The sequence below is a fragment of the Muscardinus avellanarius genome (genome assembly GCF_963383645.1).
Source record: "Muscardinus avellanarius genome assembly, chromosome: 16".
NCBI lineage: Eukaryota > Metazoa > Chordata > Mammalia > Rodentia > Gliridae > Muscardinus > Muscardinus avellanarius.
Genome location: NC_137802.1, coordinates 2,137,228 through 2,187,898, shown reverse-complemented (window position 1 = coordinate 2,187,898; position 50,671 = coordinate 2,137,228). Strand labels below are relative to the sequence as shown.

The following is a 50,671-nucleotide window of genomic DNA, read 5'->3' as shown; positions in this document are numbered from 1 at the left end:
GTAGGACTGGTGGGCACTGGGGGGACGCGGGCGGCACTGGACACTGGCCGGCAGGGAGAGGACACGGGGGTGGTTGTTATGCTGGGGTCTCCCCGGGCGGCGGCGGCGGCGGCAGCGGCCAGCACGTGGCGGTGTTGTAGCGGGGCATGCTGAGAAGCCAGCTGCAGCTGGACAAACATCATGTGGTCCCCCACTCGAAGCGCCAGGGTTAATGGTGAGCGGCCGGACAAGAAGTCACTGACCTGCAGAGAGAGGGTTCCTTCAGCCCCGAGTCCCCAAGGATGGTGCCCCCAGCCCAGCCCGGCCCGGCCCCCCACGTTATGTGACCTGGGGCCTCTCGCTGCCCCTCTCTGGGCTCTGGAGTCCCTGTCGGTGCCACGGACGCTTAAATAAAATGAATCTGTATTTCTGGAAGCCTCCTCCGCCAGCCCGGCCCGGCCCGGGCGCCGCTGGGGGCTGTGGGGGACAGAGGCGGATCAGATGTGGGTAGCCTGGCCCTCCCTGGCCAAGTGGGCTCTCTAAAGGGGAAACTGAGGCCGGGGGTGGGGGGCGGGGCCCAGCTGGCAGTCACTGCCCTGGAATGACCCTGACCTAACACCTTTCCACATCCATCCTCTTGAGCCCCCAAATCCTCTTTGCCTGTAAAGATGGGAGGGGGAGCGGGTCTTAGGCCCCCTCCCCACTAAGTTACCCAGCCAGCAAGTGGGTGGAATTCTTGGGACAAATTCTTCCATTCTAACCTTTGCTTTCTCAAGATAAATATTTATCTGTCCTGGGCGGGGCCAAGGCCAAGGGGGCGGGGGCAACACTGGTGGGGAAGCCCCCCCATCTGAGCAGGTCCCCCGTGGGGCCTCCAACACACTCCAAAGAAGAGCCCCCCCCAACCTGCCCCGTTTCTAGGTGGGCGGGCTCACGGGTGCATCTGACCTGGTTCCTACCAAGACACCCCCCCAGCTGCCTTCTGGGGCCTGGCCAGAGCCTTGTTCTCCTTAGGGACCAGGATGGGGGGGAGGTTTCTGAGAAGTGACATACACTTTATGAGTCAGAGGCGACCGCCTCCCAGAACTCCCTCCCTGTTCTCAGCTGCCAGCGGCTGGCGTGACCTCCTCTGCCTGGGGCCAGTGGGGAGGGGGGACACGAGGCCTGAAGGCCGGCCTGGCACGGCCCCACCCTGAGCCGCATTCTACGGGGCACCCCTGCCCCAGAGACGCCCCTTTGCAGGAAGGGCCAGGGTTTAGCTTCAAGAGCAGCAGGGCCCCCTCCTCCACCCGCCCTGTAACTTCCTCTCTGGGGAGGGCGAATGGGCGGGCATGACTCTGTGCCAAGCAAAGAGGCAACCCTGGGGAGCCCAGTCACTCCGCCCAGCACCCCCCTGCCATCTCCCTCCTGACGCAGGGCTCCCCGGGGGGATTGAGCCAAAGGCACCCGGCACCCCCAACCGCAGCCCCCACAGGCGGCAGGGCACCAGTCACCCTTGTCCCTGCAAGTCACCTACAGCCCCCACCTGGGCTCCCGGGACCCCTGGCTCTTCCCCACCCGATGACGGCAGACCACCCAGCGGCTCCCGCCCCTCGGAGGCTCCCTCCTCCCCTGCGCTGCTTGGCCAGGGCAGGATGCTACTTGTCGGAAGGGGGCAAGGGCCTGCGGGCAGGAGGAAGGGAAGACCAAAGCGGCCCAGCAGGTTTCCTGTGGCCAGGGCAGGGAGGCCCTGGAGCCTGCCCACCCCCTCGCCGGGGCGGGCAATGGCCTGCTTCCCCCACCCGGGCAGCGGGCGGATAGCTGAGGCCTGTGTCACCTTCCTGGGAGGTGGCCAGGGCTCTCTTCTGAGGAGAGCCCAGCTTCGGCCAAGAAAATAAGGAAGGAGGAGGGGAAAGCAAAAAGAGAGAGAGAGAGAGAAAAAAAGAGGCCCCAACAAAACCGGGAACTCAGGGGGTCGGCAGGGCCAAGGGCCGGCCCCAGCCTGGTCCTGGCCATTTACTAAATATTTTCCTAACATCCTGTCTAGGCCTCCAGCTGGGTGCCCCCTCCCCCTCCCCTGCCGAGGCAGAGAACAAAGGCCAGAAAAGGAGTAGGAAGAGGGTGCCGAGGTGACTCCCCACGCCCTCACAATGGGGCCAGGCAAGGCGGAAGTAGTGTCCCCTGGCCGGCCCCCTCCCCCATAGAAATTTCAAAAAAAAAAAAAAAAAAAAGAAACTGAGAAACTGGCAGACCCTTTGAGGAAGCTGCATTGTAGGAGAGGGGGGGAAAAAAAAGAAAAAAAAAAAGAAAAAGAAAAAAAAAAACACTCCATAGAGGGCTGCTGAGCAGGGGGGCCCCAGAGACCCCATGGAGGCTTGGAGGACCAAGGTCACCCACAGGCAGACAAGCTTGTGAAAACTATCCCCTCCCCCAGCACTGGGCCGTGGGAGAGAAACCCTCAAGGTCAGATGGGGAGGGGGAGGAGGAAGCAGGGTGGTCAGGTCCCTCCCCTCTCCCACAGCCCCAGGCTCTGTCTGGGAGCTGCCTGCTGGGGGCCGGGGGTCGGGGCTGGACCCCGGGGCTGGGCAGGGCTGGCGCGGGTCTTACCTGGGTCTCCGTCAGGCTTTCTAGGGCCTGGATCACAGACTGCTCCGGCCTGGAGGCCTGGGACTACAAAGAGAGGGGAGAAGGCGCCTGAGTGTGGGCCCCGGCAGGGGAGGGGGCCGGGGGGGGGGGGGGGGGGGGCTGCCACCTGTGTGGGGCTCTGGGGCACACCGCCCCGCAGCCATTTACCATAAGGCCCGCTTCCACGGTGGGCACTAACGTCAGTTTGCTGCCGTCACCCACGCCAAACTCCTGCAGCTTCCCCGAACTGAGCCGGCTGCGGGGGGAGGAAGGAAGAGGCTGAGACGCCAGAGACAACACTGGGACGCGGAAGCGGGGGCCGCGGGGGAGGGCGGTGCGTGCGGGGGGCCGCAGGAGCTTCCCACCCCCACCGGCTCGGCTGCCCGGCCCGGCCCGGGAGCCCCCCGCCCCCGGCAGCTCGGGTCGGCCTCGCAGGAGCCCCAACTCCGTTCTCGGACACCCCCTCTGCGGCTCGACAAAACACTTGGTCGTCACCTGGACACCCCGGCGACCCCACCCTCCCCCGCGCCCCCCAGGCTGCCCGGCCCCTGCCCACAAGGCCCCCCCGCGCCCCGGCTGGTCTTTGTGGGCGCCTCGGAGAGGCCTCCGGGGGCCGCGCTCCCCCTCCTCCCTCCCTCCCTCCCCGGCCGCCGCGCAGACAAAGGAGACCCTCCCCCGCCCACCCCTCCCCCACGGGGCCCCTCCGTAGGGGATGGACACTGCCTGTCCCCGGAGGCTCGCGGGGGGAGGACGCTCCGGCCTGGAGGCGATTTAAATACCAGGGGGGAGGGGAGGCTGCGGGGAGCGCTCGGTGTCGAGAACAAAGGGGGGCAGAGAGACGCGGGCGGGGGGACGGGGTGTGGGGGGGGAGACAGCCAGACGCGGAGGGGGCCGCCGAGCAGATGCGGAAGCCGGCGAGGGCGCGGGCGCCGGAGGGGGCGGCGGCGGCCCCCACTCGCGTGCCCCGGACCCCTGCGCCGCGCCGGGGGCACCATTCCGTCCCCGAGGGGGGCCGCGGAAGCCCGGCGGGGCGCCTCCGCCCCCGCCTTTGTGCGGCGACCCCAGGCGGGGGAGGGGGCGCGGCGAGCGAGGCCGAGCAGAGGGCGCCCGAGAGCGCGCCGCGCGCCCCCGCCCCTCGTCTGGCCGCCCCCTGCCTCCCCGCGCGGCGCGCTCTTTGTTCCCGCCCGGGGGCCCGGCCCGAGGGGGCGGCGGGCGCGGGGGGCGCGGGGGCGGCGCGGTACCTACGTGTCTTTGTGGAGCAGCGCCAGGCGCTCCTTGGGCACTTTGAGGCGCTGGGACAGCCGCTTGCGCAGCCCCTCCACGGTCTCGTCGGGGGGCACCGACAGGTCGTAGCGGGTGCCCGTCGTGCTGTGGATGGCCAGGCTCATGGGCGCGGCCTCGCCGGCCGGGCCCAAGTCGCAGGCGCCGCCGGGGGCCCCGCGCCGGCAGCTCCGGGCGCCGCCGGGCTGCGGCTCCATCCCCGGCGCGCGCTGGGGGGCTGGGGTCCGCCGGGCGCCGCCAATCCTCTCCGCGCCCGCGGGGCCGGAGCGGGGACCCTCCGGGCCCGGGTCTTCCCTCCGGGCGCCTGGGGCGGGGGGCGGCGCGCGCGCCCCCGGAGAAGGTCCCAGCCGCGGAAGGCGAGTTGGAAATAAAGAATCCGAGTTGCGCTCCGGGGTCGCGCCGGCTCCTGGGGGCGCGCTCCGGGGTGGGGTCTGCGCCCGCTGCTGCTCCGCGGGCGGCGGGAGGCTGTCGGGGCGCGGCGCGGCGCGGGTCCCGAAGGAGGGGACACCCTGGACCGCCGCGCTCGGTGACTCCGCCGCTCGGGTCGCGCTACCCCGCGCGTCCCCTCCCTTAGCAACCGCCGCCGCTGCCGCCTCTCGCTGGATCTGGGGGTGAAAGTAACAAGAAAAAAAAGTTATAATGTATCAACGTTCCAAGGGGCGGGGCCTCCGCCCCCTCCCATTCACTACTTACTCCGCCGGCCCCGCGCCGACCAATCGGCACGCGTCGAACGCGCAGTCGGCCGCGCTCCCCGGCCAATCAGAGCCGCCAGGGCACTGCCCCACGTGGCAGCGCGACCCGCCCTCTCCCCGCCCCCGTCGTCACGGCGCCCAATGGGAGCGCGGCGGGGGCGGAGCCGGCGCGGCCTGGGGCCCGCCCCCGTACCCCCGCCCGCGCCCGCAGCCATTCATAAGGCCGGGAGCCCGCAACAAAGGGCGGGCGGGCCCGTAGGGGCTGGGGACCCCGGCCCGGGGCTGGGCCGCCTCCCGTGCCGGCCCCCTGGGCCGCGGCCTGGGCGCGGGGAGGGGGCGGCGGCCTTTGTTCCCGGCGGCGGGAGGGGCAGGAAGTCGCGGGGCCGCCCCGCCGCGCCGGTCCGGGAAGCGGCCGCCTGCGGAAGCGGGAGCGGGAGCCCCTGGCCGCGTGGCCGGCGTCCCGGGCAGGGCGCCTCGGGGACGATCCCGCCGGCCGCCCTGCCCCCGCCCGGGCGGGTGGGCGTGGAGGCCAGGGCGGGGCGCGAGGCCGGGGCGGGGCCCTGCGCCTCGGTGACGTGGCCGCGGCCGGGGCGCCCCTCCCCAGCCGGTGCCACCTCGCGTCCCAGCCTCCCCCCGCTCCCCCGGGCCCGGCCCGCTTCCCGAGACGCGCCCGCCCGAGCCGTGACGTGTGCGGCGTCCCCGGCTGCGCCCGCGCGGCTTCGGGCGGCGGTGAGTCAGCAGCGCCGGCGCGCCCCCTGCCGGCCGCTCCGGGGAGCGCCCGAGCCCCGGGGGAGGGGCCGCCGGGCCAGAGGAAGGGGCGCGGGGACCCGGGCCTGCGGGCCAGCCCGGCAGGGGCTGGACACCGCGTGCCGAGGTTAGGACCGCAGGTCCTGGGAAACTGAGGCCCAAAGCCACCAGCTCAAGGTCACTGCCCGGGAAGGGGGAGTGCCCCGGGGGGCGGGGCGGGGGCTGCGGTCGGCCCGGGATCCGACCGCGCGGAGCCCCTCCCACCCCGCAGCGGCGGGGGGGGGGCGGCTTCCCAGGCTCCAGCCCCGTGTTCCCAGCCGGACCCAGGAACAAAGAATTGTAGGGGCACCATGGACAGCCTAGAGTGGGTACCCCTCCCGGACCTGCGAGGTCCCGCCCCCCACTCACCGGGCGCTGCCCGTCCAGGGTCCCCACAGTCCAGACCTCTCCCTCGTGCGGGGCAGGCTGCGCGGTGGCCGGGAAGGTCTGGGGCAGAGCGGACGGCCCCGGAGCCTTTATCCGCGCCGCCTTCCCTCGGGGTGGAGTTTGGGCGGGCAGGGGGCGGGGGGGGGGGCCGAGCGGGTGGTGACGCAGCTGGCCCCCGCCCCTGCCGGCTGGCCGGGACTCGGGACGTCGTCGGTCCGGGACGCCCAGTCCCCAAGCTCCTCTCCGTAAGTGGGGACACCCCTTGGGTGCCTCCGACCAGGGGATCCCGCCGGTGTCGCCGTGGACTCGGTTGCACCCCGAGACCGGCTTTCGGGGCGAAGAGGCGCTCCCTGCCCCGCCCCCTTTCCTGCTGCCCGGCGCTTCCGCCTGGGGGCGCCCGCCGACGGGGGGGGGGGGGGCCGGGAAGGGGGGCCTGAGTCAGCAGCCTCGGTCCAGGAAAACAGGCCGGAGTCGAGTCACCTGCCAGGCAGTGGGGCGCCCCGGCCAGCTGCTTGGGCAACCAGGCCTCCCGCATCCCTTAACGGTGACCTCAGAGGGCATTCCTGGAGCGATTCGCCAGCGCCAGGCCGGCCTGGAGCCCAAGTGCCGCCTCTGTAAGCAAATGGGCGTCCAGAGCTCAGGGTCTCCATGCCAGCGAAGAGTCCGGCAGAGCCCGCCGGGCCCCCTGGCCTTTGCAGGGGGCGGCCACCCACTTTGTGGGCCAGGAATCTGCATTTGAGTGCCAGGTTATCCCTGGCTGGGTGGCTTTGGGAGGGTGACCTTGGTTGGGAGTGGGGCCCTCTGTCCAGAGAAGGGAACCCTGGGCCTACGGGGCCACCTGCCTTGGGTGCATTTATCTGGTTTCCTCCTTTATCTGGCCTGACCACCTCCACCTCCGCCCCGGGTGCCCCTCCCAGGGCAGTTCCTCGCAGGTCTGCAGCAGCTCCCACCCAGCACTCCCTGCAGCCTGGGGCCCCCCCACCCTGAAGTGGGCCGCACCCAGACACTCCCATCCTCGCGGGGTCAGGGCTAGGCCAGAGAACCTTGGAAAGGGAACTGAGGGCTGGGGTTTAAGGGGTGCAGCGCTTGGGAGGCTGAGTAGGGAGGGTTGAAGGTTCAAGGCCAGTCTCAGCAACTGTGACCGGGTTTCAAAAGAAAAATCAAGCCGGGTGTGATGGCCCACACCTATAATCCGGGTACTTGGGAGGCTGAGACAGAAGGATTGCAGGTTTCAGGCTGGCCTCAGCAACATTTTGAAACTAAGGGTCTAACTTGGAGGTAGAATGCCCCAGGATTTAATCCCCGTGTTTGCCCCTGGAGCTCAGAGAGTGGAAGGGCTTGGGCGCAGTGTAGGTGCTATGGGCCAGAGACCACTCGGTGGGAGAGGGCTGGCTGAGGGCGGGGAGCCCCAGGGCCTGTCGGGTCCCACATTTAGAGGGGCCGGTGGGGGTGGGGAGCTGTGGGCCCCTGCTCTCTGGTGGCAGGGGGCTACTGCTGGGGTGGGCAGTGCTCTGCCTGCCTGGCCCTTGTCACCTGGTTGTGCTGGTGGGGCGTGAAACTGGGAGCTGAGGAGTGGGGTCCGCTCTTAAAGGGGGCCCCTTGGAAACAAATGTCTTGCTCTGCCCCAAATGAATAAAGGGTGTGGGGCTGAACCGCCTCCTGGCTTGCTTCCCGAGTGGCATCCTGTGCTCCAGCGCCCTCCCCCACGCCAGGGTAGGAAGCCAGAGGTCTGAGTGGCACTTCTCGGGAAGGCCCTTGAGCTGCCCTAGAGCGGGCTTGCTGCAGGCCGCTGCGAGGCCCGGCCGGGGGCTCACACCTCATCTGGGGAGCACCGCCGGCTGTCACGTGCGGGGTGGGGTGCGCTCTCCAAGACAGTAGGTTTGGTGAAGGTCCCCACGGGGATTCTGCCCTCGTGACCCCAGACCGGCATGGGCTTCTTGGCCTGGGGCTGAGGAAGGCCCCCACTCCTTAGGCACGCCCTGAGGCCTCCAACGCAGGCAGCAAGCCTAGGCCCGCCTGTGGCCGGGGAGTCACGAGCACGCGGCTGAGATAGGCGGCACAGGGCCTGGGCGACCTCATCGCGGCCCCGGCTCCAGTGACAGGCAGGCCGACAGGCTCTGACTTTCCTGTCCTCACCCCTGCAATCGGCCCCGCCTCATTCCCAGAGCATGCTGGAGGAGACCCTGGCCCAGCAGCCACCAGCCAGGCATTGCAGGCTGCAGAGGGGGCGGGGGTGGTGCCCCGGCAGGACGGTGCCAGAGCCGCCCCACCCCATCTGGGGCGGTCAGGGGCCCGGGTGCTCAGAGGTGCCAGCACCACCAGGGATTAGGCGGCTGGCCAGGCCAGGGCCACCCACATGCTGGGCGTTCCCAGGACAGGCCTCCGTGGGAGCAGGTGGGGCCTGCCTCTTCCCAGGGCCCAACGGTAGGGAGGGCCAGTCAGGACCAGGCCCAGGCCCCAGAACCTGCAGTGGCCCCAGGAACCTGTCTTGCAGCCCAAGCCTGACCCAGGAGCCTCGCCAGCCCCCCACGCCCCCAGCCCTCACGCTGGCGTTGGCCTCTGTCCCCATGCTCTGGGGTGAGGCCAGCATGCCCCCGCTGCCTGGCCTGGAAGGCTGGACTACTACACAGCTGCCCTGCAACCCCCCTTACTCCCAAGTCCGTTCATCGAGGACCCCCGGGAACTCAGTCCTCCTGGGTTAGGAGGCCCCATTCCATAAGGGGGACACAGGGCACTCGAGGTGAAACGGGCCTGGATCAGAGCCCACCACCCCAGGTGACAGCAACAGAAGCAGCGCACAGGGGTCGGGTTTCCTCGTCTTTAATGGGGCGGAGCTAGGGCAGGTCCTCTTGCAGAGGCTCGGGAGGGAGCAGAGGCCCTTGGTCTTGGTGGCGAGCCCTGTAAGGGAAGGGGCGGCGGGCAGCCCGTCATTGGAGGGGACCTCAGGAGGAGGCGATGGCAGCCTGCGGGAGCATGCCCAGGGGAGCAGGCCCGGGCACCGCTGCCCCCTGGCGGCCGTGGCCAGCACAGCTTCCCCTGCTGAGGCCCAGTTCTAGGGTTTGGGGGCTACCCCAGGAGCCGGCTCCGTCCCCTGCACGCACCGCCTACTCCAGGGCCTTCACCAGAGCCTCGTTGGCCTCGATGCGAATCTGGATTTCTGCCCGAGCAGCCTCATCCGCGGCCCCCGACAGCTCGGCCTGGGCTTTCTCCAGATTTGCCTTGGCCGCCTGTAGGGGTGGGGAGGGGGTGAGGGCTGAGCAGAGACCCCAGCCCAGCCGCCGCCAGGGAAGCCCCGAGCACGGGTGTGCCCTGCTGCTCACCCCTAGGTCCAGCATGTCCAGCGTCACGGCCTCTTCGGCCAGCAGCTGCACCGACGAGTCGGCGTTGACCGTGACGGAACCACTGCTCACTGTGGAGGGAGAGGGAGACGGCTGAGCCCAGGGTGTCCACGCAGGAGCTCCACAGACACCCAAGCCCGCGTCCCGAGATGCCCACAGCTGCTAGCGTGAGTGGCCCCCAGGCCTTGCGCGAGGGGCAGCTGAGGGAAAACACCCCTAGAGAGACAGGAGGCGAGAGAGAGGGCCCAGAAGTCTGCAGGGAGGCAGCGCCCCTTCCTTGAAGACGGTCCTGTGAGCACCAATCGGGGCTCTGGGTTCAGATCACAGGGGTGTTCTACCTCCAAGCTACAACCCAGCCCTCTTTATTTTGAAATTACAAGCTGGGCGTGGTGGTGCACGCTTGTGATCCCAGCATTCTGAGACTGGAGGATCGTTCGCGGACAGCCTCAGCTACTTAGTGAGGCCCTCAGCAACTCAGCGAGACCCTGTTTCAAAATAAAGAATAATAAGCCGGGCGTGGTGGCGCACGCTTGTAATCCCCGCGCTTGTAATCCCCGCGCTTGGGAGGCAGAGACAGGAGGATCGCGCAGGTTCGAAGCCAGCCACGCTGGTTTAGGAGACCCTGTTTCCAAAAATAAAATAGGTCTGGGAGTGTAGCCCGGAGATAGACGGGCTTCCAGGAACCCCAGTACCACCAAAAAAAAAAAAAAAAAAAAAAAGAATAATAAAAAAAAAATAGGGCAGGGGGTTTTAGCTCGGAGGTCGAATGCCCCTGGGTTCCATCCCCAGACCCACAAGAAAAATAAAGAAAGAATAAAAAAATAGAACTGGGTGTGGTGGAGCAATTGTTAATCCCAGCATTTGGGAGGCTGAGACTGGAGGACCGTGGTTTGTGGACAGCCTAGAGTAGTGAACCCTCTGCAACTTAGTGAGACCCTGTTTCAAAATAAAGAATAAAAAATAGGACAGGGGGTGTAGCTCGGAGGTGAAATGCCCCTGGGTTCTATCGCCAGACCCACACACACACAAAAAAGGGGCAGGGGGTGTAGGTCAGAGGTTGAATGCCCCTAAGTTCCATCCCCAAACCCACAAAAAAAAAAAAAAAGAAAAGAAAAGAAAGAAAGAAAGAAAGAAAATTGCATTTAAGTTGCCTGGACTGGCCTCAAACTTGCAACCCTCCTGTCTCAGCCTTCCAAGTAATGTAGTCACAATGTGTGCCACCATCCCGCTCAAATCTCGGCTGTACCGTGGAGACGGGTGCAGGGAAGGACTTTCTCAGACTCGGTTTCTTCCTGCACAAAACGCCTTCCTCCGGAACGTGGCCCCCCACTTCGCTCCTCTCCCTAGCGCTCCCCACTCGCCACGCCCCGGCGGTGCTGGTGGGTACAGGGCTGACTGCCCCTGCAGGGTCCTGGACGGCCACACGAGTGCCCAGCCCTGAGGTGCACACATCTTCCCTTTTGTGGACTCAGCCGATCACGGCCCAGTGAAGACCAGAGGCCCCTGCCTGACGCTCACCAGACTAACCAAAGTACTTAGTAGTGCTTCCGTCCTCTGCGTGGACCACGACCAGCCCTGGCCGCAAGACCTGCAGGGTGGGCACGTGGGCTGCCAGGATGCCGAAGGAGCCGGTCAGCGTGGGCACGTCCACCTGCCGGACGTTGGCACCGTTGAAGAACACCTAGAGAGGGCAGTGCAGGGGAGCACGTTGCTGCTGGCAGCTCCCGGGCCACTAGGCACTTGGCCTTTGTGGCTGCAAAATGGATGCACGCGTGACTGCGGCCTGAGGGGGACAGAGAAGCCCCTGCCTGGCTTTGGTCTTGACCGCAGGTGCCAGCACGGGGAGGCGTCCCGGCCCTCACCCAGAGCTCTGCCAAGAGAACCTAAGTAGAGACAGGAGAGGTACTCGGGAGGAACTTTACAAGAGCATCCGGAGACACAGAGAAACGCGTGCAGGTGTCAGTCTAGTCCTTGGGACTCAGATCTGGGCAGGAGGATGGAGGGGTAGGGGGACAGTGGCCTGCCAGGGGCCAGGGGCGACGGCCTCTGCCAGCGGGCCCAGGAAGGGGTGAGGGCAACCCGGCTGTGGGCAGTCGGATTCAGGACGACTGCGAGAGGGCCAGGTTTGGCATGCAGGTCCAGCGATCCTGCCGCCAGGGACATTAGTGAGGGTCCAGGGCCAAGCCGGGAGGGCACCCAGGAAAGGGTGGGCGGCCTGGGGCGGGGGCTCGGGTTTCAGAGGGAGGGGTCCCCCCCCCCTGAAAAAGAGCTGGGGAAAGCCGGGGGGGGGGGGCGGGGGGGCGCACGCTTCCAATCCCAGTCCTTGGGAGGCTGAGACGGGAGGATCGAAGGTTCAAGGACAGACCCTGCAAGTAATGAGACTTATCAGCAGAGCGAGACCCTATTTTTTAAATAAAGATAAAATAGGGCTGGATGGCCCCCGGCTCAATCCCCGGTGGCGCGCACACACAAGCCGAGGCCGGGACAGGGCCGGGTCCTGCGCCCCGCGGCTGGGGGAGCCGGCCCCAGGCCGCTCGCGGGAAGGCGCGGGTCGCGGGGAGGAGTCGGCACCCTGGGGTGCCGTCGGGGCGGGCGCTCCGGACCTGCGTGGGGGAGGCGAAGGTGAAGGACATCTGGCCCGGGGCGGCGGCGGGCGCAGGGGCGGCGGCTGCCTCGGCGTAGGCCCGCGCTTGGCGCACGAGACGGCGCAGGCCCGAGCGGCGGAGCAGCGCGGAGGGCAGCATGGCGGCGGCAGGCGGGCGGCGGCGGCAGAGGACAACGAGCCCCGGCGGGAACGACGGCCCGGAGGACTAGAGGACGACGCTCGGGGGCTTCTGGGAACCGCAGTCCCGGCGAGCGCGCAGGCGCACACGACGACTTCCAGCGGAGCGCGCGTGACGTCAACGCGCCGGCCGCGGCGCGCGTTGCATGCTGGGGGTTGTAGTTTTCCTGACTCAATGCGCATGCGGGATGTGGACGTCCCACTATGGGGCCTTAATATCAGCCCCCGGAGGACCGGCCGCCTGGAGAGGAGGGCAGGAGGAGCTCTAAACTGTTGGGCCGGCGCTCGCTGGATCCTGAGCCCTGCAGAGACCTTTGGGAAACAAGAGTTCCGCTCTGGCGTGGGAAGGAGTGTTCAGCAGGCATTGACAGCATATACAAATCTATGGCGTGTTTGGAGTTACAAGCGCTGGGGGAAAAAAAAAGCTATCCGTCTAGTCGTGTCGCACACTTATAATCCAGTATTTGGGAGCCCGAGATCTGAGGTTTGCAGGTTCGAAGCAAGCCTCAGGAACTTAGCGTGACTCTAAGCAAGCTAGTGAGGCTTTATTTATTTATTTATTTATTAGGTGGCACTGGGGGTGGAACCCAGAGGCTTTCTACCTCCGGGCTATACTCCCAGACCTTTTTTATATTTTATTTGGAAACAGGGTCTCACTAAGTTGCTGAGAGCCTCACTAAGTAGCTGAGGCTGGCTTCGAACCCGTGCGATCCTCCTGTCTCAGCCTCCCAAGCGCGGTGATTACAAGCGTGTGCCACCACGCCCGGCTGAGACTATTTTGAAAGAAAGAAAGAAAGAAAGAAAGAAAGAAAGTCAGACGTAGTGGTGGTGCATGCTTGTAAACCCAGTACTTAGGAAGCTGAGACAGGGGGATCGCAGGTTCGAGGTCAGCCTCAGCTACTGAGTGAGGCTCTTAACAACTTAGTGAGACCCTGTTTCAAAATAGGGAATGAGAAATAAGGCTGGGGGTGTAGCTTGGAGGTAGAATGCCCCTGGGCTCCATTCCTAGTACCGCAATAAAGAAAAAGGCTGGGGGTGTTACTCTTAGGTAAAATGTTTCTGGGCTCAATCCCCAGTTTCGCAAAAAAAAAAAAAAAAAAAAAAAAGATAGATGGGAGTTTAGTTCGGAGGTAGAATGGCTCTGGGTTATCCCCCCCCCCCAAAAAAAATCAAGCTGAGACAGGGATAGGGTGGGCCGACTGCATCCGAGCGGGGCACCGCACGCGCGGGCACGCGCCAGCAGGGGGCGCGCCGGGCCTGGAAGTGCGCTCGCGCTCCCCGCCCGCCCCCGCCCGCCCCCGCCCGCCGCTGACGCAGGAGCGCGTGCGCGGGCGGCTCCGCGGGCTCTGACGTCAGCCGTGCTTCGCGCAGCCTCGCTCGCGGCCATGACGTCACCGCCCCGCCTCCGCGCTCACGCAGGTCCGCGGCCCCAGCAGGGCCCGGAAATGTGCAACTGGGGCCGGGACGTAGCCTGGGGAGGGTCTCTGGTCTGGAGGGCGGGCGGGGGGCTCTCCTCCAGGGGCGCAGGGCGGGATGGCGGTCTCACCTGGGCCTACGCCGTCCAGGGTTCCTCGTACCCATGGAACCTGGCCCTTTGCTAATGCCAGGGTCCGGGCCCCTGCAGTGACCAGCGCCCCTGGGCCCCAGGATCCGCGCAGCAGGAACCCCCGCTTCCTTGCATAGGTGATTCCTTTGTCCACCTGCTAGTCAATTAAGAAGGGAGCCTTTCCAGCTGTCGTGGCGCGCCAGGCTGCAATTTCAGTACTTGGGAGGCTGGCGCGGACAGATGGAAGGTTCAGGGCCAGTCTGAAGGCCTCGGCAATTTAGGGAGAGGTGGTTTCCAAATTTAAAAAAATATCAATAAAATAGGAACCGGGTGTAGTATTGTAACTCGGGTAGGAGGAGCGCGGGCTTGAGGCCGGCATCAGCAATTTATTGAGACGTGTGTGTGTGTGTGTGTGTGTGTGTGTGTGTGTGTGTGTTGGCGGTGGTACCAGGGATGGGACCCAACGGCGTTCTTCTTCTGAGCTACACCTCCAGCCCTATTTTGTTCTTTATTTTGGAACAGGGTCTCACTAAGTTAAGGAGGGCCTCACAAGTTGCTGAGGCCGACCTGGAACCTGCGATCCTCTTGTCTCAGCCTCCCAAGTACGGGGATTACAAGCGTGCGCCACCAGGACCGGCTGTTTCGAAATAAAAAACGAAGAGGGCTGAGGGTGTGACTCAAAAGTAGAACGCCCTGGGTTCAATCCCCAGTACCTAAATAAATAGGTAAATAAAGGAAAAAGCTAAGACTTGACCACTTCACTGCGCTGCTGGGAACCATGCACTGATCGTGCTCCCCTTTCTGAAAACACCTATTTTGCCCTTGCTTCCTGGAACCTTTACTCACTTGGTGGCCGTTCTTTCCTGTGTGCCAGCCCTGTGCTGAGCCTGGGGACACAGCCACAAAGAGGTTCACAAAATGGGTGTGGTTGCACCTGCCTGTAATCCCAGTACTTGGGAGATTGAGACAGGAGGATCCCAAATTGGAGGACATTCTCAGTAATGCAGCGAGCCTCTCAGCAACCTAGTGAGACCCTGCTTCAAACACAAAAACTGAACGCCGGGCGTGATGGCGCACACGTGTCATCCCAGCATCTGGGAGGCTGAGACCGGAGGATCGCGGTTTGCTGACAGCCTCAGCTACTTAGTGAGGCCCTCTGCAACTTAGCGAGACCCTGTTTCAAAATAAAGAATAAAAAATAGGGTAGAGGGTATAGCTCGGAGGTCAAATGCCCCCCTGGGTTCCATCCCCAGACCCCCCCCCACACTAAATAAATACATAAAAACTAAGCCGGGCGTGGTGGTGCACGCTTGTAATCCCAGCATTTGGGAGGCTGAGACAGGAGGATTGCGGTTTGAGGACATCCTTAGCTATTTAGGGAGGCCCTCTGCAACTCAGAGGGCCTATTTTAAAAAATACCCGTTTTAGCCAGGCGTGGTGGCGCAGGCTTGTAATCCCCGCGCTTGGGAGGCTGAGACAGGAGGATCGCACAGGTTCGAAGCCAGCCTCAGCTACTTAGTGAGGCTCTCAGCAACTTAGTGAGACCCTGTTTCCAAATAAAGTATAAAATAGGTCTGGGAGTGTAGCCTGGCGGTAGAAGGGCTTCCAGGAACCCTAGTACCACCAAAATAAAAAAAAAAAAAATGAATAAAAAATAAGGCTGGGAGTGTAGCTCGGAGGTAGACCGCTCCTGGGTTCCATCCCCAGTACTGAAAAAAAAAAAAAAAAAAAAACAAATAAAGCTGCGGTCTGTGCGTGGGGGCACCGGCAGTGCCAACCCGGGCTCTGAGGTTGCCCTGGATCTGCCGCGTTCCGCGTCGGCGTTCTCTGGTCCGGAGAAAGTAATGTGTGTAAAGTGTAAAGTGTGCGGTGCAGGCCCAGGTAGCGCGCTGGGAAGCCGGCCAGCGCAGCTGCTGGCGGGGTGGCGGTGTTCAACCACTACGGAGCCGGTGTGTGCCGTCTAAGAAGTGGGGGAGGTGTCGGCTGGCCGCTGGGCCTTGCAGGGACAGCGCAAGGCACACACTTAGCGCCCACGAAGCCTTGGTGGGCTCCCCACCCCCAAAAGAGAGGAGGGGGCAGGCCCTAATGGGGCTTCAACTGACTCGAACCCCCGAAGAGCCGGCTGCTGGAGGCATTCCGCACGACTGTAAAGCGCTATGGTGGCAGGCGTGGTGGCGCACGCTTGGGGGGCGGAGACGGGAGGATTGCACGGTTCGAAGCCAGCCTCGGCTACTTAGTGAGGCTCTCGGCAACTCAGTGAGACCCTGTTTCCAAATAAAGTATAAAATAGGTCCGGGAGTATAGCCCGGAGGTAGAAAGCCCCTGGGTTCCACTCCCAGTACCACCAAATATAAATAAATAAATATAAAAAATAAAAATTAGGTGTCCGGGAGTATAGCCCCGAGGTAGAAAGCCCCTGGGTTCCACTCCCAGTACCACCAGGAAAAAAAAAAAAGAAGAGCTATGGTATTTCCCGCTCCATGAACCGGGCCCGGGGACACTAGTGGGCCTGACACTCTGCCACCCTGGCTGGGGTGTCAACCTGGGGACCCCCGGGCTGGGGAACTGAGCGCCCCCAGAGACCCCGGCTGCGCACCGCCCCTGCTCCAGCGCAAGGTGGACCCTCCGTGCACCCGAGCACCCCTCCCGGCCTCCCGCCGCCCCGAGCAGGCGCACCCCTGCGCCGCCTCCCGGGAGACCCCAGGGAGGCGGGTCGCGCCTCTGCGGGGGGGCGCAGGCTCCGCCCCCCGCCCCCGCGGAAGGGCCGGGAGGCGGCGGCCGCGCAGAAGGAGCCAGACGCCGCGGCGGAGCGGAGCCGAGCCGAGCCGCGTCACGTGCCCGCCGCCCCCGCGCGCGCGCTCCATTCATAAATTCCCCGCCGCTCCCGGCCGCCGCTGTCGGAGGAGCCCGAGCGCCGCGCACCCCGCCGCCCATGGGCCGCTCGCCCCGGCGCTGAGGTAGGCCGGGGCGGGGGGCGGGCTGCGGACCCCGGCCTCAGTTTCCCCCGGCGAGCCTGGGGGAGGGCCCCCCAGCCGTCTCCCCGGGCGCCATCCCTGCGCGGCCGCCCCACCCTGCAGCCTCCCCGCGACGGGCGAGCCCCGCTGGGCCTCGACCCCGCGCGCCGGGGCTATACCCGCCCCTGGCCTCAGTTTCCCCACCGGCCAGGCGCGCGAGCCCGAGGGGCTGGCGACGGCGGGGCCTGCGCGCGCTGCCTGGGGGAGGGGGCTCGGGCGCGCGCTGCCCGCCCCGGGCATCCTTTATCCCCGCGTGGCTCGGATGCAGCTTCCAGGCTGCCCCCCTTTCGGGTTGCTGCCCCCCCCCCGCCCCAGCCTCAGTTTCTCCCCGGCTGGAGCCGGCCTGGAGGGCGGGCAGCAGCCATCTTGCGGGCCCGGGGCGCCCCTGCAGGAGGCCGCCTCCCCCGCGCCGCCTCTGCCTGGCTGCCCGCCCCCCGCGCGGCCTGCGCACGGTCGCCATGGGAACCAGATTCTCTGGGCCGCGCTGATGCGCCTCCTTTGTCTGCTCCACCCCCAGCGTGGGCACCGGAGGACCTTTACCTCCGAGTCGTGACTGGGGGGCCGCCCCCCACGCCGGGGAGGGGCGAGCCGCCCCCCGCCCGGGCCCAGCTCCTCCGCGGGGGCGGGGGGCGCGGGGGGGCACGCGGGGACGCCGCGACCGTGCTCGGCCTCTCCTGGGCTGCGCAGCCCGCCCTGCACACTGGCTGTGACACACGCGCGCACACACGCGCGCACACGCACCCTGCCACCTCCCGGGCGGCAAAGATGGCGAAGGGGAGGATGGCGAGCCCCGGACAGGAGCCCCGCGCCGGCCTCCCTGGGCGCTCCTGAGTCACCGGCGCCCAGAGCGGGCTTCTGCTCGGGGTGGGGGCGGGGGCAGCAGGGCGCATCCCCCTGGCCTGTGGGAAGGGGCTGGAGCTGAAGCGGTCTTGTGACCCCCCAACCCCCACAGTCTCAAAATGCAGCCCACGGCCACCATGGCCACCGCCGCCGCCACCACTGCCACCGCCGCCCTGACGACGTCATGGGAGAACGTCACCAGCCGCCCCACGGTGGGTGACGGGGGGAGGGGGGGACGGGGGGGGGGCGGGATGGCGGAGCCCCGCCCGCCCGCGAGGCCCTGACCCCAGCCCCTGCGCAGGCCGAGCCCGACCCCATCCTGGACAACTACGTGCTGCTGGTCGTGGTCATGTCGCTGTTCGTCGGGGGCACGCTGGTGGTGCTGTCCGGCGTCCTGCTCCTGTGCAAACGATGCTGGGAGGTCCACCAGCGCTTCAACAGGTGCGCCCCCCCCCCCCCCCGGGTGGCCCGGCCGCGGGGAGGGGCGGGGTGTGTCTCCGCCCCTCCCGCTCACCTGCCCCGCCCCCCAGGGCCATGGAGGAGGCCGAGAAGACCACCACCACCTACCTGGACAACGGCACCCACCCTGCCCAAGGTGAGGGGCCCGCCCGGCCCCCTCGGCCCCGGGTCGTCCGCTCGCCCGCCCGCCCGCCCCCTCGGGCCGCCTGACCGTCTGTGTCTGTCTGTCTCCCCCACCAGACTGGGCGCAGCTCGATTCCGACTCATCTATGTTTCCTTAACGCCCAGGCGTAGGTGCGCACAGGCGCGTGCTCAGGAGTGAGTGTGTGAGCGGATGAGCGAGTGCCCGCCCGCCCCGCCCGCCGCCCCGCCCTCGGTCGGCCCCGCCCGCCCGCCCCGCCCGCCCGCCAGGACGAGCCCCGCCCGCCCGGGGCCCACCCGCTCTTGGCTCTCCTCGCAGACCCCGACCTCCGGGGGGAGGACCCCGAGGGCCAGGACGTGGAGACCGAGCGGTTCCTGTCCACCAGCTCCACCGGCCGCCGGGTGTCCTTCAACGAGGCTGCCCTCTTTGAACAGAGCCGGAAGGCGCAGGACAAGGGCCGCCGGTGAGTGGGCGGTGGGCGAGGGCCTCCCGGGCCCCCCTGGCTGGGAGCCCCCCGGCCGAGGGGCTTGGCGGTGCAGCGCGTGTGGACCGCTGGGTGCCCCGCAGGTACACCCTGACCGAGGGCGACTTCCACCATCTCAAGAACGCCCGGCTCACCCACCTGCACCTGCCGCCCCTCAAGATCGTCACCATCCACGAGTGTGACTCTGGCGAGGCCAGCGCGGCCACCACCCCCCACCCCGCCGCTACCCCCAAAGACAGCTTGGCTATATTCCAGGTGAGGGCCGCCCCGGCCCCCACCCCCACCCCCCACCGGGCTGGGCGGCTCCTTTGCGGTTGGGGAGGGGCCTGGTGGTGCTCTTTGACCTGTCCTGCTTCCTCCCCACCTGGCTCTGTCCCACAGCCCCCGGGGAAGGCCCTCACCGGCCGCTCCGTGGGCCCCAGCTCCGCCCTGCCAGGTGACCCCTACAACTCGGCCGCGGGTGCCGCGGACTTCTCGGAGATCAGCCCTTCGACATCCAGCGACTCTGGGGCAGGCGCCACGGTGAGGGGCTCCCCTGGGCTCCCAAACCTCAGGGTGTCTGCTGGGATGGGGGTGTCCCCCTCCCTGCTCACAGGCGGACACCTGTCGGTCAGGGCCTTCCTTTCTGATCTTTGCTCCCGGGAGGAAGGGACAACTAACTGCCTGGGATGAGAGCCCCCAGACACACACGGGATACCCCAGGTTGCCCCCGCAGGACTGAGGCTGCGGGAGAGGGCGTGGCCAGAACCAGCCCCGCCCACCGGCCCAGGGGGGTTGCCCAAGGGCAGAGTTGGCCTGAGGGAGGCCCACCCTCCACTGAGAGCCCCCCCAGCAGATCCCTCTAGGGGAGGTTCTGGGGTCTCAGGACTCGCCCGGTACTTGGATGGGGCTGGGGGCAGCATGGCTGAGAGCCATCCTGTCCCCTTGCAGTTAGATGTGGGTACCAGGAGTGCCAAGGCTGGCGGGCCCGGGGCTGCAGCGGGGCCTGGCGACGCGGCCTCCGGCTCCGGGCCGGGCACCGTGTTGCAGTTCTTCACGCGCCTGCGCCGCCATGCCAGCCTCGATGGGGCCAGCCCCTACTTCAAGGTCAAGACATGGAAGTTGGAGTCCAGCCAGCGGGCGTCCAGTCTGGACACGAGAGGCGAGTCCCGGTGCCTGGTGGGCAGAATGCCCCAGGGGTGCCACCCTGGGCCACGAGGTGCGGCCCCTGTGGTCGGGGATCAGCGTCTGCACCAGGCTAGCCAGTGGCCTTACCGAGGCTTCTCAGCTGGTCAGGAGGATCTAGGGCCTGGCTGTTGGGGCCCCTGGAGTTCCGAGGGTGGCAAGGGGGTTCTCCGGGGACCCCCACCCAGTCTTCTCCAAGTCCTTTTGACCGTGTCCACTTTGTCTCGAAGGAAGCGAGGGGGCTGGACTGGATCGGGAGTCAGTCAACACTTTCTAGTCTAAGGCTCTGCCGGAACCGTAGTATTTTTGCTTTCGGGGGCAGATGGTCTCAGCTACTGGGCGCTACTATTGGGGCTGGAAGCAGCCGGAGGCAGTGTGTCAGTGAATGAGCGTGGCTGCCTGCCAGCTAAACTTTATTTCCAAAAACGGGGAGGGCGGACATGGCTTGTGCAGCCTGCTGACCCCTAGGGATAGGGCTGCCTTATCCTGAGCCCAGGGCGGGACCGTGAGTGTGGGGGTGGGGCAGAGGAGGCCCAAGCAGCAAGAGCCATCCCTGCCCAAAGGACCTCAGTCGGGTGACAGGAGGTGCCTCCCGGGCCTCAGTGTGAGTCCCAATCGGTGCCTGGTGGGGGCTGGCCACAGTCAGCGTAGGGGGAGGGGGCGAGTCCTCCCTCTCCCACCCCAGCCCACCATGGCGGCTTCTGGGGAAGTCCTGTAAGCTGTCAGCTGGGGGGCCGTTCCGGTGAGAAGATGCATATTCTGTGATGCCCCTGTGATTCCTGGTGGAAGATGACTAGTCACTGGCATCGCAGAGGCGCCCAGAACCTGTTTGTTGGGTGGCGTCCCTCCCCACCCTGAAGCCTGCCCACTGGCTGCCCTGTGGGAGGAGGTCTGGGCTCCTGGCCAGAGGCCCTCAGGCAGGGGTGAGGCCGGCACCTGAGCCCCCCCAGGCCTGGGTGCTGCCCGTGGGAGAGGGTCTTCCTCCCAGGCCCCCACCTCTTGGCCTGCCCGCCCACACCTGCCACTGTATCCGCCACTAACGCCCGAAGCAGCCCAGCCAGACAGGTCTGGCTAAATTGCTGAGGCTGGCATCTCAGCCTCAGTGATCCTGTCTCAGCCTCCAGAGGCTTGGAACTTCCGCCCAACCTGGTGGCTTTTTTTTTTTTTTTTTTTTAGTTTATTTTTCTCTCGGTACTGGGGATGGAACCCAGGGACATTCTACCTCTGAGCTACACTCCCAGCCCTATTTTTTTTTTAAGTTTTTATTTTGAAACAGGATCTTACTGAATTGCAAAGCGCCTCACTGAGTAGCTGAGGCTGGCCACGACCCTCGAGATCCTCCTGTCTCAGCCTCCCCAGTGCTGACCACACCAGGCTAGCCTGAGGCCTTTTAACTTAAGGCTGCCCTCTGGCCTCAGCTTTTGTGTTTCCTCGCCTGTGTTTCAGTAGGAACACACACTCTGGGAACCGCTGTCCACACCCACCCGGCCCCGGGAGCTGTCCGCTCGGGTCTGCAGTGCGGGTTTGTTGGGGGGCACCAGCAGGCTGACAGCCCTTCCTCTGCCCAGGTTCCCCCAAGCGGCACCACTTCCAGCGGCAGCGGGCAGCTAGCGACAGCGTGGAGCAGGAAGGGGATGCCCCCCAGCAGGCCTTCATCCAGTACATCGCCCGCGCAGGCGATGCCGTGGCCTTCCCGGCCCCCCGGCCCTTCCTGGCCAGCCCTACCAGCCCGCCCCCCACTCTCGGCAGGTATTTTTCAGTAGATAGAGGTGCTAGGAGTGGACCCGTGGGCCCCTGCCCTGCTCCGTCCCCCCTAGGTGGCCCAGGGAGCGCCCTCCTGGCCTTGTGGACCCACACTCGCGCCTAGCAGGGCTCCAGCGAGGACCAGGGAAGGAGGGAGAGACTGGATCAGGGTAGGTGGGTGGGTGTGGCCCTGGACGAGGATGGTCTCGGGGGTCCCCAGGATGGGACCCGGCCCAGGCCAGGCCGCTGGGGGCAGGTACCCATCTTGGTGCTGTGGTTTCCTGCTGGAATCCGAGGCCGGAGGGGCTCCTGGGTGGCTCCGGGTCCTCTCAGGTCCCACAGGGATGGACAGTCTCCTCCCAGAAGCCCTTCTGACTGCTTTCTCCAGTACTGTCCCCCGACCCCTGGCCACCTTCAGGAAGCCCCTGCCCAAACCAGTGGGGTGGGACCCCCCGAGTGCGGCAGGGTGCTCCCAGATAGGCGGCACGCCCTTGGCCCTGGCCGAGGCTGATTGATCCCCCTGGTCCTATCAGCCCGTGACGGGTGGGAGAGGTGGCCCACCCTGCCTGCCGTGGCAGCCCATCTGAATTCACCGGGGGCTGGTGCGTCCTGGTGCCCCACCTCGACCCTGGGGGGGGGTTAACGCGAGGGTGGCCCGCCCGGCCTCCAGGTCGGCAGCCCCCGGGGCCCTGTGCCACCCTCCCCGGGCGGCGGCGGGCTCTGACGTTCCCTGCCTGGCTTGCAGGCTAGAAGCCGCCGAGGCAGCGGGAGGAGCCAGCCCCGAGTCCCCGTCGGAGCGCGGCCCGGGCCCGGGGCCTGAGCAGCCGCCGCCGCCGCCGGAGGCGGACGCCGAGCAGGCGCAGGCCAGCTACCGCGACCTGTGGAGCCTGCGCGCCTCGCTCGAGCTGCACGCGGCCGCGGCCTCGGACCACAGCAGCAGCGGCAACGACCGCGACTCGGTGCGCAGCGGCGACAGCTCGGGCTCGGGGGGCGCGGCGCCCGCCTTCCCGCCGCCCTCGCCGCCGCCGCCGCCGCCGCGGCCCAAGGACGGCGAGGCGCGCCGCCTGCTGCAGATGGACAGCGGCTACGCCAGCATCGAGGGCCGCGGCGCGGGCGACGACGCCGCCGAGCCCCCCGCGCCCGCGCCGCCCCGCAGCCCCCGCGCCTGGCCGCGCCGGCCGCGCCGCGACTACAGCATCGACGAGAAGACCGACGCGCTCTTCCACGAGTTCCTCCGCCACGACCCGCACTTCGACGACGCGCCCGCCGCCGCGCGCCACCGCGCCCGCGCGCACCCGCGCAAGCAGTGGCCGCGCGGCCGGCAGCACAGCGACCCCGGCGGCGCGCGCGCGGCCCCGCCCCCCGGCGCGCCCCGCCCCCCGCGCGCGCCCCTGCGCCGCGGCGACAGCGTCGACTGCCCCGCCGACGGCCGCGCGCTCGCCCCGGCGGGCGCCGGCGACGACCCGGCCATCCCGGTCATCGAGGAGGAGCCGGGCGGCAGCGGGGGCTGCCCGGGCTCCGGCCTGTGCGCGGAGCCCGCCGGGGCGCTGCTGGACAAGCTGGCGGCCAGCCTCGACGAGAGACTCTTCCCGCTGCGCCTCGCCGAGCCCGCGGCCCCCGCGCTGGCCGCCGCCGCCGCCGCCCCCACGTCCCCCGACCGCAGCCCCGCCTAAGCCTCGCGCCCCGCCCGGCTCTCCGCGCGTGCGGGGAGGCGGCGCGGACCCGGAGGCCTCGTCCCCGGCGCGCATGCGCGGGGCAAGCGCGAGGGGCGCGCCTCGCGGGGGCGCGCGCGCAGATCAGAGCCGTCCTCGCGCCCCACGTGCGCGCTCCCGCCGCCCTCGGGCGGCTCAGTGGGTCCCCGTGGGCGCGAGGCTCCAGGACTCTGGCTCCATCGGAGGAAGAGTGTCCAGTTCTCATTCCGGCCTCCGAGGACAACATGGACCGGCCTCGGCCCCAGACGGCCTGCCCGTGGCCCCCGCAGCCCCCCTGCGCGCACAGCCCCGCCCGGGAGCGCGCGGCCCACTCCAGGGCCCGCCGAGCATGGGCCGGGCACCTGCCAGGCGTGCGTGGACAGACAGGCCAGGGGCCGCGGGGCCTGAGGATTGAAGGCTCGTCCCAGGGCCAGAGGTTGGCCGGAGGCTGCGGCTGCCAACCCCCCCCCCACGCCCTTTACCTCACCGCGGCGTGTGCTCGCCCCTTGCCCCCCACTGACTCCGAGCAATAACCGCGCCCGCCGCTGCCAACGCTGCTGCTGCTGCTGCCGCCGCCATCGCCGCCACCCGGCCCTGGACAGAGCTCCTCCGCTGGCCGCCCCTCGCCGTCCGTCCATCCCCGGTCCGCCCTCTCCCTCCTGCATGTGAACGGCGCCCAACCCCGCAGCGTTTAGAAGAGCTGCGAAGACCATCGGTGTTGAAGACGTGAACGAAACAGCCCAGACAGCAGTTTCAAGTTTCCCAAGCTTTATTTATTGCCAAAAGATGGGGCGGCCTTCGCCCAAGCCGCCCCTACTGCCCCTTCAAGCTCCCTGCCCAGTCTGTGCCACCCAGCGATGGCGTTTCCTGTTGTGTTTTGTTTTCTGGTTGATTATATTTACTGCATACTCGTTTGCTCTGGGTTTTTCTCCGGGGACCCGAGGCTGCTGGGAGGAGGGTCGGGCCCACCGCTGCCCCTGCCACTGGCCTTGTGGAGGGCAGGGGACTGATGTCCAGCCACACTGGGCTCCCACCTTGTGGGCTGCCCACCCCGGCGAGCAGCACAGGCCAGTCTGGCAGGCACCGGGACCCTGATGCCCCACCTGCCAGCCCCAGCTGGCTCCCTACGATTTCCAAACACCCTCACAGGCCACAGCTCAAATCCACCTGTTTTATTAAAAAAAAAAAAAAGAAAAAGAAAGAAGGAAATAAAGCAAAAAGGGAGGGAATCAACCAAACAGGAGAGCGAGGCAGGGGGCTCCCTCGCAGTTCTGCATGCAGGGCGTGCCGGCTGGTCTCCCAGAGGCTGCCAGGCGAGCACTCCACAGCACACGGACGCCCGGGGGGAGGCGCCAGTAGTCTAAACATAAAGTGCATCGCGGAGGCCAGTCGCTCCCTCCCCCGCCGACCCGCACAGGGCCGCAAAGTCAAGTGGCGTCCACTGGCGAGCAGTACTGTGCGCGGGGCCGAGGGGGGCCGGGCCCCGTCCCCGCCGACGCCCCGGCCTGGCCGTTGTGCTCCTGACGTCCTGAGCGGTCAGCACAGAGGTGTGGTGGCAGCCTTCCTGGGCAGGTGGCCGGCCAGGAGCCGGCAGGAAGACTGAGGAGGGCCGGATTGTGGCACCTGGCCGGGGCTCCTGGAGACAGGCTGCAGGCAGGACAGAGGCAGGTCACTCTGGGCACCTGGACCGTTGCCTCCCTGAGGGGCAGGTCTCTCTCGCAAGCCCCTGGAAGGACGGGGAAACTAAGGCCTGGTCAACATGGCTGCCAGACTCCTGAGCCGGGGGCTGGGTCCCTGGCCGAGAGGCCGTGCGGGCCAGGGCAGGGCCGGGAGGGAGGTGGCAGCACAGAGCGGCTGTGCCCGCAGCAGCTCAGAGCAGCCAGGAGGGCGGTGGAGGCAGTTCCAGCCCCAGGGCCCTGCCGCCCTCAGCCGCCTCAAGTCTCCAACGAGTCCAGTGCCACCCTTCCCTGGCACGGCCGGGGCACAGGAGCAGGCTCCAGTGGGCCCAGCACAGGCCACAGGTGCTGGTGTGGTAGGAGAGGTCTTTCAGAGACCAGCCTCCCCCAAAGCACCCGACCCCACGGGATGAGCAAGGGACTCCATGGCAGTGGCTGAGCCCTGCCGCGGAGCTGCGCAGCCAAGATGGCCAGTGACACGGTCTTCGAGGGCGAAGCTGGCCAGAAACCCCACCCAGGCCTGCTCAGAGGCACCAAGGGCCAGGGGCTGCTCGACTCAGGCCGCGCTGTGGAGCCAGGCACCCTCGCCGTTGCCCACCTGCAGGCGGGACGCTCACTGCTGCTTGCAGGCCGACAGCCGGCGGATCTTGCTGCTGGAGCAGGCCTTGCGGGCAGGGTTGGTGGCACCGGCTCGGCACTCTGCCTTCGACCTGGAGCTCAGCTGCGCGGACTCCGTGCCGTTCATGCACACGGCCTTGGGCAGGCCAGGGCTCTGTCCGTTCTGACCAGCCTCCTCTTCTAGGACCTGTCCTAGGAGGAAGACAGCGAGTGTGGCCTGAGCCAAGGAGCGGTGCCTGGGGCCCAGGGTGCCCACCGTCCTCCTCTGGCCATGCTGCGCTGCCGTGGCACTCTGGGGGCCCCGCTGCCCACTCCTCTGTGACTGCGCCTGCCCTGCCCCTGGTCAAGGACCCTGACCCCGTTGAGGGAGAGCAGCGGGCAGGGCCCTGGTCCCAGCTCCCTGCCTGCTCAGCGCTGTGCCGCAGCTGGCCGCCTGTGGGCAGACCTGGGCCACCCTCACACGCTCAGGCCTGGCTCCCAGGGCACAGGTGTTTGGCACACTCACCTGTGAGGACACCTGGTGTGGGCCCTGCCTGCCCCAGCCCTTGCCAGCCACCAACTGCCTGCATCCTGGGGTCCTGCAAGCTGAGACCACTACCAGCCCGGGATCAGGCCTTTCAAAGAACTCTGCAGATGGGAGGGGCTGCAGCCAGCCCAGCCAAGCCCAGCAGGAGCCCACTCGGGCCCCTCCGTTGTAGCTGCAGCATGCAACATGCTTATGCCAGCCTTGCAGACCTAGGGATGCTGCCCAGCCTGCGCTCTCGGGCCCAACGTAGACCCCTCTTCCTGGGAGGGGTCACAGCCTGAGTCGCAGGTTCCGGAGTGCACTGTGTACCACCCTGTGCTGAGCCATCAGCTTTCAAAGGCACCTGCATAAAGGAGCCGACCTCATCCTCAGGTCTACGCCTAAGCTGGAGCAAACTCGGGATGGGCGGGCGCAGCCCTGGCCTGGGATGCAGGGGCGGGGCTGAGCACCACGGGCCCAGGTTACCAGGACCCCCCCCACCCAGGCTTGGGAGCTGCCCCACAGGTGCTGGGTGAGGAGTCCTTATCCCTCCCTGGAACCCTGTCCCTTCCCTGGGGCCTGGGACCCAGCCCTCTGGGTGGGAAGCCCGGCTGTCATCCAGGCTGCAGATAGTTAAGGTCAAAGCGCTACTGTCTAGGGATCAGGGCGTGGCCAGGCCAGGCCAGAGCACCTCGGAGCAGCAGCCCAAGCCCAGCACACTGTCCTGCATCTGCACAGAGCTGTCCCAGGTCCGACGGGGCAGGGCCCGGGACTTCCTGGGCCACTCAAGCGTGAGGCACCGAAGCAGGGAGGCAGGCAGAGGGTGCCCACCAGCCCTCACCTCTGGGCTGTGCAGGGGCTACCTCCTCAGCCCTCCTGCCAGGCTCAGCTTCAAGGACTGGGGCCCAAGAGGTCCCCAAGCAGGAGCCACGTCCTTGTGAGCACCACAGCCGTGTGCCCAGAGACCCCCTGGGTGCTGGCTCCTGGCTCAGGGGCCCTACGGGAGCTAGGAGTCTGCAGCCTGGCAAAGGCTCCAGGGACCTGGCTGGGGCCTCGTCTTGCCCCATTACAGGCCTCGGTACATAGAGGCAATGTGGTCCTGGCGCTCCATGGGCGGTGGGGGCAGGAAGTGGGGGCCACGAGGGCACCAGATGCCAGACAGACCTGGCCAGGTCCCCGGGCACGTGCACATTGCCCCCAGGACACCAGGACCCCAAGGAAGCGACAGGAGGTGTGCAGACCCCGCCCCCAGTGTGACACGCCTTCAGGACCCCACCCTGACTACTTGAGGACCTGGGACACCAGACCCTGCTGAGGGTTCCAGGGGCCAGCCGTGGTGGAGCTGGCCTGGGAGGGGCCGCCAGGGGCTCCTCGGGAGCCAGGACATTCAAGGACCCCCAGGCCACGGGGCCTGGCCTCACGGCCCGCCCTGGCCCCTCAGGCTCCTTCTGAGACTACGCAGAAGCCCTCGGCGCGAGGCGACAGCCCTGGCCTGGGGCGGCCCGGCACAGCAAGCATCCACCTGCAGACCCGCGGCCGGCAAAGCTTTATGGCAGAACAAGAGCAGAGGGCCGGGCTGCGGCAAGGGCCTGCAGCGGCTACGCTAGGGCCCGGGCTGCTCCGCGGGCGGCGCGGCGCTTGCCGCCTCGGCCTTCTCTTCAGAAAGGTCTGCGCCCTGGCTCTTCTGCGTGCCTCTCTCCTCGCTAAGCCCTGCCTCAGCCGCCTCCTCGTCACCTGGGGAAGAAGGCGACCCGGCGTCAGGGCACAGCAGCCACAGCGGCCAGGAGGGCGGGCTGAGGCCTGTCCCTGCCCTTCCTCCCGGTCCCCGCCTGCTCCTGGGGGACGTGCCAGGAGATGCGGGCGGGCGGGCAGCCGCACTTAAGAGCTGCGTGCCCAGGGCCGCCTACTGGCCTCCGCAGCCTCAGGGTGAGGGCGGCCTGCGCCGGGCTGGAGCCTCTGGATCCGGCTGTCCCCCGGGAGGCCTCGGCCTCTGCCAGCTCACCGGGCACCGTGAAGTCCTGCGTGTAGATGATGCCGTCCTCGAGGTTGAAGAGGTCCTCGTCCTCCTCCTCGTCCGCACGGCCGTGCAGGTCCTCCAGGTAGGGCACCACTGTCATGCTGCGCCAGGGGTCCTTGGTGTCCGGGCTCGGCGGGATGGGCACCAGGGCCTCCGTCAGCGGGTGTTTCTTCCGGAACCAGCTTCAAAAGCCCATCCACACCCATCGGGACAGGCACCTTGGGACCACCGCCCCCACGGCCCCTCCACAGGGTGCAGGGGCCACAGACCACGTGCACAAGGGGCAGCTGTGGCCAGCGGCTCAGCCATGCTCGTAGCTATAGGAGCCCAGCGCTTCTCCCCTGGGAGCAGGCAGACGACGAGAAGGCCACGCACCAGCCCCTGGGCACAGCCACGCGCCCAGCCACCTCCACAGGCCTTACCTCCACCCGGGAACCCAGACAAGTGGGGTGGGGACAGGTCTCCCCACGAGCCACATGGCTGTTGTCACCTCTGAGACAGAGTGGCGCAGCCCTGAGAGCCCGGGCTGTGACCATGTGACCTCAGGAGAACTGGCTCCAGGCCCTTCCTTAGGGATCCGCGCTGACGACGCAGCCAGGAAAGGCCTGGTCTCTACCACTGACCGACAGTGTGGACGCCCAGCTGAAGGCACCCTGTGCACACGCCTGCCCTTCCCGACTTCAAACTCCTCCGCTCCAGCTGGCGTGCTGGAAAGCCAAGCCCTGGGCCCAGTCGGCTCTACCTGGGCCTCTGCTGCCCACCCTGGCTGGCACCGTGCCCTCGGGCTACTGGAGCAAGGCCAAACTGTGCCAGGATCACGGCCACCTCAGCACAAGCCTGACGGGTGCCTCAACACCAAGGCCCATCCTCTCAGGACTGAGCCCCGAAGCCTGGGACTCCCAGAGTGTCTGTGAGCGCCCAGCAGGGCCCGCTCACGGCCGCCCGCCACTCACTGCTGCAGAACGGGCCACGTGAGGCCTCTGCCAGGGCTGGGCGGCTGCTGCCCCTGCTCCCCTGTGCCCAAATGCCCCAGGAGCACAAGCCCCCGCCCCCAACGCCAGCCTGCCTGCCCATCTGCCCCTGGGCTGGCATCCCGGGCCCCCACCCCACACCTGCTCTCCAGCGCTGAGTGAGGCCTGCTTGTGGGCCCAGCATCTTCATCAGACCTCGCCCTGGCCAGCAGACTCCTGGTCCCGGCCACCCCCCGCCCAGCTGGGCTCTGCTGCCCCAGGAGGCCAAGGGCTGGGCTGAGCACCGTGTGCCGGGGGGCCCTGCGCTCACCTGTGCTGTCGGATCTGCCGTATGGAGAACCTCTTGGCCGGCTCGTACTCCAGCATCCCTGTGGAGCGCAGCACGGAGCAGTGTGGCTGCAGGCCCCAGGCCTCTGCCCCGCAGCCTGACCCCACCTGCCCCGGGCTCCCCTCCACACCCACACGCCTGCACCAGGCCTCCAGCAGCTGGGACGGGCCCAGCCTGTGCTCCACAGAACCAAGGCAGGTGGAGGCCGGCCAGCGCCACCTGCTGCACCCCTGAGGAAACACAGTCAGCAGATGTTTGCTGACCACCGGGCCGGGGGCCCGAGCGCCCCAACCAAAAACACAGCCTGGACGTGGCAGAGCCCAGGGACCAGAGCCAAGCCCGGCACCCCACACAGGTGCTGCCCTCCCGGCCAGTCCTGCAGAAAGGCTGCTGGAGGGAGCAGGCAGCGAGCTCCAGCCCTACAGAACCCCAGCCCTCCCACCGCAGCGCGCTGGCCCACGCGCGGACACTCCACTGGGCTGCAGCCAGGAAGTGCGCCCACCTTTGAGCAGGTCGGAGAGCGGGGGTCCGCAGTCCCCTGGGATGCTGTAGTCTCCCTTCCCAATGTTCTCAAACAGCTTGTAGATGTTGTCCCCTTCAAATGGGTACAGGCCCGTCGTGATGTTGTAGCTTGTGTCCAAAGGGAAGGCGCGCGGGTCACCACCAGCCGGCGGCCAGAGCCCCCAGAGCCCCAGCGTGGCTGCAGCGGGGCCACGCAGCTCTGCCACAGGCCCTGTGGTCACCGTGTCACACCCCTGGACGCAGCCCCCCAGGCCAGGGCGGGAGGACGAGCAGCCCCTCCAGACGCCCTCACTGACAGGGCTCCCTTTTGGGGTGGTGGCAATGTCAGGAACTGGCTACAAGCGGGGGTGCTGTTCCTGTGAGAGGGAGAGCTCGGGTGAACTGTATCTGGAAAACCACGGCCTGTGTCATCGGAGCTGCCTGGGAGTCAACGGGGCCCTGCCTATGGGGCCTGTGAGTGCTGGCAAGTGCTACCCTCCACGTGCGGTATGCCTGGGTCGGGGCCAGGGACACTTACAGCGTGACTCCGGCTGACCAGATGTCCACCTTGAAGCCGGAGAACGTGTCCAGGCCGTTCGCGATCTCGGGCGGCTGGAAGGCAGGGGACCCCTGGCTTGTCCGGCAGGTGTCGTCCACGGCGAACGGGTGCAGGGCCTGCGGCGAGGCCACAGGGGCTGTGAGCGGGCCCAGCGGGAGGGGTGCGGGCTCCCGGGGCCGGCCTTACCTCGGCCACACCCAGGTCGGAGATCTTGAGCGTGCCACTGGTGGTGAGCAGCAGGTTACCCGGCTTGATGTCCTTGTGCACGATGCCCTGGCTGTGCAGGTACTCCAGGCCGTCGATGAGTTGGCAGAAGTACCTGCGGGGAGCGGGAGCTGAGGCCGGCGGGCCCAGCCTCCCATGCTGGGATTACAGGCGCGGCCACCACACGGGGCTATAAGCTGCACAGGGCCTTGCTTCGTTGCTGGGGCTGGCTGCTAACCTGGGGTCCTCCTGCCTCAGTCTAAGTACTGGAATCACTGGTATGTGCCACTGTAAACCCTGCTCTCAGCCCTTTTATCTTTATTTTGAAACAGGGTCTCACTAAATAGCCGAGGGGAGGAGACTGGTCTTGAGCCTGGGATCTCCCGTCCCAGCCTCCAAGAAGCGGGGTGACAGATGTGACAAGGTCTCGCAGAACAGCGATCACCTCCACACTGCATAGCGCTGCAGTAGCCAGGGCCCCGACTGCTGCCCCAAGGGCCAGTGGGCCACAGACAGCAGCCCGGAGCTCCTGAGGTCCAGCAAGTCCCAAACTAAAATGGCTCCCCAGGGGACAGGGCCAACGGCTGCAGTAGTGGACACAGCGGTCCTGACAGGTGGGAGGGCCCCGTGGCAGGCAGTGCTTAGCAGCTAGCTGGGAAGTGGGTACACAAACCTGTCCCCCAAACTGTTTCGAATTTTTTAACTGGATGTTAATATTTATTTGGGGTGCTGGGGACTGAACCTAAGGGCATTCTACTTCTGAGCCATATCTCAGACCTATTTTTATTATTTTGAAACAGGGTCTTACTGAGTTACAGAGGACCTCACTAAGTAGCTGAGGCTGGCCAGAACTGAGAACCTCCTGTATTCCCCTCCCGAATGCTGGGATTACAAGCATGTGCCACCATGCCTGGTTTATTATTTTATTGTTTTTGGTGGTACCAGGGACGGAACCTAGGGGCTTTCTACCTCCCAGACCAATTTTATATTTTATTTGGAAACAGGGTCTCACCAAGTTGGTGAGAGCCTCACTAAGTAGCCGAGGCTGGCTTCAAACCTGTGCGATCCTCCTGTCTCAGCCTCCCAAGCACTGGGATGACAAGCGTGCGCCACAATGCCCGACTATTATCTGTTTTTTATTTTTTGTGGTACTGGGGTTCCTGGAAACCCTTCTACCTCCGGGCTACACTCCCAGACCTATTTTTATACTTTTTAAATTTGGAAACAGGGTCTCTTACGCCAGCGTGGCTGGCTTCGAACCTGCGCGATCACCACGCCCGGCTTATTATTTGTTTTTGAAGCAGAGTCTAAGTTGCTGAGGCTGTCTTCAAACTTGTGATTCTCCTATCTCAGTCTCCCACATACTGGGATTACAGGTATGCCGAACTTTCTTATTTTTATGGTTTATTTTTTTGCTTCTAGGGATGGAACTCAGAGGCATTTTGCCTCCAAGCTACACCCCCAGCACCATTTAAATTTTTGAAACAAGGTCTCACTAGATTGATAAACATCTCACTACTTGCTGAGGCTGTCCACAAACCTGTGATCCTCCTGTTGCACCCTACCCAAACACTAAGATTACAAGTGTGTGCAGCAAGGCCCGGCTCTTTTATTTATTTATTTATTTATTTATTTATTTATTTTTGGTGCAGTAGAGGATTGGACCCAGGGGCATTCTACCTCTAAGCTACACCCCCAGCATGATTTTTTATTCTTTATTTTGAAGCAGAGTCTCACCAAGTTGCAGAGGGCTTCACTAAGTAGCTGAGGCTGTCTGCGAGCCTCAATCCTCCTATCTCAGCCTCTGAATGCTGGAATTACAAGCATGCGTCACCACGCCCAGCTTATTATTTATTTATTTAGGGTACTGGAGATGGAACCCAGGGGCATTCTACCTCTGGGTTATACTCCCAGACCTATTTTATATTTTATTTGGAAACAGGGTCTCACCAAGTTGCTGACAGCCAAAGTAGCTGAGGCTGGCTTCGAACCTGTGCGATTCTCCTGTCAGCCTCCCAAGCGCGGGAATTATAAGCGTGCACCACCACGCCTGGCGTTATTTTTTATTTTTAGTATTTATTTATTTATTTCAAGTCTGGGGATGGAACCCAGAGGCATTTGACCTCCGAGCTATACCCCCTGCCCAATTTATTTATAAACTATAATAAATAATAAATAATAATAAATATATAATAAACTCTCACTGAGTTGCAGAGGGCCTCACTAAGCAGCTGAGGCTGTCAGCGAACCTTGATCCTCCAGTCTCAGCCTCCCAAATGCTGGGATTATAAGCGTGCACCACCACGCCCGGCTCTATTTTTTATTTTTATTATTTTTTTATTTTTTTGGTGGTACTAGGGGTGGAACCCAGAGGCTTTCTACCTCCGGGCTATACTCTCAGACCTTTTTTATATTTTATTTGGAAACAGGGTCTCACTAAGTTGCTGAGAGCCTCACTCAGTAGCTGAGGCTGGCTTCGAACCTGCGCGATCCTCCTGTCTCCGCCTCCCAAGCGCGGGGATGACAAGCGTGCGCCATCACGCCCGGCTTATTTTTTATTTTTAAAACATGGTTTTGCTACATTGCCGAGGGTCTTCGTTGCTAAGGCCGGCTCTGAGCCCGTCTCCCTGCCCTCTTAGCCTCCCATGTATGGGGATTCCAGGCATGCACCTCCGCACCCGGCTCCTGACCTGTTTTAAACCACCTGAGCTTTACCTCAACAGCAGGCAGAAAGCCCAGCCTGAGCGTGGGACTGGGCGGTGCTGGGCCTGGCCCCGCACCATGGCCCGCGGATGCAGCCCCGGCACCAAGTAGCAGCAAGGCTACTCACCCGTGGGCCTGGCACACGGGGAAGCGCTTCTCGGGCACGCTGTCCAGCATCTCCTGCATGCCACACACGCAGTACTCCATGACCATATACGTGCGGCGCTAAGGAAAGCACCTCACCGGCGACGCCCCGTCCCGCCCCGGCCCCTGGGCGGCAGCCAGGCAAGGGCGCAGAGGAAGGGCGACTCTGTGGTAACTGCCCGGGACAAACAGCGGCCGAGGCCGCGTTATGAGGAGGAGTGGGTACAGGAACAGAAGATGCTGGGCCCTCGGGACAGGAGCCCGGCCCTGCGCACTCAGCCTGCGGCGGTCCCCTGGAGGGTGGGCGCAGGCCTGCTCAGCCACACCCTGGTGCAGAGGGCCGGCCCCAGAAGGATATATCTTCTGCTTCTCTTCGTTGCACAGCACGTCCACCAGCTGGATGACGTTTCTGTGCCGCAGCCGCCTCAGGAGCTGGATCTCCCTGCAGCGAGAAGACAGGGTGAGCGCCCGTGCTGCCGAGCGCGGCCTGCGGGGGCCGCACGCCGGGGCCTGGGCGGGAGGCTGGAGCCAGGCCTTGGAACACCCTCCGCTTCCACCGGGACACTGTCACTCTCCAGGCTCACTGGCAGCCCGAGGGCCAGGGAGGGGCCGGGAAGCTTCCGCACAGGGACTATGTGCGCCCAGGCTGCGGGCAGAGCTGCCCAGTGGCCGGCAGCGTCAGGGGAGCAGGAAGGGGCTCCGCACATGTGCCAGGCACCGCCGCGGGAGACCCGCTGCCGCCCAGCTGTGAGGGCCCGTGGCACCTGCCATCTGTCACCGGCTGGAGGGGCTCCGACAGGGACAAGATCATCAGACGCTGGGCATTTTTTTTTTTTTTTGTACTGGGGATAAAACCCAAGGGCATTTTACCTCCGAGTGACACCCCAAACCTGTAATTTACTCTATTTTGAAATAAGTTCTCATTGAGTTGCAAAGGGCCTCACTAAGTAGCTGAGGCTGACCGCGAACCTGCAATCCTCCTGTCTCAGCCTCACAAGTACTGGGTTACAAGTGTGCACCATTGTGTCCAGCTACTAAACACCACGCCCGGCCTAAACACCTTTTTATTCTTTATTTTTTTGTGGTACTGAGGACTGAACTCAGGGGCATTCTATCTACAAGCTATATCCCCAGCCCGATTTTATTTTATTTTTTTTTAATTTGGAAACAGGCTCTCACTAAGTTGCAGAGGGCCTCACTAAGTAGCTGAGGCTGGCTGCGAACCCCTGCAATCCTCCTCTCTCAGCCTCCCATGTACTGGGATTATAGGCATGTATTAACATGCCCAGTTCAGTGTATCTTACGGGTATTAAATCCTTGACCAAGAAAAAATAAAAGCCACACACACACACACACACACACACGTGTAAATGTACACATGTATATGTGTATATGCACACAGCTTTTATTTTAGGTACTGAAGGTAGAATCCTCTGAGACACACACCCAGCCTTATTTATTCATCCTGTATTCTGTAGTGCTGGGTACTCAACCCAGGGGTGTTCTCTTTCCAAGCCACATCCCCAGGAACTAGGAGGCCGCACAGGAGGATCAAAGGCTCAAAGCCAGGCTCAGGCAGTGAGACAACTAGTAAGACCTTGTTTAAAACTAAAATCAAAGCCCAGCTTAGTGGCGCACGCTTGGAATCCCCGTGCTGGGGAGGCTGACACAGGAGGATCCCACAGGCTTGAAGCCAGCCTCAGCTACTGAGTGAGGCCGTTTCCAAATAAAGTATAAAATAGGTCTGGGAGTATATAGCCCGGAGGTAAAACACCCCTGGGTTCCACCCCCAGTACCACAAAAAACAAAAACAAAAAACAAAAAACCCTCAAAAATAAAATAAAATAGGCTTGGGAGTGTAGCTCAGAAGTAGAAATCCCCTGGGTTTAATCCTCAAATGCTCAGTACCACCAATAAATAAATAAATAAATGAAAGAAAATAGAAAAAAAGAAAAAGCTATAAAACATGTGGCGGCACACATGAATATTCTCAGTACTTGGGAGATCGAGGCACGAGAACCACAGGTGTGAGGTCGGCCTCAGCAACTAAGTGAAGCCCTCAGCGGCCTCGTGAGACTTTGTTTAAAAAAAAGAGCCAGGTGTGGTGGCGCACCCTTGTAATCTCAGTACCTGGGAGGCTGGGACAGGAGGATTGTGGGTTGGCAGCCAGCATCAGCTACTTAGTGAGGTCCTGCGCAACTTAGTGAGACCTGTTTTCAAGTAACAAATAAAAAAGTAAAAATAAATAGGGCTGGGGACACAGCCTAGAGATAGAATTCCCCTGGGTTCAAGCCAGGAGTGGGGGTGCACACTTGTAATCCCAGCATTCAGGAGTCTGAGACCATTTCAAAATAAAGAATAAAAAATAGGGCTGGGGTGTAGCTAGGAGGTAGAATGCCCCTGGGTTTCATACCCTACTGCAAAAAAAAAAAAAAAAAAAAGTAAATAAAATGAAGGGAAGCCAGCGCAGGGCCAGGAAGCCGGAGGTGGGCGCTGCAGCCAGAGGAAGTGGCGCCTTCCGGGTGTTGTCACCACGACCGCGGCGGCTTCACTCAGGTGCTGCCCGAGCAGAGCGGAGGGCTGGCTGACTGCTAATTGACCGGAGGAGGAACTGGAAGGAGGGCCAGAGAGCCGTCCAAGCTGACGAGAGGGATGGGAGAAGTAGCCCGCAGGGCGAGCCGGACGCGGGGCAGGGCAGGTGAGGGAGCTACAGTGCTGTCACGGCCTGAGCAAAACCCACACAGCCTGCAGCAGGCTCTGCCCCCAGTTCAATCTTCGTTAATTAATTAACGACCTCTGGGGCTGGGGGTGTGACTCAGAAGAGAGAGCTTGCCTAGCACCCACAAGGCCCTGGTCACCCATCTCTAGCACCGTGAAAATGCAATTCGCAAAGGCTTTCTGGAGGTCTCCAAGTGCCTAGAAAAGGAAGCGGCCAAGAGTGGGTTCCAGCTGGGTGAGGTGGGCAAGCCTGTGACCCCAGCACTCGGGAGGCCCAGGCAGGAGGCTCGCAGGGTTGTGGCCAGCCTCAGCAAAGTAGCGAAACAGTTTAAAAACAAAAATAAAAGCCGGGCATGGTGGCGCATGCTTGTAATCCCCGCTCTGGGAAGGCTGAGACAGGAGGATCGCGCAGGTTCGAAGCCAGCCTCAGCTACTTAGTGAGACCCTGTTCCCAAATAAAATATAAAATGGGTCTTGGAGTATAGCTCGGAGGTAGAAAGCCTCTGGGTTCCACCCCCAGTACCACCAAAAAAAAAATAAAAATATAAAAAAATTTTAAAAATAAATGAATAAAAATCGGGCAGGGGGTGTGGCTTAGAGGCAGAATGCCCCTGGGTTCCATCCCCAGTGCCACAAAAAGTAAAATAAAAATTAGAACTCTATGATCTCTGAATTGTGTTAATAAATCTGTTAAGAAAAATAAAGTCCAGCTACACTTGCAATCCCAGTACTTGAAAGGCTGAGACAGAGTCGGGCGTGGTGGCGCATGCTTGTAATCCCCGCGTTTGGGAGGCTGAGACAGGAGGATCACACAGGTCCAAAGCCAGCCTCAGACACTTAGCCCGGAGGTAGAAAGCCTCTGGGTTCCACCCCCAGTACCACCAAAAAAAAAAAAAAAAAAAGGCTGAGACAGGAGGATAAGTTCGCAGCCTCAGCTACTTGTGAGGTCCTCTGCCACTTAGTGAGGCCCTGTTTCATAAAAATTGGAGAGCCGGGCGTGGTGGTGCAGGCTTGTAATCGCAGCACTCGGGAGGCTGAGACCGGAGGATTACGGTTTGCAGACAGCCTCAGCTACTTAGTGAGGCCCTCTGCAGCTCATGAGACCCTGTTTCCAAATAAAGAATAAAAACTCGGGCAGGAGGAGTAGCTCAGAGGTCGAATGCCCTGGGTTCCATTCCTAGTACTGCAATAATAGTAATAACAACAAACAAATACGTAAGTTAAAAAGAAGAGGGCTGGGGGTGTGTATAGCTCAGAGGTCAAACCCTGTATCCCCGAGTTCAAAACCCAGTGCCACAGAAATATATAAATCAAGTGTGCTTCAAGGGCCGTGGCAGCTCTGGCTGGGATTCCCAGGCACCCGCGGGGGCAGGAGCCTCACACCGTGGGGTAAGGCTCAGCACCCCACACCTCCACAGCCTGGCGCAGATGCCAGGAGCCAGAGCGCGCCCAGCCCAGCCCCAAGGCAATGACCGTTTCCTCCCTGTCCTGCAGCCCAGCCCCAAGCTCCCACCTGACTACAGACGCATCTCTTCACCACCCAGGGAGGTGAGCAGACTGGGAGGCGGCCGAGTCCACGCAGGAGCCCCGGGGCACACACGGTGGACAAGCCCTGTGCCCTGCAGCCTGGCCTCATGTGGGACTTTTCCTGACACGAGGCCGGGAGGGCAGAAGCCTCAGCAGCCGCCGCACCTTGTAAAGCCGCTCAGATGTTCTGTGCGCAGTGGGAACGAAAGCCGATAAAGTCCAGGGCTCTGATTCCCAACTTGCTAAAATCCTAACTATTTCCCACTGAGATCCAAGTATCCGCCAGTCAACCCAGGAAGGCGCTCAGGGGCACGGAGGCCGGGCGCTCCGTCCCTCCACACGCATCTCCAGCTGGCCTCGGGGCGTGCCAGCCCTTCCCAGGGCTCCGGTGGCGGCAACAGGTGCGGAAGGATTTGGTTTAGGGCGAGGTGTTCCTGCCAGTCACTCGCAACTGGGGGTTCTGGGAACAACAGAACAGCTGAGCACGGCACCTCACCCCCACCCCCACCCCCACCCCCACCCCCCGGCCTGGGGTGCATCCATAGGCCACACGCTCCTCTCACCAGAGAGGCAGTCAGCGCAACGCTGCTGGCAAGGCCTGGGCCCAAGCCGGCAGCACACGTGGCCCACACACGCCCGCTGGCTCCCGGGGGTGCGGCCTTCAGGCCTGACCTCCCGCCATGCCATGTGGGCAGAAAATGACTGGCAGAAACAGTGAACACTGGGGCAGCCAGGGTGGGCGATGGAGAGCCAGGAGCAACGGCTACGGAGCTCCCACCTCCCCGCCCAGGAACTCCTGCAATCAAGGTGGGTCTGCAGCCGGGCCTGAAGGCACAGTTGCAAGCCCGGGACTCGGAGGCAACACAAGGGGACTGGAAGTTCAAGGGCAGCCCCAGAGGGTGGACGCTAACCTAAGGCCAGCGGAGCCCTCGGCAACTCAGCTTAAGCCCATCTGCTTCAAAATAAAAAACAAACATGGCTGGGGCGAAGCTCAGAGGTAACGTTCCGCTGGGTTCAATCCCCAACACACCCCAATGAAAACCAAGAGAACACCGTCCGATGCACATCTCCCACACGAGGGGCACGGGCGCAGGCTCCCAGGGCTCTCCCGAGACGGAGGATGCCCAGTCGGCTCTAATCGGCCACACGCCCACCACCTGGGCAAAGGCCCACAGCATCGTACTCTAAGAAAAAAGCTTTCAGCACAACAGGACTCCCGAGGCCTGTCTGGAAGGTTGTGGACACTTCGCCACGAGAGACAATCCGAGTGGAGTCTATTAAACTCTCAAAGACAAAGGAGCCTTTTTCCCTGCGGCCAGCTGAGCGAGGCTGCTGGGGAGCCCAGCGCTGGCCCAGGAGAGGACACCCCTTCTCCTTTCGCGCGCCGCACGTGGCAGGCCCCACTAGCACCTCCTCCAGCTCCCGAGTCCTCCCGCAGGAAGTCCGTGGTCCAGGCTGAGCTGGGTCTGCAGCTGTGACAACCTGTCCAGCCAGCCCGGTCACTAGCTGTGTGCGGGCCCTCGGCAGAGTGGTCCATGCCTCCCGGGCCTCAGTTTCCCCTCCTGTTCTGATGAGTGACATAAGACTGAGTTTCTCCAGCCACACTGTCAGGCTCCGGCCCGCAGCGTCAGGGAGCACCTGAGCTCCCTGGACCTTAGCTGACTGGCCAGGAAGTCAGGAGCTCAGGCTCGCGGCCCAGGTCTCCTCCCGAGCCCCACGTCCGGCAGTGATTCGCCCTCCGGCTGGCCTTGCGCGCGCGTCACTCAACTCCTAGTGCACCCTTGGAGCAGGCGTCTTGTGGCGCATGGTGCTCGTTGGTCTGCCAGAGGCTGGGCCTCCCGGCCCTGCCCAGCCAGCAACGTCTCCCTTCGTGCTACAGGGCTCCTCAGGTGGAGGCCGCCTCGAGACCCCCAGGAAGGCGCAGCTGGCTTCCTCCCAGCACCAGACCCAGTGGCCTCCAGGAATCAGAGGCCAGAAGGGCCTAGCCCCTGGAGAGGGGCTGCAGGCAGGGTGGTCTGCACTCGTCCAGCTGGACGGAACTTTGAGAACCCCTTGTCTCCTGCCTTGGAGAGGTGGAGATGGTGCAGCCAGAAGGTCTGAGTGTGGCCTGGGATGCCGGGCCTGTAGGTAGGCCCCATTTAGCATGTATCTGACGCCCCCACGCTGGAGCTTGAGGCCACCACCCTCCCATGGGGAACAGAGCAGAGGATTCCCAGAAGAGGGTGTGGGCTGGGACCGAGACCTAGAGCCCACAGGTGCAGGAGGTCCTAGCGTGCCCAGGGAGCCTCCAGGGTGCAGGGCCCCCACTTCCACCCAGTGGCCGCACAGCCGTGACGTGTGAGGGCCAGCAAGTGTGGCCCACAGAGCTCACAAACTGGCAGCCGCCGGCCACATCTACCCTCGTACACCTCTGGCTTATTAAAAAAGCGATTTGGAGGCAGTATTAAGACCGGAGCTCTGGCTTCTGGGAGAGAGGCTGGCCCTGGCCTCTAGAGAGGACACCCACTGGCTGCCCTAGTGGTCTGCACTCCAGAGACACCTGGTGTCCACAGCACCAGCCCCTGAACAAGCCGTCCGCTCCTGCCCTGCAGATGCGCGGCCAGGCAGAGACTCCTTGCCTCGCCTCTCACCCGTGTTCACACGCTGGGCACTGAGATTTTGAAAGGCCTCGTAGAAACCAACCTCCTCCTGACAGGTCCTCCTCTTTTTTTGTATTAAAGACTGACACCAGTGATAGTCTACCTCCAAGCTGTGGCCCCAACCCTTTTTATTATTTAACTTGAAACGGCCTTGCTACACTGAGGCTGGCCTCAAACTTGCAATCCTCCTGTCTCAGCCTTCTAGGTACCAGGACCCCTTCCCTGCAGCTTCTGAAGCATCAGCCTGGGAACCCAGGTCCCCGTGGCTTCCGCCCGACAGTAGGTTACAGTGAGTGAGCCCGGCCGGGGCCCATGACGGGGAGGTGTGAGCAGATGCCCTGCACGGCCCTCCCCAGGACCGCTGCCCTCCAAGGTCACCATCCACCAGGAAGGGTGTCCCAGACAGTCCTGAGGCCCAGCCCAGCAGATAAGGCCCCTTCTTGGAAAGGGGGTAGAGGGTGGTGTCAAGGGGGTGGAGGAGGGCAGGGTGTCTGGCAGCGATAAGGAGGCCGCTCTAATTAGGGGGAGCCCTGGCCGCCCTTGGGAAGAGCTTCTCTACCACATACCCCACAGGTGGGGCAGCCGGAAACCCGGTGAAATCTATTTAAAAAGTAAGGTCCAACACAGAAAGCCCACGGCCACCCGGGCCAGGGAGGTTTCCAGCCTCACACCCGGGCAAGCAAGCGACAAAGGGCTATGCTCCCTCCTGCTGACCGATAAGCCGGTGCAAACGATTATTTTTGGCAACCACAGGGTTCCCCTCCGACAGGATAAACAAATCACATTTCGCCTGGCCCTAGTAACGGCCACATACTGCGCAGAAAACCTGCTGGCGGCGGCACACAAACTTGCGGCCCAAATAAACACAAGCTGGTCGGGCAGGGTGCCTCCGTTCTCTGGACAGCGGGGACAGGGGGCGCACCGGCTACCAGGGCACGTCAGACGGGGATCCCAGCCGCCGGCACTCCCAGAGACACGCACCGGCCTCCCACAATAACCCACCCTCGCTAGGGGAAAGTCCTACTGGAGGTTCCCAACCACGCTGTCCTCAGCCAGGAGAACACGGTGCTAGCTGGTCAGCTCAGGTCTTTAAAGGAAGAGGAAGAGAAGGAATGCCAGAGGAAGAGAGGCACAGAGGGAGGAAGGAAGAGGAGGAGGAAGGGAGAGAAAAAGGGAGGAGAAAGGAATGGATACGAAGAAGTTAAATGACAGAAGAAAGTGGGAAGGAAGGAAGGAAGGAAGGGAGAGGGAGGAGGTCGAAGAAAGGAAGGAAAAAGGGAGGAGGGGCGGAAGGAGCGGGAAGGAGGACTCGGCCCCCAGCACTCACTTCTTCACGTTGGCCTCGCCGTTGGGGATCCGCCGCAACTTCTTCTTCTTGAGAATCTTGACGGCCCTCCGGCACAGCGTCTCCGAGTCCAGCACCTCCTTCACCTTGCCGTAGGAGCCCTCGCCCAGCAGGTCCCCCATCAGGTACTTGCCGATGAGCTTGGCCCGCTTGCGGCGGGGCTGGTAGATGACCTCGGTGGAGTCAATGCGGTGGATGAAGGTGTCCATGCCCACGGACATCAGTTCGCCCTCGGTGAACATGCCCAGCTGCTGCGGGTCCGCCACGTCCATCCTGGACCCGGCGCCGGGGAGTCCTTGTCCCCCTTGTCCTCTTTCCTGGGCGTCTGTCTCTGCCTCTGGCCCCGACTTCCCTGGCCCGAAGGTTCAGCGAGAAAACGGGGGAAAAGGCCACGTCGCCCCCACCCCACCCCCCTCGATCCGCCGGAGCGCTTCCTCGGCCGGAGGCGGCGGGCCACCCGTCGGTCCGCGCTGCGCCCGCGGGCCCGAGGGCGCGGGCGGCGGGCGAGGCGCGGGTCCGCGGGCGCTGGCAGGCGGGCCGGCGCGGGCGCTAGGTCATCGTCCAGGCGCTCCGGCCGCGGTCAGGCGCCCAGGCGGCCGCGCCGGGGCCCGTCCGCGCCGTCCATGCCCGGCCCGCGCGGCCGCCCTCGCGGCGCCCTCCCCCCGACGGCGGCGGCGCTCCCGGCCTCGCGCGCTGGGCGGCCGGCCGGGGCGGCGCAGGCCGCAGGCTCCGAGCCGGGGGCTCCCGAGGCTGCCGGGCCCGGGCGGCGCGTCCCCCTCGCCGCGGCCGCCGCACGGGAGCAGGAGGCGGGGCGGCGAGGGGGCCCAGCCCATGCAAGGCCGCCCGCGGGCCGCCGGCGCCGCCCTCCCGGCCCGCGCCTCACTCGCGGGCGCCCCGGGCCGCCTCCCCCTTCCGCGCCCGACACGCCGCCGCCATCTTGTTTACCGCCCTGCGCCGCGCCGCCGCCGCACGCCCGGCCGCGGGACACGCCCCCTCGCGGCGCCGGCGTGCGCGCCCGTTGGCTGCGGCGGCCGGCCTCGCCCCCGAGGCCCGCCCCCGCCGCCGCCGCCGATTGGGCCGTTTGGATCCGGGCGGGCGCCCGAATGGGGATTGGTCGGCGCTCGGCCCCGCCCAGGGGCGGAACCCGGCCGCTCATTGGCCCGCGGGAGCGCCCGTCACGGGGCCGGGGGAAGGAAGCGGGCGCGGGGAGGGCGAGGCGGCGGCGGCCGTGACCTCCGAGGAGGCGTTGGGGGCTCGGGTCCGGGATGGCCGGGGCCAACCGTCTCCGGCGAGCCGAACCGCGCGGCATGGCGGGCGGGGACCGCCGCGCGGGGACGGCGCCTGCCAGAGCCCCTGGGGCGGGATCAAAGGTCAAAAAGTAGCCCAAAGTAGCCAATTTAAAGCAAAACCCCTCTTTTTAAAGCTCCTTTGGGGACGCTGGGGAGGAGACGCTCGCGGGACGGGCCCTGCCCCTGGCACCATCCCGCCAGCCTTTTGAATGGAAAACAAGAAGAGCGGCCAAAATGTGGCTCGCTATGATGGACGTCGCCTGCCCCGGGGCCTGCTGCCGTCCTTTTATTCGCCCTGCGTTGCTCGGAAGGAGCTGCGGGCACTCGGTTTTGTGGGAGGTTCTGGGAGCCGCTCCCTCTGCCTCTGTCCTTTCATCTGGAAAATGGGCCCAGGGCTTTTTTTTTTTTTTTTTTTTTTTTTTGCGGTACTGAGGATGGAACCCAGGGGCATGCTAGCTCCAAGCCACACCCCCAGCCCTATTTTTGATTCTTTATTTGGAAGCGAAGTCTCACTGAGTTGCAGAGGGCCTTGCTAAGTCGCTGAGGCTGCCCAGGAGCCCGCGATCCTTCTGTCTCAGCCTCCCGAATGCTGGGATTACAAGCGTGCGCCACCACGCCAGGCTGGGCCCCAGGGATTTTTTTGGGGGGGTGTGTGTATGTGCTAGGGGTGAAACCCAGGGCCTCCTGCATAGTAACCAAATGCTTTATCTCTGAGCTAGATCCCCAGCCTTTTTGGGTAATTTAAGAGAAACCACTTTATACTAGTAGTTTGTCCTTTCATCTTTCGTGTGTGTGTGTGTGTGTTTTAGGGGATTGAACCCAGGGGTGTTCTATTTCTGAGTTACACCCCCAGCCCTATTTTATTTTGTTTGGGGAAATAGGGTGTCGCGAAGTTGCTGAGGCCGGCTTCCAACCTGTGATCCTCCCGTCTCGGCCTCCCAAGTACTGGGATTTCAGGGTGTGCCACCACTACCGGTTTGGCCCATGAATTTTAATGCGTTGATTGCAACATCTGTTCTTACTGAAGAGGATTATTCGGGCCCTGGAGTTTCAAGCCAGCCTGGGCAACATAGTGAGACTTGTCTGAGACAGGTCTCAAAAAAATAACAAGCCTGGTGTGGTGGTGCAAGCCTATAATTCCAGTACTTGAGAGGCTGACACAGGAAGATCTCAGGTTGCCAGACCAGGCTCAGCAATTTTCGAGACCCGGTTTCCAAATATAAAACAGAAGCCGGGTGTGGTGGCACACGCTTGTAATCCCAGTACTTGGGAGGCTGAAACAGGAGGATGGCAAGTTGGGGGCCAGCATGGGCTACTTAGTGAGGCCCTCTGCAGCTTAGTGAGACTTCGCTTCCAAATAAAGAATAAAAAAAATAGGGCTGTTTCTTAATAAATAATAAAAAAAAAAATAGGGCTGAGGGTGTAGCTTAGAGGTAGAATGCCCCTGGATTCAATCCCTAGTACATAAATAAATAAATAGGGCGGGGGTAGCAGGTCCCTGTGTTCCATCCCCAGTACCACAATCAATAAATAATAGCAGCCTGGCGTGGTGGCGCACGCTTGTAATCCCCGCACTTGGGAGGCGGAGACAGGAGGACTGCACAGGTTCGAAGCCAGCACGTTGGCTTAAGAGGCCCTGTTTCCAAATAAGAAAGTATAAAAATAGGTCTGGGAGTGTAGCCCAGAAGTAGAAGGGTTTCCAGGAACCCCAGTACCACTAATAATAATAATAATAGCAGCAAAATAAAATACTTGTGATCACAGACATTACCATTTAGAGTGCTGACAGCGTAGCTCATACCAGCCTTAAGACTCCCTTGTGCAGATGGGAAATTAAGCCTCCAAGGAGATGTGTAAGCAACCCACATGACCCCAAGTACTGGGTGAACGGAGGACCTCAACCCAGCCCTTTCACCTGAGCCCCATAGTGCAGAGCTGCCTGCCTCCTAGGGAGGCACTTAGAGGAATTTTTTTTTCTTTTTCTTTTTTTTTTTATTGGTGCTGAGGGTTGAACCCAGAGACAGTCTATCTCCAAACTACACATACATCCCCAGTCATTCTTATTTATTTATTTGTGTGTGTGTGTGTGTGTGTGTGTGTGTGTGTGTGTGTGTGTTTTACTGAGATTTGAATCTAGGGGCATTCTACCTCCAAGTTACACTCCCAGCCCTATTTTCTTATCCTTTATTTTGAAACAAGATCTCACTCACTTGTGCAGGACCTTGCTAAAAGTTTCTGAGGCTGTCGGTGAACCTCAGATCCTCCTATTTCAGCCTCCCTAGCACACCTGGGATTATACGTGTACATCACCATGCTCAGTTTCTCTGGGTGGTTTTTTTTTGTGTGGGGGGGTCTGGGATGGAACCCAGGGGCATTCGATGTCCCAGCTACAGCCCCTGCCCTATTTTTTATTCTTTATTTTGAAACAGGGTCTCACTAAGTAGCTGAGGCTGTCCACAAACCACGATCCTCTAGTCTCAACTTCCTGAATGCTGGGATTACAAGTGTGCCCAGCTCTCCGGGTGTTTTTAGAAATGGCATTAAAAACTTTGCAGACCCGGGCGCGGTGGGCACGCTTGTAATCCCGGTATTCGGGAGGCTAACACCCGAGGATCGCGGTTCGCGGACAGCCTCAGCTACTTAGGCCCTCTGCAACTCAGTGAGATCCTGTTTCCAAAAAAAAAAAAAAAAAAATAGGGCAGGGGGTGTAGCTCAGAGGTCGAATGCCCCTGGGTTGCATCCCCAGATCCGCAAAAAAAAACCAAAAAACTTTTCAGGCCGGGCGTGGTGGTGCACACTTGTAAGCCCAGCATTTGGGAAGCTGAGACAGGAGGATCAAGGTCTCAGCTACTTAGGTCCTTTGCAACTCAGTGAGACCCTGTTTCAAAATAAATAAAGAATTGAACTGGGGGGGGGGTCTAGCTCGGAGGTAGAATGCCCCTGGGTTCCATCTCCACTACCACAATAAATTAATTAAATAAATAAAACTGGGCATGGTGGTACACGCTTGTAATCCCCACGCTTGTGAGGCTGACAGGAGCATCACACAGGTTCGAAGCCAGCCTCAGCTACTTAGGCCCTCTGCAAGTAAATGAGACTCTGTTTCAAAATAAATATAATAAAAAATAGGGCTGGGTGTGTTGTTCGGAGGTAGAATGCCCCTCGGTCCCATCTCCAGTACTGAAAAAAAATTTTTTTTAGCCTGGCACAGTGACACATATCTGTAATTCCCAGTACTCAGAAGACCCTCACAACTTGGGATCTGAAACCTTGTCTCAAAAAAAAAAAAAAAGGGAGCCGGGGTGGTGGTCCACCGTTGTCATTCCAGCATCTGGGAGGCTGGGACAGGAGGATCGCAGTTCACAGACAGCCTCAGGTACTTTGTGAGGCCCTTTGCAAGTCAGACCCTGTTTCCAAATAAAGAATAAAAATTAGAGCTGGGCGTGGTGGCGCACACTTGTAATCCAAGCATTTGGGAGGCTGAGATAGGAGGATTGTGGTTTGTGGCCAGCCTCGGCTACTTAGTGGGGCCCTTTGCAACAAGGTGAGACTCTATTTCCAAATAAAAGAATAAAAACCGGGCATGGTGGCACAGGCTTGTCATCCCCGCGCTTGGGAGGCTGAGACAGGAGGATCGCACAGGTTCGAAGCCAGCCTCAGCTACTTAGTGAGGCTCTCAGCAACTCAGTGAGACCCTGTTTCCAAATAAAATATAAAATAGGTCTGGGAGTATAGCCCGGAGGTAGAATGTCCCTGGGTTCCATCTCCAGTACTACAAACAAACATCAAAATAAAGAATAAAGCTAGGTACGGTGGTGCACGGTTGTCATCCCAGCATTTGGGAGGCTGAGATAGGATCACAGTTCGCAGACAGCCTCAGCTACTTAGGCCCTTTGCAATTCAGACCTTGTTTCCAAATAAAGATTAAAATAAGTCTGGGGGTGTAGCTTGGAGGTAGAATGCCCCTTGGTTCCTATCCCAATACCACACACAAAAAAAAATAGGGCTGGGGGGAAATCTTGGAGGTAGAATGCCCCCGGGTTCCATCCCTAATACCACAAAAAAAACCAAAATATGTATATACACATTAAACATATACACATATACATAACACATACGTCTATGCACATAGTTAAAATACATATGTACATAATAAAATATGGCTGTGGGGTGTAGCTCAGAAATAGAACAGCCCTGACTTCAACACCTAGTACCAAAAAAAAAAAAAAAAAAGAAAAAAATACCAGAGGAGGCAGAGGTAAAGCTTTATTATAGTTCGATAAAACGTTCCCTACAGAGCTCATTTATTAATGTTTGAGTTGACATAGTGGAGTCTTGAGGGTTGTAATACCAGCAGTGGAAAAACCCATTATCATGGATTTCTCCTGGTGGTGTCCGTGGGCCCCTGGGGTGCGGCCTTGGGCTTCTATTTGGTCCTCCCCGTGCTCGCCTTCCCTGGTCTGCGTGACGCCAGCACAGCCCACCTGCCCTCCTCCTCCCTGCTTCCAGCCACATGCCCTGAGATCTGTGATCCCTGCCTCACACCGAAGCCGAAAACCACAGGAAAATAAATCTTTCCTGTATATATGCTCAGTCTTTTAGATTATAGCTGCAAGAATGCAGACGGGAAGAGAAAATGGAACCAGGAGTGGGGATGCTATCACCTGCGTCTGACCGTGTGGACTGTGACTCTTTGAACTACTTCCAATTGGAAAGGGCAGAATGTTTGTGGCTAGAGGAGCCGGGCAAGCCGGGCGTGGTGGCGCACGCTTGTCATCCCAGCATTCGGGAGGCTGACACCGGAGGATCCTGGTTCGCGGACAGCCTCAGCTACTTAGGCACTGCAGAACTTGGTGAGACCCTGTCTCAAAATAAAGAATAAAAAATAGGGCAGGGGGTGTAGCTTGGAGGTCGAATGCCCCTGACTTCCATCCCCAGACCTGCAAAAAAAAAAAAAAAAAAAGAAAAGAAAAGAAAAGAAAAGCCATGCGTGGTGGTACAGGCCTGTAATCCCAGTACTTGGGAGGCTGACACAGGAAGATTGCAGGTTCAAGGGCAGCCTCAGCAAGTAGTGAGCCTCTCAGCCACCTAGGTAGACTTTGCTTCAAAACAAAACAAACATAACAAATAGGGCTGGGCGTGATGGTGCATGTTTGTAATCCCCGGGCTTGGGAGGCGGAGACAGGAGGATCGCGCAGGTTCGAAGCCAGCCACGCTGACTTAAGAGACCCTGTTTCCAAATAAAAATGTAAAATAGGTCTGGGAGTGTAGCCCAGAAGTAGAAGAGTTCCATCCCCAGTACCACCAAAACAAAAAATAATAATAACAAATAGGGCTGGGGGTGTAGCTCAGGGGTAGAATGACCCTGGGTTCAATCGCTAGCACCACACACACACAAAAACAAACAAAAAAAACAAAACAAGAATCTGGGTTATAGGTTGGGTGGGAAGGTGACAGGTAGAAGCCCAGGTAGTGGGGGTCAGGTATAAGCAGAGAATCACGTGACAAGGAGGTCCTGGGTCACCGCACACGGCCCTGAGCTCAGGTGCGCGACTGGCTGGGGCTTCTGAGGGACCCTCGGGGGCCCACCTCCCTCCACACTCTGTCCTCCTAGTGGCTGTTCCTGTTCCTCTTGTCTGAAACGCATGCCAACCACAGTCCCCGGTGCCAGCCGCAGGCCGGGGCGGGAACCATCTCTGCCCCAGACCCCCACCTGCCCTCGAAGGCCCCCTGGCTCCTCCTCAGCTCCCCCAGTTCTAATGCTCAGACCCATGTCCACGTCCCCTGTCCCCTGGGGCACTCTCCTCTGCCACAGCAGATCCTGGGAGTCCTCCCGCTCCACACACCTCTTAAAAAGCCAGAGTCCACTTGGAATCCCTCTGCTCGGGAGGCTGAGACAGGAGGATGGCGCAGGTTCGAAGACAGCCTCAGCTACTGAGTGAGGCTCTCAGCAACTCAGTGAGACCCTGTTTCCAAATAAAGTATAAAATAGGCCTGGGAGTGTAGCCCGGAGGTAGAAAAGCCCCTGGGTTCCACCCCAGTACCACAAGAAAAAATAAAATAGGGCTGCGGAAGCCAGGCATGGAGAAGGAAGAGTATAGTTCGGAGGTAGGAAAGCCACTGGGATCCGTCCCCAGTACCACACATACACAAAAATAAGTCAGAGTTGAGTCAGGCACGGTAGCATACGCCTGCCATCCCAGTACTTGGGAGGCTGAGACAGGAGGATTGCAGGTTTGAGGCCAGTTTTAGCAACTGTTTGTGTATGTGTGGGGGGAGGGTATTGGGGATTAAAGTCAGAAGAATTCTACCTTTGAGCTATACCCCTGGCCCTATTTTTTTTTTTTTTCTTTTTGGTGGTACTAGGGGTAGAACCCACGGGCTTTACTACCTCTGGGCTGCACTCCCAGACCTAGTTGATATTTTATTTGGAAACAGGGTCTCACTAAGTTGCTGAGGCTGCGCGATCCTCCGGTCTCAGCCTCCCAAGCATAGGGATTACAAGCGTCTGCCAACACGCCCGGCTCTTATTTCTTATTTTGAAACTGGGTCTAGCTAGGTTGAGAATCTCACTACTTGCTGAGGCTGTCCTCGAACCAAGGATCCTCCTGTCTCACCCTCCTAAGTACTGGGATAACGTGTGCACCACTATACCCAGATGAGAACCTGTTTCAAAATGAAAATAAAAATAAAAAGCTGGGCATGGTGGCATACACTTGTCATCCCAGTACTTGGGAGGCTGAGACAAGAATGTCAAAGGTTCACGGCCAGCCTCAGATACTTAGTGAAGCCCTCCGCAATTTAGTGAGACCCTGTTTCAAAATAAAGAATAAAAAGTAGGGCTGGGGGTGTAGCTCAGAGGTAGAATGCCCCTGGGCTCCATCCCCAGAAATACAACAAAAGGGGGGGTTAGCCGCAAAAAGGGGGGATGGTTAGCCGGGCGTGGTGGCGCACGCTTATAATCCCAGCATACAGGAGGATCGTGGTTCGTGGACAGCCTCAGCTACTGGACAGCCTCAGCTACTTAGTGAGGCCCTCCGCAACTTAGTGAGACCCTGTTTCAAAATAAAAAATAAAAATTAGGGCAGGGGATGTAGCTCAGGGTCGAATGCCCCTGGGTTCCAACCCCAGATGGCAATAAATAAATAAATAAATAAATAAATAAATAAGGGTGGTGGTGATGCCGTGTGTCTCTATGACCACCAGGGGGCGCCCGCAACTCGCAGCAGAGGTAACTGCAGGTGCCTTGCAGAAGTGTGTGTGCGGTGAGGAGGGAGGGAGGGTGTGTGCTTGAGAGAGAGGGACAGACGGGACACAGATGGGTCTCTGGTGGAGGCCCGCAGCTGCCTCTTTGGCTGCACGTTTTCAGTTGTAGGGCAGCGCGGCCGGCCCATCCTGAGGGACCGACACTTCTCAGCCCCTAGGCGCCCTGGGCACTGCAGGGTGTAAGCAGCGCCCCTGGCCTCCACCCGTCCATGCCCGGAGCCCATCCCATTGACAGCCACACCAGGCCCCAGACCTCGCCCAGGCTCCCCTGGGGCAGGACCGCGCCCCCAGGCGATGCCTCTGAATTACAGATACACCCTGACTTTGTTTTGTTGTTGTATTGGTTTTGGTGGTGATGGGGGTGGAACCCAGGGGCATTTGACCTCCAAGCTACACCCCCAGCCTTATTTTTTATTCTTTATTTTGAAACCGGGTCTCACTGCGCTGCAGAGGGCCTCACTAAGTAGCTGAGGCTGTCCGCGAACCGCGATCCTCCGGTCTCAGCCTCCCGAGTGCTGGGATGACAAGCGTGTGCCACCGCGCCCGACTGTTTTTAGTTTTTCTGTGTGCGGTACTGGGGATGGAACCCAGAGGCATTCTACCTTCGAGCTACACCCCCGGTGCTCTTTTTCTCATTTTGAAACAGGATCTTGCTAAATTGCTGAGGCTGGCCTCCTGAGTAGCTGGGACGACAGGTGTGCGCCAACCGCCGTGCCCAACCAAATATAC

The 50,671-nt window shown here is 62.4% G+C and overlaps 4 protein-coding genes across 7 annotated transcripts in view; 1 reads left to right on the top strand and 3 right to left on the bottom strand.

Moving 5' to 3' along the window:
- The window catches only part of MIDN (midnolin), a gene marked incomplete at its 5' end in the record, with an annotated part of 7,596 nt that extends 3,535 nt beyond the window's left edge, over positions 1-4,061 (bottom strand). For 2 of the 4 annotated variants that reach the window (XM_080712463.1, XM_080712464.1), the window contains 5 exons: positions 1-242; positions 328-456; positions 2,566-2,628; positions 2,752-2,839; positions 3,829-4,061. The exon at positions 1-242 is cut by the window's left edge and continues 70 nt beyond it. In XM_080712463.1, coding sequence (XP_080568589.1) covers positions 1-242; positions 328-456; positions 2,566-2,628; positions 2,752-2,839; positions 3,829-4,061 — 755 coding nt within the window. The remainder of the gene's footprint in view (positions 243-327; positions 457-2,565; positions 2,629-2,751; positions 2,840-3,828) is intronic. The other 2 variants (XM_080712465.1, XM_080712466.1) reach the window with 1 other exon arrangement.
- A 4,526-nt stretch (positions 4,062-8,587) lies between these two features.
- ATP5F1D (ATP synthase F1 subunit delta) lies at positions 8,588-11,814 on the bottom strand. The gene is made up of 5 exons (XM_080712286.1): positions 11,671-11,814; positions 10,595-10,748; positions 9,050-9,138; positions 8,831-8,956; positions 8,588-8,627 (listed from the first exon to the last, which is right to left on the bottom strand). The coding sequence occupies exons 1-4, from the start codon at positions 11,809-11,811 to the stop codon at positions 8,834-8,836; spliced, it is 507 nt and encodes a 168-aa protein (XP_080568412.1). The 5' UTR covers positions 11,812-11,814; the 3' UTR covers positions 8,588-8,627; positions 8,831-8,833.
- A 5,554-nt stretch (positions 11,815-17,368) lies between these two features.
- Positions 17,369-22,914, top strand: CBARP (CACN subunit beta associated regulatory protein; the record flags this gene model as incomplete). Its single annotated transcript, XM_080713575.1, has 9 exons — positions 17,369-17,461; positions 17,551-17,690; positions 17,780-17,844; positions 18,169-18,313; positions 18,418-18,589; positions 18,716-18,856; positions 19,265-19,475; positions 21,067-21,247; positions 21,987-22,914. 9 exons carry the CDS (start codon positions 17,369-17,371, stop codon positions 22,912-22,914), a joined length of 2,076 nt encoding a protein of 691 aa, XP_080569701.1.
- Positions 22,915-25,221: 2,307 nt separating this feature from the next.
- STK11 (serine/threonine kinase 11) lies at positions 25,222-41,659 on the bottom strand (the record flags this gene model as incomplete). Its single annotated transcript, XM_080713168.1, has 9 exons — positions 25,222-25,418; positions 27,734-27,930; positions 29,030-29,087; positions 29,550-29,677; positions 30,087-30,223; positions 30,294-30,426; positions 33,142-33,239; positions 33,525-33,600; positions 41,370-41,659. 9 exons carry the CDS (start codon positions 41,657-41,659, stop codon positions 25,222-25,224), a joined length of 1,314 nt encoding a protein of 437 aa, XP_080569294.1.
- Positions 41,660-50,671: the final 9,012 nt, after the last annotated feature.

What these genes read in the sequence shown, in the direction of transcription:
- ATP5F1D (XM_080712286.1), bottom strand. Translation starts at nt 11,811, where the DNA reads ATGCTGCCCTCCGCGCTGCTCCGCCGCTCGGGCCTGCGCCGTCTCGTG. An exon ending in CCTTCGCCTCCCCCACGCAG is followed by an intron (nt 10,749 to 11,670) that starts GTCCGGAGCGCC and finishes TGCCCTCTCTAG; the next exon opens with GTGTTCTTCAACGGTGCCAA. An exon ending in TGGACATGCTGGACCTAGGG is followed by an intron (nt 8,957 to 9,049) that starts GTGAGCAGCAGG and finishes CCACCCCTACAG; the next exon opens with GCGGCCAAGGCAAATCTGGA.